The following is a 72089-nucleotide window of genomic DNA, read 5'->3' on the forward strand; positions in this document are numbered from 1 at the left end:
CAAACTTAGTTTTCCTTCATAAAAAAGGCACAGAGAGTAAATATGTCATTTCGCTTATTTAATTTCTGAATTTCGCTCATGATAAAATTTACGTATCAAAATTTCGCTCATTTAAATACGTAAAATCTTATTTCTCATGATATACAGATGTATGAGCTTCAGTTACACGTATGTATGAGGTTCAGTTATACGTAAAATCTTATTTCCCATGATATACAAATTTCGCTCATTTAAATACTTAAAATCTTATTTAACTATCATTTTATCATTTTATTAGTCAAAAGTATCATTTTATCAACTTAGAGTATCATTCTATCCGGCAAACCTATCATTCTATGCAATAAACCTAACATATATCATTTTATCATTTTATCAGTCAAAAGTATCATTTTATCAACTCAGAGTATCATTCTATCCGACAAAACTATCATTCTATGAAATAAACCTAACATATATCATTTTATCAGTCAGTCAAAAGTATCATTTTATCAACTCAGAGTATCATTCTATCCGGCAAAACTATCATTCTATACAATAAACCTAACATATATCATTTTATCATTTTATCAGTCAAAAGTATCATTTTATCAACTCAGAGTATCATTATATCCGGTAAAACTATCATTCTATACAATAAACCTAACATATATCATTTTATCATTTTATCAGTCAGTCAAAAGTATCATTTTATCAACTCAGAGTATCATTCTATCTGGCAAAAACTATCATTCTATGCAATAAACCTAACATATATCATTTTATCAATCAAAAGTATCATTTTATCAACTCAGAGTATCATTCTATCCGCCAAAACTATCATTCTATACAATAAACCTAACATATATCATTTTATCAGTCAGTCAAAAGTATCATTTTATCAACTCAGAGTATCATTCTATCCGGAAAAACTATCATTCTATGCAATAAACCTAACATATATCATTTTATCAGTCAGTCAAAAGTATCATTTTATCAACTCAGAGTATCATTCTATCCGGCAAAACTATCATTCTATGCAATAAACCTAACATATATCATTTTATCAACTCAGAGTATCATTCTATCCGCCAAAACTATCATTCTATGTAATAAACCTAACATATATCATTTTATCATTTTATCAGTCAGTCAAAAGTATCATTTTATCAACTCAGAGTATCATTCTATCCGGCAAAACCATCATTCTATGCAATAAACCTAACATATATCATTTTATCAGTCAGTCAAAAGTATCATTTTATCAACTCAGAGTATCATTCTATCCGGCAAAACTATCATTTTATGCAATAAACCTAACATATATCATTTTATCATTTTATCAGTCAGTCAAAAGTATTATTTTATCAACTCAGAGTATCATTCTATCCGGCAAAACTATCATTCTATGCAATAAACCTAACATATATCATTTTATCATTTTATTAGTCAAAAAGTATCATTTTATCAACTCAGAGTATCATTCTATCCGGCAAAACTATCATTCTATGCAATAAACCTAACATATATTATTTTATCATTTTACGTGATATTTGGCGAAATTCAGAAATTAAATGAGGGAAATGACATATTATCATTTTATCAACTCAGAGTATCATTCTATCCGGCAAAACTATCATTCTATGCAATAAACCTAACATATATCATTTTATCATTTTACGTGATATTTGGCGAAATTAAGAAATTAAATGAGGGAAATGACATATTTACCCCCGCGTTTTTTTTATGAAGTAAATCTAAGTTTGAATCTCAACCACAAGATTAGAAAATATGTGTGGTTCAGATTTGGTTATAGGGTTATTACGTGATTTAGGGGTTATCGTACGATCACAACTCTCTCTCTCTCTATATATATATATATAGGGTCCTGTTAGGTTGAGATTATTTAGCTAAATTGAGAAATGAGATGCAATATCAGCCACTAATCCACAAGATTAACTAAATGTCAACAGCTATCACATTATGTCAACACGGGGGTATAAGTGTCATTTCGTGTTTTAATTGGGGGAAGAAGAACTGCAGCCCCAAAATCAGTTTCCAAAACCACGACTGATCCTTGGAACTTGTGGAGTGGGTCGTCGGGGAAGAATATCTCGGAGAGGCGGAGGCGGAGCTTCTGAGAGGTGGTTCTGGGCGGCGGCGGGCAGACTCTGTGAACCTCCAGCGGCGGAAATGGCGGCATTGTTTCCCCTCCTAGCCGGCTGAGTCTCCGGCTGCCCGCTCCCCGCCGCTTCACTTCTTTCACTCTTCTCTTCCTCGAGAATGCCACGTCGGAGCCCTCCGCCGCCTCGCAACTCACTGCCGCCGTCGGATCTCCGCCTCAGCTGACCCTCTCTCACCGCCACATTCAATTTCTCAGCCTCACCGTCTGCGTCGTACTCTCTATTTCTCTCTCTCTCCCTGAATTTGATATAATTGGGGAAGATCTACTCAGCTTATGATTAATTCATTTCATATTGATTGGAGATTGCTCGTTGCGTTGTTAAGCTAAACTAATTGAACTGAGTGATAAATATCTCCACATTTTGAAAAATTAGGGTTCTTAGCTTCAGTTGTTTAATGTGTATTTCATCGGTTTTACAAATTTAGGGATCTTAGCACTAATTTGGTGTTGATTTGCTGACAGCAGTTTCTGCAACCAATCAAGCTAATTTATGCAGGTTTCCTGTGATGATTGGTTATGGAAATCTGGATTTTTTCTTATGAGTTTGATTTCTGCTGAATTTTTTTGTTGATTAGCCATGGTAGAATCGCAGTTGGAAGCATCACCTTCCAGTTAAGGATTTGTTTAAATTTTTAAGATTATTGACATCTCATACAATAGCTATTGACATAGCTATAATAACAGTATATGCTTGTTTGAATAGTTGTTAGGATGATTGTAGATTGAACCAGAAAGAGTTATTGATATAGATTTATTGTGTTTCATTTCATACAATAGCTATTGACATAGCTATAAAACAGAGTATATGCTTTTTTGAACAGAGTATATGATTTGTTTGACATGGCTATTGACATAACTATTGACATAGCTATAATTGGAATGCTTCGACAACAAAGAAGAATTTCATTTCTCAAATAGATAATGAGATGCAAATAAGACCAGTTTTCAACTGGAGAGAAATTAATTTGGTAATAAGATCTCACAATGACATTTACGTCAGAATATGAACAGGTGTTCTTTGGATATAATTTTATCTTTAATGTCATTTTATCTTTCATGTCATACATGTCTTCTTCCCATTTTTGTGTAAATTTCCATTACTATCTTGTAGTATATTGGATGAAAAAAAACACCATTGAGATAATAGATAACAGCAAGACACATAAAAATATGGATCCGTTCGAGAAGTATGGCATTGATATTGGTTTAATAGTATACTTTTATCTATGTTATTGACATATTCTCTACATTTGGTTGACATAATTTTTACATCATGTTAAAATGCTTTGTTTGTGTAGTTTGATTTAGTTATTTATATATTTTGCAGAAAGATATGTTTGAAGCATACTTCATAGAGAAGAAAATGTTAGATATTTCAGAAAATATAAACAAGTCTTTAATCAACTTTCTGCCTTTAGAGTGGGCCACAAGCACGGACAAGAAGGACTGTGGTGTCTATTTGATGATGCACATGGAGACCTATGTTGGCAAAAAAGGGCAGTGAATGGGATATTGGCTTCTCTGCGCGTAGTATAAAGATTCCCCAGATACTCAGGGGAAGGTATTGCTACACGATGATTTCATCAATTTACAGTAACCAGAGGTCGCCGATGTTACAACTGGCTCATGATTGGATAGAAGCAAACATGGACAAATTGCTTGAGCTAAACAACAAGTACAAGGAGTTGTTTAGTCGTAGAAAGAAAAAGTAAACAAAAAGTGATATTAATGTTTGATGTTAACTTATTTTTTGGATGGGTTTTAAAACTATTATTGTGAATTCTGACTTTTGAACTTAGCAGTTATATCAAATGTTAATCAGTTCAACAACTTGATTGAAATGTCAACAACTTATACACAAATGTCAACAGCTTGAATAAAGTGTGTACAACTCAGAAAACAAATTTTAAAATTAAAAAAACAAAATCATACAGTAGAATGTCAATAGAGAGCAAAATCAAATATCAACAACTAATAAGAAAATGTCAATAACTTGTAGTATATGTTAACAACTAAAAAACAACTCTGATAGTTGTTGACATGGCTTGTATGTCTAGTTGACATGACTTATAATTGTTGTTGATATGTTTCTATGTGCAGTTGACATGGTTGTACGTGTAGTTGACATGACTTGTAACACAATTGACATGGCTTGTACGTGTAGTTGACACGATATGTACCGTAGTTGACATGTCATGTATGTTCCGTTGACATGATATGCACCATAGTTGACATATTTCTATTAGTTGTTGACATGGCTAGCATATATAGTTGACATAATTTTTAATTGTAATTAACCTTAAAAACATGAATTGTAATTGTAATTACCCCTCCAGGCAGGACAGGTAGATTTTTTTTAATTGTAATTAACCTTAAAATTAGTTACTACTTCTGAATTTTTTTTGTTGATTAGCCATGGCAGAATCAAAATTGGAAGCATCACCTTCCAGTTAAGGATTTGTTTAAATTTTTAAGATTATTGACATTTCACAACTTGTATAAAGTGTCAACAACTCAAAAATAATTCTTGCAATTAAAACTAATAATTATCTTATCTTAATTTTTTTAGTTGACACAATTTCTGGCATCATGATCATACAACACATGTCTCATGTCAATAGCATACATATCAAATGTCAATAACTTATAGCAAAATGTCAACCGCTTCTCTTCACGACAACTTCCATTGGCGTGCATCAACGATTTCTCGGTCAACAAATCGAATGAAATTGAGCTGAATCAGCAGATGATGACGATTACTATGGCGCAGGAAACGGAATTTCTAGAGAGATAAACAATAAACTAATGATTTCTCCTACGAATTGAACCTTCACTCATAGGCAAGCATAGCGAGATTTCTCGAAATCCGAACTGCATAAAAAATTCAATTCAACCAAACATAAATTAATAAACAAAAAAGAAGGAATTTGCAGAAAGATCAAAGCAACAACTGGTACATCCAAACGAATAAAGAAGCCTCAGATTTAGGAAATTTATGCAGAAACAAAACCTCTCTTTACTGTAGAAGTATTCAATTGAAAACATAGGATACCTTCAAAAATCAAAATCAGTGAGACAGATTTGAAATTGAGAACAAATGTTGCTGATGAAATTGAGATATAGTTTGATGGATTTAGTTGCTTCTAATCATGAAGATCATCAACTCCACATTATCATCATGGTAATTGATCGAATTAAGCGATTAATTACCGCAGGAGGTGTTCCTCCCCAGATCGAAGACGACGAGCAGCACGATCGAGTGAGCGATGGTGGAGCTCCTCCGATCGAGTGGGCGATGGTGGAGCTCCTCCGCCACCCGGCGGCGAAGGAAGAGCTCCGCCGCGTCATCAGAGAAGGCAACATATTCGAGGAAGCGCAGATCGACGATCTGCCTTACCTGCAGGCTTGGTGAAGAAGACGCTGCGATGGAGAAGGAGCCAGCGTCGTCATAAGAATCTGGATTGGAAGATTAGGGATTTGAATTATGTAATTACCATTCTGCCCTTTCATAATTAATTAATCTAAAAATATTTTTTGTGTGGCAAAATCTGGACCACTCATTTAATAAAAATGAGTGGCTGAGATTGCATCTCATTTCTCAATTAGTCTAAAAAATCTCAATTGATCATGGACCTATATATATATATATATATATATATATATATATATATATATATATATATATATATATATAGCGGTGATCAAATACTAACTTTTTACAGTAATAACTAAATATCAATTTTGTATGTTAAAAATATCCATACAAAGACATAAATTTATCAATCTTTCTTGTGTTGATAAATTATGTCTTTGTATTGATAATTTTAATACACAAAATTGAAAGTTATTAGTTATTACTGTAAATTAGTTAGTACACTAACACAACCCTATATATATATATATATATATATATATATATATATATATTACAACTCTCATATGAATATCCAAAATGTTTAAATTAATTGCTGCTACTTTCGATGCGCAACGAGTAAATTCATGTTTGTGTGCAAATAACACAGAGTGAACATACCGCATCGAATAAAATATTTATCATTCTCTCGTTACAGTTTCTCCCTTATAGAGAAACCGATTTCTCTTAATCTCTCTCTCGAATTCACCGTGAACTTGGTTTTTTCCCTCCTTTTCGTTTTAAGGTTTCCAAACTTCACGTGAATTGCAAGGTAGGCTAATCAAGATCCTATCAAATTAATGATTTCATCAGGTTTTTATCCTCCAATTGATTTACTCTTCTACCACCATGTTTGCCTTGCTGTCAAGATCCTCACACACCTCTTGGTTTTCTGGTATTAACCCTGTGATATGGACTTTGGATATTCAAAAATATTTTGACTATCACAAATTAATTGACGTCAATCGGTTTTTCTTTGTGAGGAGATTTTTTGACCATCCAGCATTTGAATGGTTCCACGACTATCGAAGCTCGAATTAATTGCTCATGGCAATAAATTCTGGAGGCTTTATGGGAACTTTGAAGTTTGATCCATACCTCATCAACTTTATCGGGATGAGGAAACTTTTCAACAAAATGATGGAGGTAGTTGCATATTTGGGGGACAAAAACAGACACCGCATCTAATTCCGTCATCGAGACTGTTGCAAAAAATGAAAATGAGTAAAAAACAAACGTCATGTTTGATCCCATCATCAAAGAGACGGTAAAAAATGACGATGAATCGTTGCAAGCATTGGACGAGGCAATGGCTATGGTGGAAATCAAATTTCCTCCAAAATTCCATAGCCCAAAAATCATTTTTGTAGTCGTTAGTAAGTTACTGGGTAAGTTACTGAAAAAGTATCATGTAAGCTAAATGATACAATTCTGATTGCAAACGATAATCAAAACAACAACAACGAGACATAAGAGTATTTTTCTGTCGACAACGAGACGGAAGAGTATTTCTTTGACTTCCACCTTAAGGATAAGGTGGTTTTGAACCGTGGGAAGTTGTGATAGGGATCTAGACTTTCACTTTATCCCGGAAGTAAACAGATAATCGCTCTGTATAATAATTTAGCCGCTTTATTGTTTAGTTGTTATAATATTATTTACTTTACATAGTGACTAGAGTTTGATTTGTTTTTCTAGTTGATAGGAAATGTTTTTTTTACCATGTATTATAAGTATTTCTGGAATTTTTTTTTATTATTGTTAAGAAGAACTTATAACAGAGTGGAGAAAAACCGATTCGCTCTTCCTCCTTTCAAATTCACGCCTTTTTATTCTTTTCTGCTCTCTCTTCAAATTATTTAACCGATAGTATTAATCCATGGCCATCGCTCATTCCCTCTAATCTCTCTCTTTTCTATTAATTTATCCGATATTAATTCATAAATAATATGCTATCATCACACTTAAGAAATTAGGGAAATGCTGAATAAATCTATGTTAATAGTGCAACAATATAATCTACATTATTTAGGTAGCTCTTCGTTTACGTAGAAATTGCAATAACTGCAAAAGTGCAAATCAAAATTTAAAAAATTAAAGTACAAATTGCAATAGCTTATAAGCCACATATTAAATACTGAATTAATTCCTTTTTAAAGTGGACGACATTAATTTATTACTGTATTTTGCTATGCTAATAAGACTTTCTTTCCTTTCTACAAGTAGTACTCCATATACATTCCCGTCAGTCATATTTGTACCTTATCGTAAACATGTTGTATAGTATGATCTACACAATTTATATGAGCTGCTTTTCAAATTTGGATTTACTGTTTGATTTGTAGTGTAAATGTTGGAAATCACAGTGAAACTGTACAAACAGATCCTCTTCTCAAAATAATTCCAAACAGTGTTGCTAAGTACTCCACTTTGCAACAGTACAAGAGAAGTGACCATTGTCCATTAGAGCACCCGCAACGCGGGCCGCCGGCATTCCGTGTGCCGTTCCGCTGGAACGGTTTCGCCGCGGAACGCGTTGCGGCGCATGGTTTCGTCCCGGTTCCGTTCCCATTCCGTGCCGGGTGTCGACGGAACGAAACGCGGCACGGTCTGTGCCGCCACGCGCTTCGGCGACGTGGCGCTCCCCGCGGCGTGCGTGAGTCCCACTCGCCGGCCCGCGAGTGGGACACGTCACTTGCTGACGCAATAATTATTTTTAAAAAAAAAATTTGATTTTTTAAAATTTTTTTTATAACGGTAATATTACCGTTTTTTTAACTTTTTTTTTACTTTTTTTATTTTTATTTTTATTTTCTTATTCTATAAATACTCCTACTTCATTCTCATTTCACACACAACCAACATCATTTCCTCTCCAATTTTCATATTCAATCTCTACACAAAATGTCCGGCGACGGCAACTACGGCGGTGACGGCTCCGGTGGGTGGGATCTCAACGCGTTCGGCGATTGGCAGACCATGTACAACACACTTGGTGGAGTAGTTTTTTTTATTTTCCCACGTTGAAGTGTGTGTTTTTTTTATTTTTTTTAAGTTTAAGTTTTAATTTTTTTTAATGTTGTGTGTTTTTTAATAAAGTGTGTTTGTTTTTTATTAAAGTGTGTTTATTTAAATTGAATTGGGTTGGAAATAAAAATAAAAAATGAAATTGAATGAATAGTAATTTAAGGAACGGTTAAGGAACAGATAAGAAACGGAGGGTTGCAGGTTCCGTTCCTTAGTTAAGGAATGGAGTAAATAAGTACAGTGCGGCCCTCAAATAGTGGTTTAAGGAACGGTTTAGGAACGTTATAGGAATAACGTTGTGGATGGCCTTAGTACGTATACAACCAAGTACTAGTAATAATTTTGACTTAATTAATTATATGCAGAGCAATATTTTCAACTTAAAAAAAATGGGATTACGCCAGTCGCCATATACAACAATATTAATGTAATCTTGTAAGTTGTAATCACAAATACTACTTACTAACTAGTGATTGATGAAAGTGATAGTTCCTGTAACAATTAAAAAATGAAAACTAAATAAACATTCTGAAATACTCCTACTAACAACAACAAATAGTGTACTCATTATTTTATGTTGCGTATGACTTTATGACATAATTATGCTAATGAAATATTAGCTAGTATGCAATTTGCATGTTATTTAGGGTACGTTCTAATGAACTTAATTGTTTGTATTTTGTTAATTTGTTTGAGTTTTATTCAAGATCCCGAAGGTCAGAATTCTTAATATAATAGTAATTCTTAAAAATATATCTTAACTTAATTGTGATAGAGAAAATATTTTATTTTATAACTAGAAAACAATAGTTATTCCAAAAAATACTACTCCTTCCGTCCGCGAATAGGAGTCCCGTTTTTTCATTTTAGTCCGTCTGCGAATTGAAGTCCTAGTTCACTTTTATCATAAATGGTAATAAGGTCCCACCTTCCATTAACTCATTTCACTCACATTTTATTTAAAACTAATATATAAAAGTGGAACTCATATTCCACTAACTCTTTTCCACCCACTTTTCTATACATTTTATAAAACTTGTGCCGTCAAGAAATGAGATTCCGAATGGCGGACGAAGGGAGTATTAGAAAACATATCATTAAATAAGGCGTTTCAAAACTAAAAATAAATTAAAGGATGTGAAATAGTAACATTATCAGTATTTTTGGGAGTACTCACTAGACGCCACCTCATATAGTTAAATATCAATAATTTTTGGTTAATTCTGATACCCTTTTTTCTCTCTCATCCGCCTCAGAAAGTATCACAGTACACTTGAGCAGTGAGCCATGACAAGATCCCTCCCAAGAAGAAGAAAAGGAAAGTTGAACCTCCTCACTCAAAAACCCTAACAAAACAAATACAGATTCACATAAACCATTTCCTCTCTTTCAACCACAGTAAAAAATACTATCATCTCTTTCTTCCTCATCTCCTTCTCCTCCTCCACCTCCACCTCCAATGATCACAAATAATGAATAAAAAATTAACAAACGAAACCCCGAATCTCCTCCTCTAATCTGCAAAACCTCCACCATAAAACAAATAAAATAAAAGGTTAATTAATTGGAAGAAAATGATAAGAGGAGGAGAAGCAACAGAGAGCAGTAGGTCAAGGTGCCAAGACTGCGGCAATCAAGCCAAAAAAGACTGCGAGCATTCGAGGTGTCGGAGCTGCTGCAAGAACCGAGGCTTCCAGTGTGAAACGCACGTGAAAAGCACGTGGATTCCGGTTGCGAAGAGGCGGCCCAGGCACCTCGCTATGCACCCGCACCACCAGATTCCGCCCCTCCTTCATCAACAGTTAGCTCTTGCCTCAAACCCTAAAAGATACAGAGAAATCCCTCAACTAGGTAACTATACCATACCCAATCACTGTTTCCCACAGATCACACACACACACACACACGCCGTGGGAGGTGTAATAATTGGATTGCCTTCTAAATTCTCTTTAATTTCATTGATTGTGACACTACTGTGTAATTTGCTTCTAGTGGTGGTGTTTCAAAATAGTGACCATTGCAACAATAGCAATGTCTTTGTACTATTGTTCAAAATAGTATAATGATTTTTTTTTGGTAAAGGATTTTTTTTATTTATTTTGTTACTAACTATATTAGCTTATTTTGCTAGCATACTCCCTTGATGATGAGATCATATTCAAATATATTTTTTAATACTACTATATATTGAAATTTTCGTGAAAAACTGAAATCTTTCTCCCTATGTATATGCATATTGTTAATTTTTGTAATGTTTGAATTAATTGTGCAATTTAGGGTTTGAGGAGGTGGGATTGCCGGCGGAGGCGTGTTTTCCGGCGGTGTTCCGATGCGTTCGAGTGAGCTCGGTGGACGATAATGCGGTGGGTCATCAGTATGCGTACCAGACGTCGGTGAGCATCGGCGGCCATGTTTTCACCGGAATTTTGTATGATCAAGGAGCCGAACCGCAGGGAACTGGAAACTATGTAACCGGAGAGAACTCCTCTTCTGCTGCTGCAGCATTATCAGATCATCCTAATTCTGTTGCAAGAACAACTGGTACAACCTCTCCTTCATTTGCTGCCCCTTTTTCAGCATTTACAAACACAACTCCACACTTTTTGCACTACCCCAAATCTTGATTAATTAAACCTAAATCAATTGGAATACTTATTTAATTTATATGTATACCTATATTTGAAATAAATAAAAAACAGGATGGGTGCGTTGTTAATTCAATTGGTTGTATTGGAATTTGAGATATATAAATAAAGTTTGTTAATTTTGCATTATATAGGAAGGGAAATTGAATATGATCTCCCTCCGATCTTCTATATTTTAATAAGCCTAACTCTATGTAAAACTGAAATAAAAGAAAAGGAACGCATGTTTTATTTTATTCTAATGTGAATGTGCCTAACCAATTACTATTGTTTTGTATTTCCAATGAAGAATTATTTGGTCTTGTCTGCTTTAATTCTAACTTTGTGGTATGCTCATGGTTTGAATTTTGTCTTGTTATGATTGTTATAGTTGTTTATTTTGGTGATTATCAGAACAGTAGTATTTGAATCACCAGTTTTTGAACTTCAAAGCCACTTTTTTCCAGCTTATATGCTTCTTTGCCGGTTAAATATACTGCTTTCTGCCTAGTAACTTCATGTATAAGGAAAACCCTATTTACTGTGTTTATTTATTTATTATCTCATTTTTATTGCATACTACACAGTTTCGCACAGTTCAGATCACACCACACTCTCACTCACACATAAAAACTCATAATTCAATTTGTCTACAATATATATGTATTAATCTCATTAAAATAAACACACTAAACCTTTTTTGGCATTTAATCACGTCATGATCACTGCCTAGCTATGTTGTTCGATTAAGGTAGTTTTATAAAATCAGAAATAGATAAGTGATTATGTATATCATTTTGAGTTTGAGCATATACATGTATAGTTGTACAGTTGACTTGTGAACATATATAGTATCCCTACTTCTTTATATATGCAGGTATATATAATGAATCATAAATACTACTATACTAAAAATATATGTAATGTGTATTATTCCCATATAGCTAGGTACTAAGAAAGTGTATCATAGTCACTATCAAATCTTTATTAAATGCAAAGTTATTTTATTATATACTAATGCATGTAAGTTAGGGAAGACAGGTCTAAGTGGTTTAGAATTACTTATGGGCAAAAAAGATTAATTGGTGGGCATCTATAATTAAAGCGGCCGTAAGTATAATTTAGAAAGCATCTACTAAACCACTGTTTTAAGTAACCTTTTTATGCTAAAGGGATCACACTAACCAAAGGGGAATTGAGAACAAAAAATATAGTATATAACCAACCATGAAGAATTTGTCCCTTGTTCTTAAGAAGAAAATAGAAACATTCAATTATTGCTGAATTTCCATTATATATCAATGATTCTGCGATGCATAATGTACTCAAGGGAAATTAAATAAACCCTAATCAAGAAAAGCTTTCAATGTGGATTCTTTTTTATTAATTTAAGTCTCCTAGCTTGTTATTGATTGTAACTAGTCCTTTATCATTTTCACTCCATGTAGTTAGCACATGTGTGTGCCTGTCTATACTTGAATTTAATTCTCTTTTTCAATTCAATGGTACTGAAAGGGCAGGCAAGCATCTTGAAGTTGTTATATTTATCCTTGTTTTTTGAAGCAAATAACTTGACATATGGCTTTATGGCTAAAAGGGATGATGATGTAGTATGATGGGAACTTTAACATTATTCATATTTAATTTATGTTTGGGAGACTTGTCGAGAACTTTTCTGGAAGGAATAATTTAAGATCACATTATTTAATTACGATGTTGTAGAATTATGATTGAGGGAAAGTGGTGATGATGAATAGAGAAGGGTTGCATCATGTTGTTGTTTTTTTCAATTTTTTTACTGTATTTAAATTATGTTAGCTAAAGAATCAGTACACTTGTACGGAACTCTCCTGCGCCTATATATCTTAATTGTAACCCTTTTTCTTTGGCAGTGGTACACTCATTTGTTGATTATTTTTACAAGTTTGGATAGTGGGATGTTGTCGTTTTTGTACATAGATTATTATACTGATGAATGCTTGCTACTGATAATTAACTCAACTAGCAGGAGTTATAAAGATTTTGCCACAAAGTTCACTATTTTTAGTACCGATACCGAATGATTAGCTAATACAGTACTATAATTACATCTGTGCACTCTATTCCGGCTATACTTTTTCTGTGTATAAGAAATTCAAAGGTATATATTCGATCTACATGTTTAGTGGTGTAAGAGGGATTGGTAATAAAGTAAATTTTTACCATAAATAGAAATTGCTCAAATATGTTGAGACACTCTAAAATGGTATACGAGAAAATCTTGGGACGGAGGGAGTACTAGAAATTAGGACTTTTTTGTACCTTTTTACAACGAGGAATTAAATGATAATTATTAATTATTGTGTATAGTGTATCTTGTGAATGACCATGCGCATGTGTTGATATGATATTTTTTCACTGTTATTGCATCATTGCATGTAGTAGTAGTACTACTACATATTATCTTAATTGTATGTTATTAATTAATACATTTTCACTCCAATGTGGCTCCGTGTCACAGTGACTGGGTGTCTAATGATAATAACCTTTTATATATATATATATATATATATATATATATATATATATATGGGATTGTATTCAAATCCCTTTTTCATATTTTCTCCTATTTCCTTCTTGATCTCAGCCCCACGATTTTGTCATCCGACGGTTAGATTGATGCCACGTGTCATTTAATAATGCAGATTTTCAGTTAAATAATGCACACCGACTAATAATGCACCATTATAGTGTAATAATGCAGATCATCTGGACCGTTGATGAATGAGATCTAACGGTCCAGATTAAGAAGGAACTTAAATCTAAGGGGAGAAAAGGAGTTTAACACTACCCTATATATATATATATATATATATATATATAGGGGAGCGTTATTCTCATTTTCACATCTTAGATCTTTTTTCCTTCTTAATATTACGCGTTAGATCTAAGGCATAAACGGATCAGATTGATTCTATAAAACTGGTTCCGTGTTGCATTATAGAAGGTGGTTGTATGCATTACAGGGTTATTATTGACATTTGACGGAAAAGTAACTGCCACATTTTGGTATTTGCGAATAATGCACCACATGGTCACGAGTAATGCATATAATTGACTATATAATGCACAATATGTGAACTGCAATGCATACGAATAAGATGTACCATGTTATGATGTTTGGACACACGTTTCTTGTTTCCCCTAAGGGTTTAATAAGCTTAGGGGCTAGGGTATAGTACATAGACACGTATGTAATCTTCACATGGTAACGAGTAATTGATATAATTGACTATATAATGCACAATTTGTGAACTGCAATGCATACGAACAAGATGTGCTGTGTTATGATGTTTGACAAACGTTTCTTGTTTCCCCTAAGGGTTTAATAAGCTTAGGGGCTAGGGTATAATACGTACGCATTAATAACAAATTATAAAACGATACGAATAATTCACCAAATTGTCACGAGTAATGGATGTTATTAACTATATAATGCACAATATGTGAACTGCAATGCATACGAATAAGATGTACCATGTTATGATGTTTGACACACGTTTTTTGTTTCCCCTAAGGGTTTAATAAGCTTAGGGGCTAGGGTATAGTACGTAGATATTACTAACAAATTGTTGTTATTGGAATATACGTATGTGCATTATTTGGTTTAGGTAGTGCATTATGTAGCTGTTAATTGTCATTATCTCAGTATATTATGCATTATTAGAGGTATTGTGTATATGGGTTAATCAACGGATTGAAGATTACATACGTGCATTTAGTAATGTCTACGTACTATACCCTAGCCCCTAAGCTTATTAAACCCTTAGGGGAAACAAGAAACGTGTGTCAACAATCATAACATGGTACATCTTATTCGTATGCATTGCAGTTCACATATTGTGCATTATATAGTTAATAACATCCATTACTCGTCACAATTTGGTGAATTATTCGTATCGTTTTATAATTTGTTATTACTGAGTACGTACTATACCCTAGCCCCTAAGCTTATTAAAGCCTTAGGGGAAACAAGAAACGTGTGTCAAACATCATAACACAGCACATCTTGTTCGTATGCATTGCAGTTCACAAATTGTGCATTGTATAGTCAATTATATCCATTACTCGTTACCATGTGAAGATTACATACATGTCTACGTACTATACCCTAGCCCCTAAGCTTATTAAACCCTTAGGGGAAACAAGAAACGTGTATCAAACATCATTACACAGCACATCTTGTTCGTATGCATTGCAGTTCACATATTGTGCATTATATAGGCAATTATATGCATTACTCATGACCATGTGGTGCATTATTCGTAGCGGTTTCCAGTCATTATTAGATTACTATTGTACCCTCATAATGCACAAAATAGGACAAATAATGCAACACGGGATTAATTACCCAATGTTGATCTTGACCGTCCATTTCTCTAATCTAATGGCTGATATTAAGAAAGAAAAAGGAGGAAATATAGGAAAAGGAAATGAATACATCCCTATATATATATATATATATATATATATATATATATATATATATATATATATATATATATATATATAGCCATATAGGTGAAGGTGATAGTTCTAAATTTATACTAATAGAAACTTTATTTCATTTAGAAAACTAGGAATCGTGCTTCTTTAATGTATATGTATATGTGATATATATTATGTGGAGTAATATTTATAATAAATACTTATTATATTTATTTTACAGTTTTATTTTTACTCGATTTGATTAATTATGTTTTAAGTACGTACGTAGTTGATAATTAAAAACACTATTTAAAGCAGTTAATTATTGATCGTATAAGTGCCTTTTTATTTTTGCGGTTCGGTCTCTTGCAACATTAATTGTGGTTACGGATAGTATTTTTCTACAGGGAATCGATCATAATATATTTAAGTAGTTTAGACTAAAGATGGCTAATCTGCTTGGTGTGTATTTTGAAATTTCGATATATTACTCATGATCCTGAGTACTACTAGTATTTTTTTAAGATTCTGCCCAAATAATTTAGATGTCTACATCTGTGAAGAAAAAGGTATTATTTGTCACTTAGTTCCCTGCCATATGAGAAAAGTTGTTTGTTTGAAAATCTATATACGATATTAAAGCATATACTATTGCTACCATTTTTAAATCATCTTCCATATGGAGTATTAAATAATGTTGAATTCAATACACAAGAGCTCAGTGTTTTTCAAGGAGATGCAATGGTTGTTGAAGCATAGACCTCATTGCACTAGATTTGAGTTGTTTTGAGCTATGGAAGTTAAAACCATTGAGTTTATTCACATAGTATGGTTTAGATCAACAACTGATAAATTGCAACACTTTTGTATTATTTCCATTTCGTTTAAATTTGTAAACTAAAATTGATCTTCAGATTTATCAATTACGCACAGATATTTTGTGACATATATACATAACCAAATTCAAACAATTATTTTATAATTAGCATTCAATCCTTGTATCAAGCACTTCAATTTGATTTTTTTCAAAACAAATAGAGGATCACTTTGTGGATAATGGGATATGTTGCAATTCACACACCAAAACCAACGAGTTTCTGGTCATAATCGTCCGACTTTCATGCTACTAGTTTTGGTCAAATTCGAAGTTCATTCTATTATTGACTAATTCAACACACTATTAACTTCATCTACATTTCATTTCATCCAAAATATAATTACTCAAAGGAGAGAACTCCAACTCTGTTCATAATTATTATTACAAGAAAACCACTATAAATAAATTCATTAAAAAGCAAAAATAGTGAGACTCGTAACACAATCAGCAGAGTGAAATTCCGAAGTCAATCCATTCATATCTACTCCTAGAATTTATTGCAATCCTTGAAAAGCACATAAAGCAAAGCAATTCTTCTCTTATACACATCTAAGCTTAGATATTAGAGTAGGACAGATAGCACAAGGTTGGTTCACTGTAGTCTGTATATTCAAGCACATCAAATATTACACCCCTGCTCAAAGAATATATTTTTTCTGGTGATAAAATTGAAAAATATCTTACTGTCACGTAATTGTTGACAATCGACTTTGGAGGGCAGGCGTTAACTCGCAGGGGTTAAAATATTTGCCGCTGCTCTGGGGTAAAGATTAAAAGGCTGAGTCGCTGCCGCTCTTAGACTTCCCAAGCAACACGTCTTTAGCTTCATTAATCTTAGAAGCAAGGTAATGGCTGCCACCTGCATCGGGATGATTTGCCACCATCACCTTCCTGTGTGCTTCCCTTACCTTATCCGGGGGAGTGCTTTCCCTAATCAAGAAAATTAATACTCTTAGCTCTTACAGTACCCAAGAATCCAAGTAGAATTATATTAAAAACACAACAGAAAATGGACAGATAGAACTCTTACATGATAAATGATACTGGGCAAAAGATGACAACCATGATTATGAGCACATCAACATATATGTTCAATTGTTAGTACTAGTATATATCAATAGAATACAAAAATCAACAGGGTATCTGATATCAACTCGAGTTAATACTCAATAGCATATTATATTCAGAACATGGAGAAAGCCAATAGCACACATTGAAATTCTAGTTATTCATTTATACTCCACTCTGTATGAACAGTAATACCACCATAAAGAACATATTCATCATAACCTTGAACTTGCAGACTTAGCTCAGTACTCCCCTGTGAATTAACTTGTACAATCATATGTTTAAAGGTAGCTCAACACAATAATAACAAAAACTGATACATAAAATGAATTAATGAACAAGCTAGTCCCAAAACTAGAAAAACAAGTCAAGAAAAGATCACCAAAGTAAAAATTGACTTGTTTTGACCTAGTTATATCCTGCACCATTCTTCCTTCGGAACTTGCATATGAACGAAACCATCTTCAAAGGATAATAAATTATTACAGAATGACTTGGTCTTCTTATCAAGCTTGAAGCAGCTTAACTCTATTCAGTTTCAAAAATGTAACACATTCTTGTGCAAGCCAATGGCCACATTAGTATTTGTGCGACAAAAAGAACAGCACAAGTAAAGATAGCACTGAAGTTGAGTTACACAATATTCACTCCGCAATCAAAAGAAGGAAACTTTAGATTTACCTGACTCCGAGAATAAGTGATGCCTCCCTGCGAGTCATTTTTGGTTGGAAACCTCCTTCATAGAATTTTTGCATTCTGGCAGTTGGTGGTCTTGCTTTGAACGCTTGCCATGCCTGAATACTATACTTACCTGCTAGAGCAGCAGCAGCAACAGCAATTCCGGCTATAAGTGGCGTACCCTGTATAAGCCATCAGCTTTCAGTTCCCAATGGGGTGCATAATGAATACAGGACGAGCACAATATTCAGCAATCTCTAAACAATAACCGCGAAAAAACAAATGATAATCACAGCATAATGATACTGCTACACACCAAAAGCGCCATCTTTTTATGGGTTAAAATATCTATTTCTCAATGCAAATAATTGCCGTTCTGAAAAATAACACTAGCATTTTACATCAATAAATCCCGGTTTTGGGAATAGTTACCCAGGGACAAAACTTATGAAAGTGGGACAAATTTTAGTTTCACATTACATCAAGTATTGTCTACATTATCCGTTTAAGAGGGGACACTTGGTGTCATGGTCATATAGAACAAGAATGAAAGCTCACAAAACCAAATTCCTGCACAGAATGCTTGGTGCTATGCTTTTAAATCACAAACTATTTTACAATTCGAAATATTACCTACCTTGTGCTATTCTTCTTAATTACACAGCCTCCTAAAGCTTACATTTACAGTTTTATCAGGAATTCATACAAATATATATGCATATAATCAAGAAAACAGCTACTTTATAGTCCCAATCATAAGAACAAGGAACACAATTTATTCAATTTCAAGGAGGAAAGGTAACAAATTCACTTTAGGAGTCGAGTCCATCAACGGAAACCAAATAAACTACCAAATGTAACGAATCAATAAAGTGAAACATGATTTTAAAAGGGCATAAATTTGCACCCAAAAGGTAAAGATTTTCAATGAAAACGGGTACTTCATTTCACGCTCTTTAATTTTAAACTACAACAAAACAAGATTGGAGCGTTCACCATTTCAGACTTCAACACGGCCTCAGAAATGATAAAAATGGGAAATCAACATTCAAATGCTATGTTATTTTCTAATTGAAAAGTGGTAGAGAAAGAATTAGGGTTTCTCTATTTGTGAATGCGATGGAAGTCGGTAGTGGAATTGTAATGGCAATAGATCAAAACGTCGATTTAGGGAAGTCTGGAATTATATTAGTATCACGCGAGATGCAAGTGACTCACCGGATATTAACCATTTTTTAGTCAGTAAGATATCACCGACCAGTGTATCAAATTCATTTTTAAATACTCCATATGTGAAGCTAAAAAGTAATTTTACTTTAATAATTTACACCATTTAAATATATTAGTAGCGGGTCATCTTCTATTGCTTATAGCATCATAATCCAAAATTAAGATCAAATTTTCACCCTTAGATTTTAAAATAAGTAGATGAGATTAAATCTGACGAATTTCAATAAATAGTAGACAAAATATCAACATAAGGGTAAAATCGTCATTCTATTATCATATCATAATTTTCGTGTTTTTTATATCAACATAGTGTATTACAACTATCAACACAATGGCATGAATATTTCAACACAAGTACACGAAAATATCAACACACTTTTATTGAGATTTTACCTGCATTATATTGAGATTTTACATACATTATATTGAGATTTTTTGATGTATTTGTTGATAAAAATGTGCTTATCAACATATACAAAAATGGAAATAAAAAACATCAAATTCCATCATCTGAACGTCATCGGAATATATGCAATTGAGATCTCGTTAGAATCCTTGTAAAATTACCTTTGATTTGATATATTTTTTGCAAAAAAATAATTTAAATCAAGTGAGTTACGTAAATTTAAAGTATTAGGATAATTTTAATAACAGAGAATTGAGATTAATACCCTTTAATTTTATTTTATAATTATTTAAATTTTAAATATAATCTATTGGACATTATATCAACCACTAAATCTCCTAATTTAATGGTTAAAAATTGATCTTAATTTTGGATTGCTAATTAGTTAGCAATTGATCACATCCCTATAGCAGTATCGAGTATGATTAGAGAAGTTTTCTTCATCTAAAATGAGATTTATCATATAATTGGAGATAGTCTTAATATTTATGTATATTTCTCTTTAGAGATTTCTAAAAGAATTATTTTTGGGTTTCATAATAGTTAAGTCGTAGTATTTCCTTTTAGGACGTCCCAAGATAGTTATGTTATTGATATCATGTTATCTGTAGTCCTTAATATCACATGTTTGGTTCGTTATATAAAACCACACTATAGTAGGAAATTCCAAAACTATCCTCCGTCTTTTTCTATATTTCCAAAGCTGAGAGCTATATTAATAAATTTTACTTAATTTAAAATTGATATAGTATTGCTCATATTATTATCATTCAATTTTCTATGATAATAAAACACCAATTTTCAGCATTAATTCAACGTGCCCTTTCCCATTGAACGGGTCATACAAAAAATTTAACCAACGTATCAAACACCAGATTGAACCATTAAATGCACTTTAAATGTGTCTATCTACCAATTCAAATACACCCTAATATTTCTTAATTTTCATACTAAAAAAATCCCCTACTACAGCTAAAATATACTCCCCCTAATAATCCACTCTAAAAATTTTAATCAAATAAAGCTGCCATATATAGATAGATAGATATAGCATGAAGTAAAAAATTAATTATTACTATTGCTCTTTTTTATGTGTAAAATTTAAATTGACGAAAACCAGCTTACTTAACAAGATCATTTCACTTCAACTAATAGAAGGATAAGGTGAAACAAAACAAGCAAGGAGAAACAGAAGCTGGAAAATTTATCCGAATGCTGCCTGCAAGAGAACCAGATGTATCAACATATTATCAGACTTATAAGCCATAACAAACAGTACAAAATCTTGTCATTACATATATCAAGATGAAGTATCATATTTGAGATCCTCTAATCTAGCCAGCAAGTCCGTCTTGTATTCTCCGACTTCCTCATACTCAATGGAATCTAGGGTGGCCTTGATCACAGGTATCGCTCCAGCTTTATATATCGTATCAACCGCACCTTCTGCAGCATCAGATAGCAAAGGTAGTGTGTCAGGGAAAAGTTCTACTGACATTGCATACATCGTGTGGGACAGAAACAGTATGGCAGCAACAATAAATAATGAAAAGGATTCTAGTTAATCAATAAGAAAGAAAAGATTGTCAGTGTTTATCTTCTATGAGCAGCAACTGATTGATTTGGTGCAGTATATGAAGAGAAGAAAACTGATATTTTAACAGGCTGATTTGCAATCCAATTAAACCATAGTGTTTCTGAACACAAGGCACGTACTAAAAGAAACAAACATTGTAAATCTCACCTGATTTTGAGATGGCAACAAGAGCTTTCAAAGCTAGCCTTCAGGTGTGCTCATCTTTAGCACCTGCTAACATATCCACAAGCAACTGCGCTCCGCCTAATTCAACTATTTTCATTCTTCTTTTATCTGGAAGCAAAAGAGCATTATAAGTTTCCAGGATATCACCAAAAACATTACATCAGTTTCCAGACAAAGATTGCAACAGAAGCATCAGCACCCTCGATCAAACATGCAGCTCCAGAGAGCTATGTATATTTTTGTCAGTGTCTTATTTCAGATTGTGCCTTACATACCTATCTTGTTATTCTTCTATGGCCAGTTAGGTACAACTAATATGTTGGATAAAGTATGATTCATAAAAGCAAGTGACCATATTTGAATTGGGATATACCGATGTAGGAGGAAGAACTGCTGAGTTTGAAATAACTTTGAGTATTGACAACTGAATCCTGATGAAATCTTGAACTCACATGACATGATGTTCTTATTTATTTTCAACAAATTATAGAGGATCAACAAAAGAACATACATTTTACTAGAGGAAAGAATAGTACAAATACAACTAGGCCTACATATGCCAGAATCATTAACATGGTAGTACTACTTACTGCACATGAAATTTTAAGTATTATACCATCTATTGAAAACCGTGCTAATCTGGATGCTCCCATTCTTTTGAATAAAGGATCCTTCACTTGTAAAAGTTTAACAGACTGCTGCATCACATTTTCTCCTACATAAGTCCAATATCATAAACATCTGAGTTTTGAATTTTGATTCAAAGAGTTGAAAAATACATTTCAAACCAATGTAATTTTCAAAAGACATACGCACCCATGTATGGAAACAAGTGGTAGCCAATTACAGTTGCAGTTCCAGCAAAAAATAATTTCAACAGCCATCCAATTTTTCGTTCTGCATCCTCCTCCAGTGATTTTTCATCTAGTACTGTAGAAAATTAATTTGGTACAGAACATACATCAAAATACAGAAATCTAAATAAACTAATATAAGATCTTTCGTAAGGCTAAAAGCATGATTCATGAACATGTCTCACACTTAAATGAGAAGCTCAGAAGACCACAAAAACACCTTCCACCCCAACCATCTCCCCTACACACTAGACCAAATGTACACAAGCGTGCTCACATACAATTACAAATACGCACATCACATAAAATATCTAACACATTCATTCACTCTAGCTTATCTAGCGATGTTAAGTGTATTTACAACGCTGTTGGTTATACAAGAGGGAGAGTTCAACATTCATCCAAGTTAGATTTATTTGATCCCCATCGAAATTTATAGATACTACATAAGAGCAAATGCAATAAGGATAACCACATTAACAACATACCCCTTTTATAGGCTGATGAGAAATTCCGAGTCTGTATAACTGCATTCCTTCTGCACAAATGCTGCATTTTCATCGAGCAACAATACAATAAGAGGACAAAAACAGATAATAAGAAACATAGTAACTTCATTCCTTCAAATTGCGCAAACTGTTCATTTTATTCAAATGATCCAGTACAGCAAATATGCACTGCCACACACACACACACACACAGAGACGGACATAGCGGATTGTGTAATACCTCCTGTGCCAAGTCTGTTTGTGTGTTTCCCTTCTGCAACAACGAAAGCCCACGCTGCGTGGATTTGGGGCAACTGGCGATTGCTGTGGTGTAAAACAGCTTTACAAATCGATTCATGATCGCTAGCTTCTAACAGATGTTAATGGCGGCAAGCAGCTGCACTCACCATTTCCGATCCCAACACGAATTCAAAGCTTCATGATTCTGAATTCATCTTCTCCCTTTTTAAACCTGTGAAATAAATCTTCTCCGCCTTTTTAAAAAAAAATTATGAATATTTAGGGCTTTGAACATTAGGACAAAATTGATTATAGAAGTGCAAAATTAAAATGCTTTACCAATAAACAAGTGGAAATTATAATTATAGTAGTATTATTTTGTGTAAATTTATAATGTTTTCCAATCAAAAAACAAGTGCAAAGGAATTAATATAGTACTATTATGTTGTTATTTTTAAATAAGAGATCATACGAAGAAAATGTATAGTTTTTTAGAGTTACATGTAATGGATCAAGTGACCAATTGTGGATAAAATGGAGTTCAATTATATACTGAGTCTGATATTTTTCTTAGTTTTCTATATATAATTGGATTTCATTTTTTAAAGTTGGTTTTATTTTACAATTAAATGTGTTTTATTCTAATTCGAAATAAGAAAATCATAAATTATAAGCACATCTCTAGTGTAAGTACCCCCCAAAAAAGATAAAATACAGTAATTGATAGACTATGTATTTTACTTAAACCAATGGTATTAACGTCTTCTAAGTTAAATTTGTTATATTCCTAAATCCGAATACAGTTCCTGTAGTTGAAAGAAGAAGTAGAAAATGTAGCACTACCAGTCATACAATATCTCACATAATACTAGTATAATGCAATTAATATCATAAATAAAATAAATTTAATACTATAATACATAACCTTCTCGTGATACTTTACGCGACAAACCTGACTGTTGAAAGATATGAGTATTATTCATTCAACTTGTTCAGAGAATTACAATAGGTACGCGCCTCCTTTAAATAGGCCAAGGGTTACATAAAATTGGCAAGATTTGCCATAATACTCATTCCCTAATTAATTTTTTTTCCTTGCTTACCTATTTTCCTTACTTACATATTTTCCTTTCTAACACTCCCCCTCAAGTTAAGTAATGAGATTACCGATACTTAACTTGCCCAATACCTCATGGAAGCTTCTTGCATCGACAGCTTTCGTGAGTATATCCGCCAACTGATCTTCAGATCTCACAAAAGGAAGTTCTACCATCTTGGCCTCTATATTGTCCTTGATGAAATGTCGATCCACCTCGACATGTTTTGTCCGATCATGCTGAACTGGATTTTCAGATATACTGATTGCCGTCTTATTATCACAGAACAACTTACATGACTTCTGTGAGTTTAAGTTCAACTCAGTCATCAATTTCCTCAGCCACAGAATCTCAGTCAACCCACTCTTAATCCCTCGAAATTCAGCTTCTGCACTTGACAAGGCTACCACTTTCTGTTTTTTGCTTCTCCACGTGACAAGATTTCCTCCCACAAAGGTAAAATATCCAGCAGTTGATTTTCTGTCATTTGGGTTCTCTGCCCAATCAGCATCCGTGAATCCATGAATCTCTAAATGTCCATGATTCTCGAATAGAATCCCATGGTTCGCTGTCCCTTTCAGATATCGAACAATCCTCAGTGTTGCTTCCCAGTGAGCTACTTGAGGTGCATGCATAAATTGACTAACTACTCCAACTGCATAAGCTATGTCGGGTCTAGTGTGGGATAGGTATATCAATTTCCCAACTAAACGTTGATATCTCGTGCGGTGAGTGGCTTCAGCTCCTTCAACTATCTGCAGACCATGATTCTGAACCATAGGAGTATCTGCTGGCTTACAGTCCAGTAGTCCTGTCTCGGTTAACAAGTCAAGTACATATTTCCTCTGACTTATGAAGATCCCCTTCTTTGACCTTAGCACTTCTATACCCAAAAAGTACTTTAGTAATCCCAAGTCCTTCATTTCAAACTCTGCAAACAAATTCTTCCTTAGCTTGCTTATTTCCTCTTCATCATCTCCCGTGAGAATCATGTCATCTACATAGATGATGAGGCATGTAATCTTTCCTTCTCTTTTCTTCAAGAATAATGTATGATCAGAGTTGCTTTGTTCATACCCATACTTCTTCATTGCCTCAGAGAATCTCTCAAACCAAGCTCTAGGTGACTACTTTAGCCCATATAGTGTTCGTTTTAGTTTGCAAATATTTCCTCCTTCGAAATCTCCAACAAATTCAGGTGGTAGCTCCATGTAAATGGGCTTCTTCAGTTCCCCATGTAAGAATGTGTTTGTCACGTCGAACTGATGTAGTGGCCATTCCCTGACTGCCGCTATTGAGAAGAGCACTCGAATAGTACTCATTTTTGCTACCGGTGAGAATGTTTCAGCAAAATCAACTCCATAAGTCTGAGTGTATCCTTTGGCCACAAGTCTCGCCTTATACCTTTCAATCGACCCATCTGGCCTCCGTGTGATAGTGAAGACCCATCTGCATCCCACAGTTCGAACTCCATCAGGTTTAAGACATACTTCCCATGTATTGTTCTTCATCAGAGCCCGCATTTCTACTAGCATTGCTTCTCGCCAGTGAGCAATTTTCATAGCCTCCTCCGCCGTATATGAGATTTCTTCTTCTTCGTAAAGTGCTGCTTCAAACGCCCTAGCCATCTCTGTTAGATTTGCTTTAGCCAGATTCGCCATAGAATATCGGCTTCTACTAATCCTCTCAGGACTGTATCTCTTAGCCGGGACCCCACGAGTAGTTCTGTTGGGGAGTATATAGCGGCCGGTATCACCATCAACTGCTGCATTCTCATTCTCGTCTACACCAAAAGTGTCAGGAGTAATAACTGTATTATCTGAGCTAGTTTCAGGAATTACCTCGGATATCACTGGAGGAGGACTCGATTCAGGCGTAGGCGGTTGAGGAGGCTCTACAGCAGATGTGACTGACTCGGCAGTGACACTAGCTTGTTCTGTTGGTTCCACGTTCGAGATACTTGGATGTGGCATCGGAAAACTGAGGGGTCCAATTTTATCACACTCCCCCTGAACAGCACTCCCCCCTGACCCCGAGGTTGGGTGTGATAGAAGTATTCACTTTCTAGAAAATTACAATTCATGGTTGTTATAACCTTCCTAGACCCCGGGTGATAGCATCGATAGCCCTTCTGATTTACCCCATACCCCAAAAAAACACATTTTATTGCACATACAGAAAATTTTCCTCTTTCGTGTTTCGGTACATGCACATAAACGGAACAACCAAAGATTTTGAGAGGAAGTATGAGAGGTGGGGGAATATCAGTAAGGGATGCGAGAGTCTGCAAAGGAGTTTTCATACCCAAAATTTTTGTAGGCAAACGATTAATCAGGTAGACAGCAGTGGCAACAGCTTCGGGCCATAAAAATTTAGGAACATTTGAGTCAAAAAACAGGGCTCTCGTGACCTCTAGGATTATCCTATTCTTTCGTTCAGCTACACCATTTTGTTCAGGAGTGCAAGGACAAGTAGTTTGATGAACTAACCCCTTTTCTTTAAAAAAATCAGTCATGTCTTTGTTAACAAATTCCCTACCATTATCGGATCTAAGAATTTTGATCGTGGTTTAGAATTGTGTCTGGATCATTGTAAAGAAACGGGTAAATTTTTCAAAAACGTCAGATTTATGCTTCAAAAAATATACCCAAGTCAATCTAGTGCAGTCATCCACAAAAATGAGAAAATATTTAAAACCATGATCACCAACAATAGGAGCTGGACCCCAAACATCGGCATGCACTAGAGAAAAAATAGTCTTAACACGAGTATCACTTGATCTAAAGGATTGTCTGTGGTTTTTTGCCAAAACACAAGATTCGCAAGTAATATCCTTAAAATGGGAAAACTTTGGAAAAAGCAATTTTAAATACCCCGAGGATGGATGCCCCAATCTGCGGTGCCACAACCAAGCTTCCCGATTTGCAGATCCGTGAGCAAGCATCGCGGTGCCACCTTGTTGAGTAATCTCATCCACATAATAAAGACCTTGACGCTCAGTGCCACGCCCAATTATCCTCCTCGTCCTGATATCTTGTAATACACAGAAATTTGGATGCATTAGTAACGTACAATTTAATTCTTTCATCACGTGGCTGATAGACATAAGTTTACGAGATAATTTGGGCACATAGAGGTAATTTGTAAGCTTCAGGGTTGGGGATATTTCAATGGTTCCACTCCCACCCACAGCGGTCAACTCTCCATCGGCAGTTTGAATTTGGCTTTTAGTTGCCCCATTAAATTCACAAAAATCTTTCAGATCGTAGGTCATAGTATCAGTTGCCCCACAATCAAAAATCCACTCACTCTTCTTAGGGTCAATTTTACTTTGGGCAATGCATGCAATATGTATATTTTCCAAGGGTGCAAAATGATTTGGGCTTAAGACGGAACTTTCAGACAGTTTTGGGGTCAAACGTGGAATATAGTTTTTCTGGGGTCCTAACTGTAATTTTCCCGGGTTATATTGCATGTATTCTGAACTATAAGGACCAGAAATTAAATTACTCATGCTTTGGGGTTTATTCTGAAAATCAAATTGGGGATCGGGGTTTCTCAACCCCAATCCGTTACCTCCATATGACCCGCCTCCTTTCTTCTCCGCGAAGACTGCCTCGCCGGGCCTGCCGCCTCCACCCGGTTGAGGACCGGTATCTCCTGCTCTCCCACGGGTGTTAGTCATCTCCCTATTCCCTGCTCCTTGCAGAAATAATCCGCCTCCATCTTCGACTCCGATAGCTAATCGAGCTTTAGCCTTTTGATTTTCATCCCACCATTCCGGAAATCCAACGAGGAGGAAACATGTATCTCGAGTATGTCTTTGTTTTCCGCAATGAGAGCACCAAAATTTTGATTTGTCGGGTTTGAAACAGCCTTGGCGATTGGGCTGTTGCGCGGCGGTTCGTGGTGGTGGCTGTTTTGGTCGCGGTGGTGGCTGGTTTCTGACGGCGAACCCGTGTCCGACTTGGCCCGATGATGATCCATCGTTGATTGCGCCGGTCTGGAGATCGATGTCTGCTGCCGGCATGATTTTCAACCGGGTAGCTTCTTGTTTTACCAGACCGTATGCAGTCTCGGCTGAGGGCAACGGGGTTTCCTTGAGAATATCCCTTCGGATCCCGTCATATCTTGCATTCAAGCATGTTAGGAATTTGAACAGCCGTCTTGTTGCTACATACGTTCGAAGTTGGCTAATCCCCTTGTCGCAGCAATCCACAGGTTGATGTTGGCATCGGTCAATTTCGACCCAGATTCCGTGGAGATGTCGCCAATATGTTTCTAGCCCATGTTCCCCTTGCACGATTCGGCCTGCCTTTTCCTCTAGATCGTACAACAGATATGGATCTGCAGTACTTTCGAATGTAGTTTGTAGGCTCTCCCACAGAGCTTGCGCGGTTTGGTGATGTGCAAAGTCGACAACAATTTCTGTTTCGACGTTGTCAATTATCCATGAGAACACTGTCATATCGGCTTCCTCCCATTCTGTGTACCCCTTCATTCCAGGTTCCGGCGGCTGCGGTGTACCGGTGATATACCTGTTTGCTCGTCTTCCCACGATGGCTACTCTCATCAGCCGTTTCCATAGGGGATAATTCATCCCGTTGAGTTTAACGGCTAGAATAACATTCTTACTAATCTTTAATCGTGTCTCCTCCATATTTGGTTGAGTTTAACGGCTAGTATAAAACAAAATAAAACCTATAGCAACATTTGCTGAAGACTGGATTCTGAATAAAAACCTCTATCAACAATCAAATACTTCCTTCATCTCTTTTTCTAGATTAAAGCCTCCTTATTGCTGTAGCATCCTTTAGGGTGTCAATTAACTGATCCTCCATTCACATCACCATTCACTAAGGAGCTCAGGTTGACTTTTGGAGGGCCTGAATGTCGCCTAGCCTAGCCTGGCCCGGTGAAGATGGAAAAGAAAGCCGTTTCTTTGCAAAAGCAGATGTTTCTTTGTCACTGTCCATTCCTGAAGGACTTTGAGACTTCAGCCTGGCCTTTGCCAAGCGAGTTGGTGTCATGTAACTTGGGATGGATGGAGAGCTATCCAAGCTCTCGTCGTCTCTACTAACTGAATCGGCCATGCTATGCCTCCTCCTTCCTCTCTGATTGAACGCTGAACACACTCCTCGAGTCATCCTCTTGACTCATCATGCTCACCTTTGGGCTGGCATTTCTTAGTTTTCGTGCTGCCAATGAAGATACAGCCCTTGGAGACGGAAGGGCAGTGGCCTGGTGGCTATGAGACAGCTTCTGAGTAGCTGCTGGAGATGGATTTTCAGAGTTTAGCTGATGGCGAGCAAAGGACTTTGTGATTTCTCCTGCAGCAGTTCCAGTGCTGCCTTTTTTAATGATGAACAATCACGGTTGAGATCTTTCCCTGTTGTATTTTTAGTCTCGAGGGGTGTTTCAGCCATCCATCGTTCCAGCCCAGCTCCAACCCCAGTGAGGATTTGTTGGGTCCATGAACAATAAGTTGTTTAATTTTGCTGATTTCTTCCAAGTTTGCTGTTTTAAGTGACATTTTATTAAGTTAGTGCTGGTGCCAATGTTCTCAAATAGAGGTCCTTGTGTCCAATAAGAAGTACCTGGTGAGTGTAGGAATAAGCAAGAGCTCTTTCGCGTCTCATTGCAGCTTCGTATTTTTGGAGCAAGCTCGCCTCAGTTTCCTCTTTCGTTTGTGGACTATCATCCCATTCCTCCGCCATCTGCACCAAAATAGAAGAGTCTTTTATTGAAAGGGAAGAGTCTTTTATTGAAAGGGATACTGAAACCTTAACAAAAATTCAGAAAAAAGTAACCAAGGAATAACTATAACTTGTGTAAGCTAGCAAGCAATCACATTTACAAGGATCCGCACATATCAAATATCAGCATATGCAGAGTGGATTTGCGTTATGCGCAGGTGCTAGATTTGTGACAAAGACATATTTGCATCATAGAAAGAACTCACTCTCAAGCTATCCAGCTCTTTTACACGTTTCTGCAAGAGCTGTCGCTGAACTGCCCTACTTTCGTCCAACATTCTGGTTCTTCTTGTTTTGGATCTGAGATTGCAACCGAGATAGAGTCTGCAAACATTTCAGAGTGCTTGAAGTCTGCCGTTCCGATGCTGATCCGTCAACAAGGGACTTCAATCTGACTAGCCCTCTCAAAGCTCGCAATGCCCTCCTCGCCTGAAAATCAGGAACATAATAGCCAGCCCCTATTAGACATAATTCAACTTACAACTGATCTTTAATATATAGTCAGTAGTTATAGAACTGTGTAATGTGCCATTCTTCACTTTCTACAAGTATAGCCAATGAGGCATTGATAATAGATCCACAAATCAGGTACAAACCAACAGAGCCAGATCAAAGCCAGCATATAAGCATGACTATATCTAGAATCCTGCATCAGCAATAAAAAACAGTTCAATCTTGAAAAAAGGGACTATCTTATCAAGTTCATTAATGAAGTAAAAAGGGAAAATTTGCATTGCAGCATACCAAGTAACCACCGAATGCTGTCTGAATTTTGAGTGCTGCAACTTCCTCCTGGTGTTTTCCAGAAACTCGAGCCACTGTTGGCAGTGGAACTACCTCCGGAATAGCCTCCACAGCAGTTATTTCAGCTTCAGTAGCCACAGAGCGAGGGGCGTGTATCTACTGATTATCCACCTCTGTCGACCTCGTGTTTCCCACTTGTGGAGGAGGATTAGAAACCTCAAAAGGCTCTGGGTTCGGTAAATCAGAAACCGATGGCATTTCATTCACAAGCAATATCTTCTGTGATTTACTTGATCTCTGCAATCATGAACCAAAGCAAATATCAGATGCATCAAAAATCCATCAATCAATCATCGTACTTTAGCAAACAATTAAACTGTAATCTCATCATTCAATCAAACGTGGCATACCTTGGAACGCAGGCCTAGAGCCTTCTTGACTGATGAAAACAAATTTCCTTTCGCCATCCTCTTATCACTCTTTCTTCAATAGCCTATCCCAAAAACTACGGACAATATATAACATTTTGCAGAAATCCTCAAAATCATAATGCACAATCACAAACCTCTTTAAAACATAATTAATACAGCATGTTGTTAACATGTGCACAATTCACATCACTTCTTAAATATGCAAACCACAATTCCCCTAAATTTAATATGCAAACAGTATATGAACAGCTATCAAATTTAAGCATCTAGATTAGATTCCATACGTTGCCATATACATTTCGACCTGCACATTTCTACTGAGTGGGGAACATGCGATAAACACACAAATGCTAAAGAACAGGAACAGGAAAATACAAGGAAAATTAGTTCACAGCATCTAAGACAGAATCTTACTTCAGTGGAGGTTGCCAGTCGAATTAGCTGCTTGTCAGATCTCAGATAGTTAGTCTCTCCTCATGATTGAGTCCATTTAGGACCACTTAAAAAACACAGAAATTGAATCACACAAATGGAAGACGTTGAACGCTTGTGAATCTTTACTAGAGGCGTTGGGAAGAGAGAGCGGATCTTTGCAATTGAAAGAACAGCTTCACCTTCACTACTGCGGTGGTTTTTTTTTCACTAAAATTTTAAATTGGTTTTATACATTTGCGTAAATAGATAACTGTGGTTAACGTGAAAAGCTTTGAAAAGACCACTGTTCAATCTACTATTTTCAAGGGACATGGAGTAGTATATTTGCTCAAGGATAATTTGGAGGAGATTTAGCAATTGATGTGAAAATAAGTCTTTCACCATGAAACTACTAGATCAAATTTACTCGGCTCTTTTCAACCAAATTTTTTGTGGATTTTCCTGAATATTGGAATATAATTTTATGTCAAAAAATTACGCATGTAAACTAACAATATACATTATGGTTATTGAATATAGCACGAAAACCAAGTGCACATTTTCTTAACGAAACATGATCCACGTATGCTATCGAAATCAATTAACGTTTACAATCTGGTACACAATTTATCTTAATTCAAATATTGAAAATTAATCAAATAGTTGCTCATATCAAAAGGATAGAACTGTGGAACACACTATTCCGAAAATAATTGTGAACTGGTTTTGAAGCGATCAAAAGTTAAATCACTGTTTGTTTAAAATTAAAGTTATAATATTTCACCTAGACTGTGTAGTGATAATATGTACGCACTTTGATACGAGCATATCTCTAAATATTCCCTCTACCTTACTATTTATTTAGTTATTGATTTGCATATCTTTCCCATATAATTAGTTTCTTATTCCCTAAGTTAGGTATTAGCATTATAAATAAAGACATTGTTATTCATTTCCATCGTTCAAGAAATATCAAATTATCTTATTTTCCTTTTATCCTTTTATCGCGTTTTACTTTCTTTTGCAATCCTAAATCTTGGTTTGATCGACGGGCAAAGCTCCCGCGACTATGTTAAGGGAACTTCACCCTTAACAATTGGTGCTTTCATCTTCGCAACTCATGGCTCATACCGACAGGAATCGACACCATCAACCTTGGGGAGTGCCATGCCCGAGGGAGTCATCGCCACTGGTGGAGGCTTCACTGGAAGAGTTCATGACCTCGCAGCTTGAGCGTGTCGCAGCTGCACTTAACAAATTAGAGGCAGCCCGACTTGACGCTGTTGTTCTTCGAGTAGGCGCAACACAGGCGACGCCACACCCGATTCCTGCGCCCCCCCTTTAGCGCACCAAGGCTTGCATCGGGGTAGTATCTGCGCCCCGAACTTGACCTACCCGACGGGCCGCCGCTGAACGCCACCGCATAGCCGCCTTACGCGCACTACGAACCACTGACATACACCGTCCCGGACACCTACATCGCGCACCAGCAACATCACCCCTACCTGGCCCGACAGCCCACTTGCTGGGACCCACCATGGTCGAGCCAGACGACCTCATAACAGTCGGAGCAGCAAGACCGTGCGTGGGACTACACCTACGGACCTCCATCATACCAACACGCCGAGCCCTCCTAGCAGCAGCACAACCCATGCTTGGGCACACCGCCTTGGCAGTCTGATCACCCGGTATTGTACCCATCAATACCACTGCCGCTGCCCCAGCGCCCGCTCTCCTGGGATCCACCGAGTTTCCAGCCCTTGGCAACAGCGCTGCTGCCTGGAGCTGTTGCTGCCCCACCTCATGCCTACGATTCCCGACAGCCCTCGCGTCTCCACCTCCCGAGCTCAATGAATGAGGTTATCTCCGATCCCGACCCTAATCTTTTCTGCTTCAAATCGTTGGTGTTTCCTTTCCATACAGAAGAATGTTTTCTGAAACTAAATTCATCCACCCAAAACATGTGCTCAATCGAGAATACATTTGAAGACAACGTCAAAGATTTGGAGAAAGAGAGTGAGAATGAGAGGAGAATGCCGGAGGAATCTCACAATTTTGATGATAAAAGTATTAATAATGGTGCGTTCGACGCCGATGATAAGTTGATCCCTCAACGCACCGACACACTGGACAGGAGCCTGGACACTACAGTACGGAGCTCACTTATGGGTCCCTCTTTGGAGCAGTTGCAAAGTGAACAGGTAGATAAAATCAAAGAGCATTCCTGCCCCGAACATCTTGTTGTAGTGCGGAAGCCGCTGCTCCGTTCTACAAGTCCCTGCTGCTCAGCACTCACACCGACTGCTTCTGCTGTCCCACGGCCACCACAGCCGCACCCACCGTTCTATTCACGACCTCGATTTGTCACAGACAAGGACAGAATATGGGAGGAGGTTCCTCACAATGTTGTCGTCGCCATTGGCGCTAATGTTTCAAGTATTAATCATCGTTCAACAACGCTCGGCATTGACGGCCGGTTGATCCCTCCGCACAACGACATGTCGTGTACAATTATGTATTGTCACAAATTCCTATTGACCAAGTATGATGAGGAGGCTGAAGTAGTAGATGCTCTAGGAGAGTGGAGTTGTCCGACGTATGTAGGAATTTGGAATTGCATTGTGTGCATAACAAAGAAAGGTATTCAACCTGTTGGTATACTTATTGATGTGGTAAAGAAAATTGTTATTTCATCTGTATGTGAGGCTTTTATTCAAGGAGATCAATATTTGGGTTGTGAAAAAGTTGCTGGGGTGATCGTTGCCCATTCACTCAGAAAGCGGAGAAGGGAAAATTCTTTTAATGGAAAAACGTATTCGAATTTGCCAGATGACACCGATGAGAAGTCCAAGAAAGCTAAGAATGTGTTCTTTTCCACAATGGATGTCCTTACACTTCGTCGGCTTTGTGCAAGTCTTGAGCATTTGCATACATTTGATCCAGGAGGGGAGGTTTTACCAAAGCTTATGTTCGCAATGCTCTTCGTTGTGTCGTGGTTTCCACCTTGAGGACAAGATGGATTTTAACCGCGGGGGAGTTGATACGAGCATATCTCTAAATATTCCCTCTACCTAGTATTTATTTAGTTATTGATTTGCATATCTTTCCCATATAATTAGTTTCTTATTCCCTAAGTTAGGTATTAGCATTATAAATAAAGACATTGTTATTCCTTTCCATCATTCAAGAAATATCAAATTATCTTATTTTCATTTTATCGTGTTTTACTTTCTTTTGCAATCCTAAATCTTGGTTTGATCGACGGGCAAAGCTCCCGCGACTACCGTTTATCGTGTTAAGGGAACTTCACCATTAACACACTTCGTATTAGTTAGACGAGGAACTTCTAAAATCAGTATAGTTTTTGCTAGAGTTAGAAAATACTAGCAACTACAAATTTCGAATTTCATCAAGCTTTAGAACGTTCAGTTACGTAAACTATTAAATTCCCAATAAACCCCATAAGTCCATAAACATGAACCGTAACAAAATGCTTTCCTCGCATATTAATATGACATGAGGATCCAACTGATTGTGATACACCACAGACATACTGTGAATTTTCTGTACTGTAATTTCTATACATTTTACTAATTTCACTCAAATTTGACAATGCTTGCGCCCCATAATCTCAAACGCGAGGCTGCAGCTCTTCACCAAACTCCTATATCTATTATCGTTCTCACAATAATATACAAGGTTGTGGATTACATACACTTGAACTAACGAAAGAATGGCACCTACCATTTCAGGAAAATAACGAGAAGGTAACGATGATCATCTACACACAAATCAAGAGAGAACATTAGTAACCGCCGGTTCGGGCCCGCCGGTTCATGAACCGGAACCGGAACCAGCGGTTTGAACCGTCCGGAGGGTTGCCGGTTAACACGGGCCGGTTCAGGGTCGGCGAATTGTGAACCGTGAACCGGCGGTTCGGCGGTTTGAACCGCCGGTTCAACCGAATTTTAAAAAAAAATTTATTTATAAAAATTGATTTTTATATTTAAAATCAATTTTTACAAACAAATGAATACAATAAATTCGTAATAGCCCATATATATTTGATGGGCTTGCGAATTTATGAAACAATTCTTGGTTGTTTCTCTTTTATATAAACATCTTTGAATGTTTTATGTTCCACTTTCGATGTGGGACAAAATCATTCTTAGTTATTTCTCTTTTATAGAGACATCCTTGAATATTTTATGTTCCACTTTCGATGTGGGACAAAATCATTCTTAGTTGTTTCTCTTTTATAGAGACATCCTTGAATGTTTTATGTTCCATTTTCGATGTGGGACAAACTCATTCTTGATTGTTTCTATTTTATAGAGACATCCTTGAATGTTTTATGTTCCACTTTCGATGTGGGACAAACTCATTCTTGGTTGTTTCTATTTTATAGAGACATCCTTAAATGTTTTATGTTCCACTTTCGATGTGGGACAAAATATGTTGAAGTACTTTCTTTATAACTACATGTTTAGAGCATTCATTCATCTTTTTCCAATGTGGGATACAAAACTTTCATTTGTCTTCTACTTTTCTTCATGTTTTGTATGATATATATAAACAAAAATATTATTCAAATATATTCTTGATTGATAAAAATAAAGAATTATTGAGAAATATGATTTGTATATAGAAAATATTTATTTGTATAATAATTATTGTTAGGTTTATACAATTTGCATAAGAATTATTCTTTCAATGTGTATAATATTATTTATTAGTTAACATATACATAAATTTATAAACATAAGCAAATCATTAATGATAAATAACTAATGAATAATAGTTTATGTAATAATATTTGTTATTATTACATAAACTATTATGTCCTATTAAGTATTGATATTTTTTTAAGTATTGATAACAATATTGGACATAATAGTTTATGTCCAATATTATTTATGTATTTATAAACTATTATGTCCAATATTATTCTATAATAAATTTATGTATTTATGATCAAAGCAAATTATTCTATTTCATTAGTTATTTATGTATATATTTATAAAATATCAATACTTAATATTGGACATAATAGTTTATGTAATAATAACAAATATTATTACATAAACTATTATTCATTAGTTATTTATCATTAATGATTTGCTTATGTTTATAAATTTATGTATATGTTAACTAATAAATAATATTATACACATTAAAAAAATAATTCTTATACAAATTTTATAAACCTAACCATAATTATTATACAAATAAATATTTTCTATATACAAATCATATTTCTCAATAATTCATTATTTTTATCAATCAAGAATATATTTGAATAATAATTTTGTTTATATATATCATACAAAACATGAAGAAAAATAGAAGATAAAAGAAAGTTTTGTATCCCACATTGAAAAAAGATGAATGAATACTCTAAACATGTAGTTATAAAAGAAAATACTTCAACATATTTTGTCCTACATCAAAAGTGAAACATAAAACATTCAAGGAAGTCTCTATAAAAGAGAAACATCCAAGAATGATTTTGTCCCACATCGAAAGTGGAACATAAAACATTCAAGGATGTCTCTATAAAAAAGAAACAACCAAGAATGATTTTGTCCCACATCGAAAGTGGAACATAAAATATTCAAGGATGTTTCTATAAAAGAGAAACAACTAAGAATGATTTTGTCCCACATCGAAAGTGGAACATAAAACATTCAAGGATGTCTCTATAAAAGTGAAACAACCAAGAATGATTTTTTCCCACATCGAAAGTGGAACATAAATCATTCAAGGATGTCTCTATAAAAGAGAAACAACCAACAATGAGTTTGTCCCACATCAAAAGTGGAACATAAAACATTCAAGGATGTCTCTATAAAAGTGAAACAACCAAGAATGATTTTGTCCCACATCGAAAGTGGAACATAAAACATTCAAGGATGTCTCTATAAAAGAGAAACAACCAAGAATGAGTTTGTCCCACATCGAAAGTGGAACATAAAACATTCAAAGATGTCTTTATAAAAGAGAAACAACCAAGAATGAGTTTGTCCCACATCGAAAGTGGAACATAAAACATTCAAGGATGTCTCTATAAAAGAGAAACAACCAAGAATGGTTTCTTAAATTCGCAAGCCCATCAAATATATATGGGCTATTACGAATTTCTTGTATTCATTTGTAAAAATTGATTTTAAATATAAAAATCAATTTTTATAAATAAAAAATATTTTTTTTTAATTTCGGTTGAACCGCCGGTTCATGAACCGGAACCGGCGGTTCAGGCAAAAAACCGGCGGTTTTGAACCGCCTGGTGAACCGACGGTTTTTTGAACCGGATCCGGAACCGCCGGGAGGTAGGCGGGCCGGTTCAGGTTCAAGCATTTCCTGAACCGTGAACCGCCGGTTCATGAACCGGAACCGGCGGTTCGTGACCCTTGTGCATGCTTAACATTAGTAGTATTCCACGAACGAGTTCCAATAGTACAAAAAAACAAAAATTAGTACAAACTTACAGCAAAAATGGCGGCATGGGAGAAGCATTGCTGCGCTAGGTGACTCAAAACAAACTTTACACCTGTGAATTCGCATCACCATTTACGGTGTACCTCATTTCCTTCTCTTTTATCTCCTGCATTCGAGCCTGAAGAAATATGCAGGAAAACAACCACAACACCAGCAGCCCTTACTAATTTGCAGTTTCAGAGTTGGAATTTTCACAAAAATATTACGGTTATTTTAAAGCATGGGATAACAGTGATTTACCTTGAGACGGACGACGAGTGCTTCTTCTTTGGGAACATCCACATGTGGTATTGAATTATCAGAAGCTTCCCGGCTTTTTAGTAATGAATTTGCATCCTTCTCAGCAATGCCAATTTTCGGAACACTTATTTGGTCTTTGTCCTCATGCAGTCTGCCATTCGTCTTCTGTTCTTGCTCAACACTTCCCTCTTTCTTTAGTTGAGCAACAAGAACCCACATGTTTGCTAGATCATTCTCTAGTGCTGCCTCCCTCTTCTTTGCCTCTTCAAATTTTTTCCGGTATTCATCTTCCAGAACTTCCTTTTCAGCCAAGGCAGCCTCGAGAGTCGCCTCTCGCTGTTTCCTTGCTTGCAGCTCCAACTTCAGATCATCAGAATCAAGACTCCACAAATCAAAGTCGCCATTAACCTTTTCAGAATCATTTGATCTGCTGGAGGCCCGACCTCTTCGGCCAGTTCTTTGTATTTCATTAAGCCTGCGGTTACCTCCATTTCCAGAGTTTCTAGAGCTTATCTCACGAGCAGCCAATAATTCTTTTTCCAACTTGGCATTTTGTACAGACAGCTTAGTAACTTCACCAGCTAAGTTCTTTAGCTCAACTGCAGCAGCAGATGCTAGTTCTTTAGCATAAGAGGCTTCCTCAGATAATTTTTGATTCTTTACACGTAATCCACTATTTTCCTCTAAAGTTTGAGTATGTTCTAGCTTTAGTTTCTCATTTTCAGCTTCCTGTTTTGAATAAAAAATCCAGTCAAACACATAAGCAGAAATATGTTGTGTAATTTAAAAAATGGCAATGAAATTCAAAATGTCAATGGCAAGCATAAAAACAAGCCACAACGACACTCACAGCTAACATCCAACAAATATAGAAACCCACAATGTTCGAGTGTGTTCAGCTCAAAGTAGAAAATATAATGAGCCAAGTGGAGAAGGAAACTTGCTAAAGTTAACTTCATCCAAATTAAAGAAATAAGTTGACTTAAGTAAGACACATCGAGTTGTTCCAAAGAATCAAAATGGCCAGTTAGTAATGGAATTCCTTGTCGGCTCTCTGTGTGCACTAGTGAGATTAAAATTTACACTCACATCCAGATAAGTTGTGCATATAGATTTTACCATATAGCAACAAAGGACCTAGTACACATCTAACCTGTGATTGCACTTTCTTTCTCAACTCGTCTGCACATTCATCAGATACACACATTCCAACCATGGGTGTCTTCGTGCCACCAGATAATGGAGAGACTTGTAGTTCCAGGAGAAGGATTTTTTCTTGTAGTTCCTTGTTCTCAGCACACTGATTGGAAAGCACATCCACATTATAAAACAGCATAATGACCTAAATAACAAAGACAGATAAAAAAGTAATAGGTTTTAGTTCTACAGAAAAAATTACCTTGTTCTGCAGCTGTTCTTGAAGAATACGGTTATCTGCTGACATAATCTGCATTACAAGTCAAAAGGTGTCTCAGAAGATCCACCTACTATTCTTGGCAAGTAGCAAAAGAAGGGATACTTTAGTAGAAGAAAAAAAATACGAATAAATTGCCATTTAATGTATAATATCCTTATTAACATGAACCAGGACTCCAGGAAGGGAGGAGAAAAGAAAACACCTCAAGCTCAAAAGCCTTCTCACTGCACTGTGCCATCAATTTCATGACAGTCTGCCACAAGAAAGAAAAAAGAAAACAGTAAAGCTATTATAAAAGAACAGGCCAGCAAGTGTTTTTGTTATGATTAAGGAGGACCTGCTGCATTTCAACCATGGACGCATTAGCAACAGAAGCTTCACGTCTCTCAACTATCCTTTGTTCTAAAGCTCTCATCTGTTTTCGCTTTTCTTGTATTTCACACTCCAAGCTTTCAACCTATGAATAAAAATGCACGAAACATCTTTTAGAGTACAAAAGAATCGGTCAGGTTCTAGCCAATACAATACAAGGTGAAGGTATATATATATATAGGGGAGCGTTATTCTCCTATTCATCCCTTAGATCCTTTATTCTTCTTAATATGGGCCGTTAGATCTCATTCATCAATGGTCCAGATGATCTGCATTATTACACTATAATGGTGCATTATTAGTCGGTGTGCATTATTCAACTGAAAATCTGCATTTTTACACTATAATGGTGCATTATTAGTCGGTGTGCATTATTCAACTGAAAATCTGCATTATTAAATGACACGTGGCACCAATCTAACCGTCGGATGACAAAATCGTGGGGCTGAGATTAAAAAGAACAAAGAACAAAAGATACAAAAAGGAAATGAATACATCCCTATATATATATACATATCTATATATATATATATATATATATATATATAACAAAAATACTTCCAATATCATAGAGGACCAGATTTATAACTTCCTTGTGGCTCTAAAAATAGTGCCTCTTGCAGTGAATTTTCAGGAACATAAGCTTTCCATTTTCAGCATAACACTATAGAGTATATTCAATACATAACAAGTTTCAAGTGGTAAAGGTTCTGCAGTGGAAAAGGAAAAGGTTCTGCAGGAACATAAGCTTTCCATTTTCAGGAACATAAGCTCTCATCTGTCTCATGTTGCAAGTCCTTTTATTAACACTATAACAAACAGCAAAATCGACAAACTGCATATTCACAGCATGGAGGGCAAGGAAAAGGTTCTTAGTCTAGAGAGTGTTTTTAAATTTGTCAAACAGGAAAGAATGTAGCATTAGCATTACAGATTTCCAAGTTAACAGATAGAGTATTTAAAATAGACATATGATACTTTAGAAAGAAAATTGCAAGGTACCTGATCTTTTGAGCTATTGGGATCATTTACAGATTGGTCAATCAAACGCTTTAGGGTACTTGTGCCCAGCACAATCTCTTCTGCAAGCATCTTGACTTGCTCACCAAGGATATCCATCTCATGTGATGATGTGCCATCCTACATTAAATAAATAAACTTAACATTTTACCTAAGCCAAGATCTCAGGGGTGATCACAACTTTAAAGCAAACATAAGATCACCGAAATCAATTGGAAGGATAAAAGAATATGAATTAGGGAAGAAAAGTAGGATACATACTACATGTAATTTTGACATAGAGGAAACTCCATTAATAAGTTCACCCACATGAGTTGTTTCGGATGTAGTACTGCCAGCTTGTGATATATCCTCATTCCACTTGCTGGATGATCTTCTGTGCTTCAGTGTAAATGCATCTGATGAGGTAGTTAAACCAGAGGATGGAGAATCCTTTTGGTTCTCATGGTGGAGTTTCAAAGAATTATTATGCGCCGCATCCAACTTCTGCCATACAGAAACATGAATGTAGAATGAGTGACGTAAAAATCGGTTTCCGTTAAGTAAATCATAGAAGACATAATATGATGCACATAATCCAATAAATTTGTATTTAGTGCATAATAAAGCAAGATCTGAAGACCATTACCCAATTCTATACCAGTCTTAGCAGTTACGTTACAAAGACATAATTTATATGTACTTTGTGAATAATTCATTTATGAAAGAAACATACTAAACAATCAAGCTAAAGGATTTCAAAAGAAAGGCTAATCTGATCATGCCCATTGCTGATAAATAATAAAGTCTAGTTTCAAGGCAATGACAACCACCAAAGCAAGAATAGAGCAAGTACATTTGCTTGAACATCCATTTCAAAATAAATAAGTGAGAATAACAACTTACTTCATCTTCAGCAGCAGAAAGACTCCTTTGATGAGAGGGCATGTCATTCATGTATCCTGGTATCGCATTTTTTGAAGAGACGAGTATCAGTTTTGTTAGCCTCTGAATTCTACTCATTAAAGCAGCTTTGGCATCTTCCTCCTCCTCCAGTCTTGACTGCATTTTGAATTGTCCTTCTTCTAACTGTAAAATGAACATAGATGGCAGAAAAATCCCAATTGTTGATCCTATTCCACCAAAACCAGAGAAAGACTCCAGATAACACACAGTAGTAATGATTTTGTCAAGCATTTTCAAAATTAAAGCTAAGTATACCTGTTGCTTTAAAACAATAATATCTTCGTGGCTAACACCAGCAAGCATACCCCTCTTAAGCTGGTCAAGTTCTTCTTTGAGAGATGATATTTCTTTTTGATACTTCTTAATCAATGATTTTTCATCAATAATCTGAAATTGAAATAAATTAATACCAAGACAATTGGCCTCTCTAAATATGAATATAGCTACAAAGCATACATGTATACAGACTCACCCTATTACGTGAGGCATAGATCTCAACGCGTTTTGCCCTGCTGGCAAATTTTAAGGTGATATGAGTCTCCTCCATATTGCTTGATGCCGGAGTAATCGTACAAATAAGCTGAGGATATAAAGTATCATGATTTTAAATAGTGCATTTCAACCAGTATAGTATCATTAAATTTTAAACTCATACTGAGGCTTTGAGGTATTCAAACTAGATAATGATCAAAATAAATGTTGGTGCAATCTTTGGATAAATGTTTAAGAAATTACCACGTGATTGAATGACACTCTCATCATTAAAATTGAAAGATGAGACAATTTTCAAGTATAAACTAAAGCTGCCCATGCTCACCGAAACATGTCCGCGCCCACTTAGTGAGGATTGTAGAAGGCGCGTAAGCTTTGAATCCCGATAAGGAACATGGGATGCCTTTCCTTCACTAAGTTTTCCAATTACCTTCACATTAATTACCTTCACATTGTAGAAAATTGAGATCATCGTCAAAAGACAATACGCCCATGGCAAAAAAAACAGATTTTCAGAGAAGAAATATAGATGCCATTGCAGTTTGAAATAAGAACTTATCATATGTCAGCGCGTGTGACATGGTAATGAAACAAGGAAACGAGTGATCAGGAAAATGAACTAACTACCAACAGATCTTTGTCTTCAGCTTAAGAAAAGTAAGTTCCGATACTCACAGTTCCAAGAGTTAGAAGACTTTTATTGATGTAAGATCCTTCCTTTCTCCTTATACCGGTTGTTTCGGTTTTTGAACTTTCAGACCCCGCTAGATCAATTAAGTTCTGCATAACAAAGATGGGGATAGGTGTAAATTTTCATCAAAGCTTGTGATGCATTTGAAAGTAACAAGACTTTTTATGGGCAGGATTCAAAATATCAGATATATATGGTGACAAGAGAGAGCCAGAGAGGTAGTTTCAAGCATTCAAATGTGATTAAAGAAAATGCACACCAGTTGTGAGAAAATAACTCCATCATAATCATCTCCATGGTTACTACTCTCGATCATCTGCACCAGTATGAACAAATGCTAAAGTTGTTAGAAGACCAGAAGGCAGAACAATAACAAAGACATCAGTCAGTAAATATAACTGGAGTAGAATATATGTTATTGTATTACTAACAACCTAGAAAGTATAAGTGATCATGTAAAAAGGAAAGGTCAAAACAAAATCTGCATATATCCAATGCATTAGTTGAGAAATATTAATGAAATTAAATACTAGTAGAGGTATAATCAATATCAAACTTGACATTTAAGGTTCCAGTTCACATCTTAATTCATTTTGCACTCGTTTGCCTATCTTTTGAATTTTTTTTGCAGCACAACCCTTTTACTCTCATTTAACTACTACAAAGAAATGGACTAGCTTCTTTTATGCTGAAAATTGAATATAACTGTTGATATGCATTGGTCACCATTGGCCTTATGGCTCACAAGGAAAATGAGTTCCCAATTCCCCATTCACCTCAGACCCAGAAAGTAAGATGACAAAGTAACCGCTAACACAACAGTGAAATCAAGCTTCACTAAAATTAAAACTATTGACATTTACATTTTTTATCTCTAATTTTATATATATGTGAGTCTAGTGGAACTCAATAAAGAACTAATCCCAACAGGATACATACCAATGTGAATATAGTATGGCTACGGCTGCTAAAGAGGTTGAAATTATTTGATCCAACGTGTCGATGCTCTGCAATTGTAATAAGAGTAGTGTCGCCTTCAGATTTAGATGTAATATATCATATCAAATTTCAAAACTTGCATGAAGAAATACTTATATGATGGACTATGCATGAAAAGTGTGGGGGAAAACAAACATACAATCATGTGGACCCAAACCCACACAAGTTACACAACACACTAAAATATACCTTCTCCTGCAGCAATAAATGAAAGGGCGTGCCCAGGGGATAAAACAACTTCTTCCTTTATGCCCTCAACATAAGTTCCCTGCACATACAAGAATAAAAGGTCATAAGCTAATGAAAACTTAAGGCCTTTCAGATTAAACAAGTCAGGTACTACAAGTAGTGTCACCATCAGATTTAGATGTAAATAACTCCTACAAATAAAAGGACAGTAAAGGATAGACATAAAAATTTCAGTCTGCATCGTAAATTTTGGCAAAAACCACTACTTAAATCAATTAGATTGCCCTTAAACTTTGAAAGGAAGATATAGCATAGGTGACATTAACCAATTGACCTACGGGGAAGGCTAATGTACTCTATATACAGAGAATAAAGACAATTAGTATGGAAAAAACCTGTGCATCTTCTCTCACTCGTAAATTTTGACCAGTGGGGTCCAGTAAGTCATTGATCACCTGATAACAAAGGCATCGAGAAACATGAAGAAGTTCTTAAGTGCACAAGTGAAGTAGTTTTGTATGAAAATTTTTAGGATAAACTACATGCAAAAGACATGACCCATTGTATGAGTGCGTAATTTTCGAAAAATATATGTTGATCACATCTTGATATGGTAATTGTTAAAAGTATTACTAACCTCATTGTAAATTTCTAGATATGACACTCGGAGTAGGAATTCACGACCTGGAGTCTGAAAAGAAATTACCGTCATCCGTTATCTGTTGATTATAATTTATACATAACTAGCATCTAATTACAGCACCAAATAAATAAAAAGTAAAATACAATATAGGCAAACACTAAAATATACGTTTGGTTATAATGTTCAGGCAACTCAGTGTTGTCAAAATGTCGTTCTGGTCGCTCGGGTCGCCCTGGTCGCCTGGGTCGAGACCATCACCGCCCCAACATGGGTGGGTTGATCGAGATACAGGGTCGCCGTTGGGTCGAGTGGGTCGCCTGGGTCGCCCTAAACACATGCTATCTCTGATTTTCTCAAATCTCTCACATGTTTTCTGACTATCTCAATCATGATTCTCTATATATATGCATGCACCACATCAAACTTTTCAAACCTACTTTCTACACTTTAGAATTCGGCCTCTTCACTCCTAAACAAATAAACAATTCAAAGATCTTTTGTTGCCACCCTTCATATATTCCTTTGTTTTGATATTTTCAGACAATGGTTTCAATTATTTATTGTGTTATGACTTATGAACTGTTTTGATATTTTGATCATTTCTATTTTCCACTTTATCTCTATTCACATGAATTGCGTCTACATTTATATTATTTGATATATTATAAACATTAGAGCAATATATTTATTTTATTTAATATTAAAAGGCAAAAAAATTAGCCTAGATTTGTGGGTCTCTCGACCCCGTCGACTCGTCGACCCACGACCCAAATTTTCACCTCATCGACCCGGTGCGCCCCGCGACCCTAACAACACTGAGGCAACCACAATAAGTTTGCGGCAAACATACATCTTGAATTATGCTGAAGACGTCCTTTATAGCCAATGGTATGATCCCAGGAGAATTTTGATCACCCTGATACGAAATATGTAGAAAAATCATGAGATGTCATAATTATTCCTAAAAAACTATTGTAACTTTCTATTAATACTTGTAATGCAATAGAGATAAGCAAACAGAACAAATAGCAGCAGAACAAGTTCGAGAACAGTGATAGTAGTTATACTGTAGAGCTAATAAGTAAAAATATCCCATGGTTCATGCTTGGGGCACAAAATGAAGTATATAAATGATTTTTGAGTGTCCATTATAATTTAATGTCAGACGAACCAACAAAACAAACTAAGTCATCATGAAACTACCACACTCTCGACTTTCAATAAAATATACCCCAGCAATAGGCATCAGTGCATCCAATCATATGACATCAAATCAGACATCTACCCATTGCTTATATCCACAAGAGCCATTCACCGTATCATTTCTTTGCATATAAATTTTCAATAAGGATTGTAACACCTCCGGAAACTGAAAAAATAATACCATATTCATCCGTTTACTGATTCCAGGCCTATGACTTAGTCCTACCATGTAAAAAATTAACAGTAAGGAAATAAAGGTGATTTTAACTTACATGCATAGTGTGTGTTTTCCCACTACTGGTGACACCATAAGCAAATACAGTTCCTGCATATGGACTTGATCAGTTCTAATTTGCAGAACATTTTAGAAAATAACTAGTCAAGTGATCATCCCTATGGAGACAACTGGCATGCAACGCTAGCCCATAACAGAGGGTGGTCACCGTGGCCTTAAAACGTAAATCAATAGCAACCTAGTCATGAATGGCTTCAAAAGGTTCGAGTGTAAGTAAGTTTGGCTTACCATTTACGCCGTCCATTGCAGCCTTAACTACAGGCCGAGCAGCTACTTCATAGACTTCAGGAGTGTTTGTATTAGATCCAAATACCTTATCTGTTAGGAGCACGAGTATGCAAATGGCAAAACATCATAATTAGACAATTTCATTTCATTGGATAAATTGCCCAAGAAAAAAACTAGTATCAAATTAATGTACACTGCGTCACTTACAGCAACTAGTTTATCTTTTTTAATTGAAAACCTAAATGACAATGAATTTTACCAGCTTATACATTTCAATATTGCCCTTTCCATAGCTCAACTATAACACTCATTGCAGTTCACATATATGAGAATGCGATATCCAGAAAGCAGTGACGATCTATAACTCCAAAGTATCAGAAGAGACAATACGGAAGGACCAAAGGCAGACAAACTTTACCGAAGGCATATGCCGTCATTGGATTATACTCATTCCGTACGGTTTTCTCACCATCTGCATACCATGCGACCTCATCTCCTCTTTGATATTCCCTTTCACTGCATTAACATGGCATAACAATGTAACTGAGAGTTGATTGACTCAACTTCATCAAATTATAAACCTAACCTGAAACCTTGCCCCAAATTCAGAAGTTTGCAAATTAATCAAAATCAGATCCATCAACAAATTCAAATCACCTCAGAGGCCGAAATCTAATTGCCACTGAAATGCTATCCCCCGATCTCGAAGCACTCCCCAATGGCTCTCCAATCAGCTGCTCCTCCATCGACGGATAAGTTACCGGCGTGCGGCTTCGCGAATGGTCGCCACCATTGCGATTAGGCGCCGTGGATCTAGAACCGTATCCTCCGCTGCCACCGGCGCCGTAGAAAGACGTCACAGAAGAGGCACATGAGCGCGGCATTAAACGACCGTTCATCATCGATGACGACGACGACGTAGATGAATAAGGAGTCGACGGTTTCCGCTGACCAAACGGTGAGCTACTTCTTCCTCTCGAAGACGAAGCCGCCATTTCTCCAAACACAACAAATTGAATAACAACTCACAATCTATGACTTTAAACAATTAGTCAGTTTGCCTGAGTCAGTGCTATGAAAATGTAGACATCGGAAATCAGGCAATAGTGAATTACAGGAATGATATGTCAGACACATGGCTTGAATCTGTAAATTGAATGAGATTGCTATAATTTTGAATTTCCTAACTTAGAATGCCAAGCTTCAGCAGTAATCACTCACACACACATGCACGTCTGTGTGCGAACAGAGAGATAAGAGAGGGAAATCGGTGTTTCTTCTTCTTAAAGACAAAGGAGTTGCAGTGTAGGGAGGGAGAGAGTAATGACTAATGAGTGAAGATGTGAAGGTGGACTAGTGAGGAGTGAAAACGACGGGAGGTAAAAAAATTATGTATACCTATTTCTATTGCACTTCATTTGAATTTCAAAATGTCTTCTATTATAGAAATTATTATTAAAATTTTAAGACAGATTTTCTTTTCTCTTTGGAAATCAGCGGCGGATTCAGATGGGGTCGGGCGGGGGGGCCGACCCCACCGCCGGCCAACTAAGGCAGGGGGAGCTCCATTAGTTCCGGTTTTTGAAGTTGCCGCCGACCCTACAGGGTGCCGGAGCGAGAAAGAGAGCAGTCACGAATCTTTGTGTCATGTGTGTGCGAGATAAGAAATTCATAGATAGAGAGGAGTAATTTGAATATTTGAGAAGAGGAATTTAAAAAATTGAGTTGCAGAGATTGAGAAGTGGGAAAGAAGACGATGAAAAGTACAATACTCATTGTGGGGCCCAACTTTTTGTTTGTTAAGAGCATTAGCAGTGGTACGGATGTCCCGGCAGACATCACCGCGGACATCCCAAAAACACTTCCTGCCACGTCATACGGACATTCCCCTGCGGATGCCACGTCATACGAATATCCCACTGTACAGTGGCGAACATCCCTAAGGACATCCCGACGGACTTCCTACAATAAAAAAAATTAATGCAATAATCGGGACGTCCACGCGGACGTCCGTGGGAGTCAACGCAATGGCGGACATCCGCACGGACGTCGCGACGGATATCCGCGGAACTCCGGTGTCAGCAGCGGATGTCCGTATCCGTGCCTCCCTTGCACAATGGCGGACGTCCCGCGCGGACTTCCAGCACGCCGGTCGGAATTCCGCCGGGACGGGCGCCATTGTTGATGCTCTAAATGCATATTATAATATTCAAAGTTACAATAATAGTTTGACTAATATTTATAATTCACTCAAATTAACTTTTTTATAAGTAACGAATTAACTAAGATGGCCTCTAGTAGGCAAGCACACGGTTCATAAAAACCGTCGGTTCGGAACCAGCAGTTCACAGTTCGGGATTTTCATGAACCTGAACTAGGGGTGTGCATTCGGGTTTCGGTTCGGTTTTTTACCAAAACCGAACCAAAACTGAAAAACCGAATTTATTTCAAAATCCAAACCGAACCGAACCCGAAAAACCGAAACCGAAAAACTGAAAACCGAACTAGAAAAACTGAAAAAACCAAAAAAAAAACCGAAAATCCTGAAAAAAATAAATATAATATAAATATATATTTATATATGTGTATTTTATTTTATTTTATATATACTAATAGAATATTTATATATAATATAAAATTAATAATACATATAATATATATTATATAGTAGAATATATTAAAAGAGCATATATATATTATATATAATATAATATATTAAATTAATAGAATATATATATAATTCGGTTTTTTAGTTTTTTTCTTCGCCAGAACCGAACCGAACCGAATTTCAAATTTTCAGTTTGGTTCGGTTCGGATATTCGGTTTCCGGTTTTTTTGCTCACCCCTAACCTGAACCGGCCCGCCAAGGGTTCTGGCGGTTCCGGTTCAAAAAACCGCCGATTCGGCGGCGGTTCGTAATTTTTTTTTGCATTTTCTTATTTATTTATCTATGAAATGTGCGTGAATAAAATTCAAAAAATCACGAAGAAAATTACAATTTTATTGAGATTACAAGTTACAACAATTACAAATCACAAAAAACTTGAAGTCTTAAACAAAAAATTTAAATACAACGAGACTACTAGTCTACAACGAAGCTAATTACAAATTACAAAAAAGACTTGAAGTTCTGAACAATAAATTTATAAGTATATATACTCTTAGTCGGCAAAGGAAATATTTCTACATAACTAAATTGAGGACACCTTTAGCAATTCAACCTTAAATTTTTAGTTTAGTTTAACAATCAATAATTATAGTAGAATTGTCAAAAGTTTCCCTTATTTAGCCTTATAGAAAAATCTACTTCACCGACTAGAGTATATACAAATACAATTATTTAATTGTATTTGCATATTTTAAAAGTAGAAACAGATGGGAAAAAAAAGAAATAAAGGAAAAATGACTTGAGCTCAACTTAAATTTAAAATTTAAGTTGAGGTGTCTACGTATCCCCAATGCTCATTTGCATTAGGGAATCAAAGTCCACGTAGTTCTCTTACCTTACTTACCTATTTGGCTTGGCCGACGGTTGACAGTTGGCCTACGATTCATCCCCGGTGAAATCTTCTTGTGATTCCTCCTGACGATCATCGCAATCATTTTCTTGTTCTCTGACGTCAGCTTTGGCCCAATCATCAAGTAACATCAAGGCTTCCCTTCCATATTTTTTCGAGGAGAGCTTACTTCTTGGCCATTGACGCAAGTAAGGAAAAATCTTTCTCGTGTGTTCCCCACCAATCGAGGATGTCGATTTGGGCGGGAGGAGTAGGACCTTCATCACCAAAGGAAAAAAGTGAAACCAAATATAAATCTAACTCACTTACCATACCTGAGGTCGACATTCCGTCGGTGCTGTAGATGTATAGCTCGGCTAATTGGGATTGCGCGTCGGGGTCATCATAATCAGTTTGAAATGCGAAGCCAAAATTATGTTGTTGAGGAGGGTAGGTCTTCTGACTTGATGGGTACTGTTATACTTGGTTTCATATTCGGTGTAGAGAGCACGCAAGTTAAACTCGAAGGTTTGTTGGACAATTGACCAGTCCGGGAGGTTTATTTGAAATATTTCGGTTAGGTTTACTCCCCATTGGTCATTGGTATCTGTTTGCAATGCTTGAAGTGGACCAAGATCAATAGAACTCAAATTGTTATAATAAAAATCTAAAATCCTGGAGGTACCGGCTAATTTCCATTTTGGATCCAAGAACTTTGCAATCAAAAACACCGTTGGAATCTCACTGAAATACTTAAGTCATTTCTCAATCATATAATATGAAACACACATCTATTCAGGAGAAGAGTAATCATTTTTCATCACAGTTTTAAAACCAAGTGATATATACATGCGATGCTCTAAAACACGAACAGCAGTGTCACGACCGCCCTTTAGGGTTAATAAATACGGGCGATCGTGATTAAAAGGATTTAATAAACGGACGAAGAGAACTAGGGTTTCAATAAAGAGTTTGACCAATAATTAATATTTCATAACAAAGGGCCAAGAGGTTGACGTTATCCAAATAATTAGGTTCAAAGCTAAATGAATGATGAGTAAAAACAATGTCTCAGCGGAAGCGTTCAAGAGAAAGAGTGACGGCATGTGTGGAGACACAACGACACTCGTAGTTCACAACTAACCAAACCATGCTTCAAAGTTTAAATTGCTCAACACCACCAATTGCTCGTCGCCGCTCAACCCGCACATAAGGAAAATACATGCATGGTTGAGTACTATAAAATATACTCAGTGGGCTCATGCCGAAAACATTTTCAATAAAAATATTATTTATCATGCCATACATAAGTAACCATCGGGGTTTAGCTTTAGAAAGGCCCGAGGCACTCAAAATCATTTCTCATTGTAAAAGTCGACTGATCAGTCATTTTCCCATAGACGTTAGCCATATCTGCCAATACATGACTTGGAATGTGGCCACAAACCAAGCCACTAGACCGGCCAGCCCGTACACTAGCACACGATCTACCATAGGTGTACACTAATCCAAGTAGGGTTTGCGGCCCTACGAGGACCCGAATTCGATTTATATAATAATGGCATAAAGCCACATCAGATAGGCACGTTAAAATCAAATCACGACATGATAAATACAGTTTCATTCCCATCGATAAAATATTTAGGACGTTGTCCGTATTTAAAAGAAAGCCCACCTCGACTGCTTAATTCACAAGCACTTTCTTCCCCTTGGTATCACGGTTCACTTGCGATGATTCACCTTTAACATTTAGATAATACATAAATCAACACACTTTTCCAATAAATAAATAAAAATGCATGCATCCTAATTAAAGCTATTTATCTCAGTTTTCGATTATTCAGCGGCCGCTTACACCCCTAATTCCTCCGTTGGCTCCTCGTATTTTTTCTCAACAATGTCGAAATAAAATTCCCAAAATTATAAGTGTATAACTAAACTATCGCAACTATTTCTCTTTGTTAAGAAAATTATGTATATATATTCCGGCTTGAGATAAATTATTCATACTTCAAAAATTAATTCGGGATTTAATTAAATAATTTTGGGAATTTTATTTCGACATCGTTGAGAAAAAATACGAGGAGCCAACGGAGGAATTAGGGGTGTAAGCGGCCGCCGAATAATCGAAAACCGAGATAAATAGCTTTAATTAGGATGCATGCATTTTTATTTATTTATTGGAAAAGTGTGTTGATTTATGTATTATCTAAATGTTAAAGGTGAATCATCGCAAGTGAACCGTGATACCAAGGGGAAGAAAGTGCTTGTGAATTAAGCAGTCGAGGTGGGCTTTCTTTTAAATACGGACAACGTCCTAAATATTTTATCGATGGGAATGAAATTGTATTTATCATGCTGTGATTTGATTTTTAACGTGCCTATCTGATGTGGCTTTATGCCATTATTATATAAATCGAATTCGGGTCCTCGTAGGGCCGCAAACCCTACTTGGATTAGTGTACACCTATGGTAGATTGTGTGCTAGCGTACGGGCTGGCCGGTCTAGTGGCTTGGTTTGTGGCCATATTCCAAGTCATGTTTTGGCAGATATGGCTAACGTCTATGAGAAAATGACTGATCAGTCGACTTTTACAATGGGAAATGATTTTGAGTGCCTCGGGCCTTTCTAAAGCTAAACCCCGATGGTTACTTATGTATGGCATGATAAATAATATTTTTATTGAAAATGTTTTCGGCATGAGCCCACTGAGTATATTTTATAGTACTCAGCCCTGCATGTATTTTCCCTATGTGCAGGTTGAGCGGCGACGAGCAATTGGTGGTGTTGAGCAATTTAAACTTTGAAGCATGGTTTGGTTAGTTGTGAACTACGAGTGTCGTTGTGTCTCCACACATGACGTCACTCTTTCTCTTGAACGCTTCCTCTAAGACATTGTTTTTACTCATCATTCATTTAGCTTTGAACCTAATTATTTGGATAACGTCAACCTCTTGGCCCTTTGTTATGAAATATTAATTATTGGTCAAACTCTTTATTGAAACCCTAGTTCTCTTCGTCCATTTATTAAATCCTTTTAATCACGATCGCCCGTATTTATTAACCCTAAAGGGCGGTCGTGACAGTTTGGTATCAGAGCCTCAGTTTCTTTCCGCTCTGGACCCAAGAGTTTTTTGGAGTCAAAATCTATCCTTGCATTAATTGGCTAAAGTGTTAAACATCGAAGGCTCAACACCACAACTCGTCACGCCCAACCACGAAAGAAGGGGTAAGAATATTTTGGCGACTTTTAAATGAATCCCAAAATTTTTGAAATTCGATGGAAAAAATGGTTCCTTGCGAAAATGGCAATTTTGGGCCTATTGGAAATTTAAAGTAAATACTATAGCTTTTCGAAAATGTTGTGGTCATACGAGACGTGAGACACTATGGGAGTATGTGATTGAAGGTGTTGAATGTTATGGATATTGAAGTGTGAATATGAATCGCATGCCTAAGGTGAAGACTTGTTATTACATGTTCGAATTGCAAATTCAATTTAAAGAACATATATGTTGATTACTTGAACGGCGAAATTTCTAATGCATATTTTGTTGAAATTGTATGATTTTGGAACTAGGAAACGCAAAGTATGACGTGTGTGTAGTTGCAATTATGTGATTGTGATATATAGATGGACATGAATTGCATGATTTTTTATGAAATGTGATTCCATGAACGATGGATTGATTGAGTTACTATTTTAAATATTAATATACACTGGATGGAATGCTATGGGAAGCAAAATGGTTTATATGGATAAACATGTTTGACTGCGCAATATATAAATAACGTTTTATGTGATGATAATTCATTATTGATGAAGTACGAGGTATTGTATAGAATCATTGTGAAAGTGAAATATGGAATTTTGAACTTCGTTGCAAATGTAGAATCCATATGAAGCTTGAATTAAGCAATGATCGAATATATGTATAAGTATGAGACTATGAACTATGTCTGGAAAACATAGAGTGCCTAAGAAGTATGCTAGGCCGAACGTGCTCGAACACAGTTGTAAACTGATAACTACAATATCACTTTCATGAGTGATGGGACAAACGAAAACATGTACTTCGAACTAGACGGATTATTGTAATTGCATATTGTCTTCCCTGGGTGATAAGAACAAAACGTAAGGAAGTTTCTAACGAGATCAAGACAAGAAGAAATGTTAGGTGATGTATCCTTACAACGACGAGATTTTGTGCATGCAATCAAATAAAGTGAATGCAATCGTGCATAACATGTTAATGCGACGACGCGTTACAAATATGACAACACTTATGACACGTTAAGGCCGGGAGGGTTATTACCATGTTTTAATGAGAATGACCGCTATGGCGTGCCAAAAATAATATAAAGGTGTGATCTTCAAGGACAGTTAATTGCTGTAACTCTTGACTTCGAATCTAGAGTTTTCGAGAACGCATCTATTATCTTCGGGAAATGACGGAGTGCTACCTTTGTAGCTAGAATGGATGAATTTAATTGACAGTACTTACTTGGATTCTCATAAACTTTTTTCTATGAAGCTCCTTGACAATGGTATTCTTTTCGTGCATTTAAAACCTTTGATTGACCTGCAATTTGCAAGTGATGCATCACTGTTTCCTTTTAATGAAAGTAGTGACTCATTCTTATTCCTCTTGAGTCATTTTCGGAGCCATTCTAATCAAGGGCAATTTCAATAGTGCTCCTCATGTTGAAACTCGTTCTGATCCAAGTAAGACTGTTAAATAGATTTCTAAATTCTTGATACAAGACTCTCAAGGAAGACAATGGCTTGATCTCTGCAAACACAATATGAGGAATAAGTTTCAAGAGACACATACAAAATGATACACTAACAACACGAGGAGTCGAATATTTTTACATATATGCTTAGTTGTAGCAAGCTGAGAGAAGCCGTGTACATCAAATGATCACGTTTTGCGGCTCATAATTTATGTAAGTGGTTGATCAAGGGATATACGGATAACAACTGCGAGTCGGAGTGTTAAGGTCGTCGCATAAGATCATCGTTGTACGATAGTAATGGAATGAAAATACGAGCACATTGATAGATTATGATATACGAACGAAGGTCGTAGACGAGAGAAAATCGTCCAGCAAGTGGCGAAATTGAATCAATTAAAATGGGAAACAATCAAAAGGAGAAACGCGTGCAAGCACCACCACCTTCACCTCTTCCACTTAAGCCAGAATGGCATATTGAATAGGTTTTGCTAAAGCAAAATCCTCCTATCTTCGATGGGGTAGGAGATCCAACAAAGGCCGAGACTTAGATACGCGCATTGGAGACCATCTTCAAATTCTTCAGGTGCACTAAGGGAGAGCGTTTGATTTGTGTAACCTACCAATTCACGGATTCGACCGACTTTTGGTGGGACAAGCAAAGGACCATGACCACTGAGCAAGTGGATACAATGACATGGGGGGACATTAAGACGTAGATATACAACAAGTATATCCCAAAAGTTATCAAAAGGCGAAGACGACCGAGTCTTACAATCTCAAACAAGGGATACCAATAAGAAGATGGCTGAGAAGTTCCGTCGGGCTTAAGGCATGAGATACAGATGGCATTAGCCAGTCGTGGGAGGCTTACATATGCGGAGGCATTGGCACTCGCGCTAGATGTTGAGGCAGCTATGCCCAAGGAGAGGGTGACGGAGAACACTACACTGACACTGCCTCCACCACATTATTCTTGAGAGAAGAGAAAGTGAGATGGGAATAGGACCCACTATGAAAACAAGAGGTACCAGCCCACCCAAAACCGACCAAAGTATGGGGTAGACAAAATTTCTCTAACCAGAGGGGTGACTTCCGACCCAAACCACCACAATGCAATGTGTGCTCCAAGTACCATTTCGGAGAGTGTAGAATGCAGAACACTACCAAGTGCTTTAACTGTGGGGGAAATGGCCACTTCTCTAGAGAGTGTCCGATCAAGAATGTGGGGATGGGGTCAAGGCAGAATAATCAAGGATTCGTCATCAGTCGAGGGCACCACCGGCACAACTAAGAATGAATCGTGATCAATCTCCGCGACAGCAACAACCTCACTGTCCAAGACTTCCCTCCCAGGCTAGAGCATATGCATTGAGTTCTAAACCACCCAAGACTGAACAAGGGAGTCACGAGAACGGGAACTTGGCAGGTATGGGCGAACTTCTCGATACACCTATTGTCGTGTTATTTGATACGGGCGCATCGCATTCTTTCATATCAGAACTATGTGTGGACACATTAAGTTTGCCTGCTAATTAATCGGAACATAAGATGATGGTGACCTCACCAGTGAGAGAGGTAATAGAGATTTCTCGAACATGCTCGAAAGTAGAAATTTTTATGGGGGAACTTAAGCTAGTCGTGCACAACTTACGAGTCATGGCAATGGGGGGTATCGATATAATATTGGGAATGGATTGGTTAACTGCGAATTTTGCTACTATTCGTTGTAAGGAGAAACAAATATCATTACAAGCCCCTGGAAAGGAACCAATTGTGTATCATGGAATCACGATGAACTGGAAAACGTCTATCATCTCCGCACTCCAAGCCACTACGATGTTAAGAAAATGGCATCCTGCCTATCTGGTCTATCTAGAAGGAGATGAGAAGGAAGAAAGGAAACTGGAGGACGTTGCTGTGGTACGAGAATTTGCAGACGTTTTTCCTGAAGCTTTACCTGGCCCACCGCCAGATCGACAATTGGAGTTCACAATCGACCTAGAGCTAGGGTCGGCACCGGTGTCTAAGGCCACATATCGAATGGCGCCTAAAGAGTTGGAAGAACTCAAGATACAACTTCAAGAGCTTATGGACTTGGGTTTCATTAGACCCAGTGTTTCACCGTGGGGTGCGCCTGTGCTTTTTGTGAAGAAGATTGATGGATCGATGAGAATGTGCATCGATTATAGAGAGTTGAACAAGATGACTCTCAAGAACAAATATCCACTGCCGATGATAGATGACCTATTCGATCAACTTCGAGGAGCCGGTGTATTCTCAAAGATGGACTTAAGGTCCGTATACCATCAATTGAGAATCCGAAGAGAGGACATACCGAAGACTGCTTTTCGCACAAGGTATGGTCACTATGAGGTGGTAATGCCGTTTGGATTGACGAATGTACCTGCTGTATTCATGGATTTGATGAATCGAGTATTTCATCCATATTTGGATAAATTGCGGTATTGGTCTGGTGGTTGAGCTCTCGCATTATTTACCTCCATGCCCGTATTTATTAACCCTAAAGGGCGGTCGTGACAAGCAGTGCAATAATAAACACATGATAATTCAACAGTCGCATTTTTGAAATATTTGAACAATTTAAATAAACTCACGCTATGATCCTAACAATTATGCGACAGATATAAATCAGAAACGGGATAGGTTCTAAAAAAATCACACAAAGAATCTTTATGCGCCAAAGTAGAATTCAGACAATCATATGTCGAATTCCATCTATGAGACACATCCATGGTAAAATTCGTATATCTTACCTTCTTTTGATGGCAATACTTCTTCCAAGCTTTGCCAATAGGTCGCTTTTGATGGATTAATCTAACTGCAGTTCTAATAGGACTAACATGCTTTTGCCATAATTCAAGCGCATCTTGACACATAAATTCAAAATATGACATATGCATCTTTGATGAAAATACTTACCACCAATAACCGGAGCACAAGTCGCAATCAAGTCATTAATACTTGCAGTGTTAGCAGTTGCATTATCAAAACCAACAGAAAATATCTTATTGCATAATTGAAATTAATTCAAAACTTGAATAATTAAAGAAACAATTTCAGGTGCAGTGTGTGGTGTCTCAAATTCTCCAAAACCAATCAAACGCTTGTTCAAAGTCCAACTATTGTCCACAAAGTGAGCCATAATGCCCATGTATGAATGTCTATTAAAAGAATTAGTCCATACATTTGAGCAAATGTTCACTTTGTGTCCCAAGTTGAGTAAATAACGTGATAATTCAACTTTTTTCTCCAAACATTGTCGAACAGTAGATCGTTGAACGGTCATTCGACCTACTCTTTTGATAGCTACGTTCAAACCAGTTTGCATAGTAACCTCAAATTTTTTGTCATCATAAACATTAAAAGGAAAATGTTTCATTGCAGCTCATCTAGTCATAACGTCAACAATATTTTTAGGATCATATTTAAAAAGAGGCGTACCTGACGAACCTGAGCCATCGAGTTTGAAGTTTAGTTGGGTTTGGGTAGCGGCAGTGCCACATTCTACCAGATGTTTTGTCACCAAATGACAACGGAGGGTGCCATATCCCCCATCACTCACAAATTTGTAGACTTTATCACAATAGTTACAATATGTATGAAACGCCGATGTCTCTTCTTGAGAGAGCGGATCATTAGGACTTGGAATTACCACCGGTACCTTCTTGTAGTGTTTAACAAAAATATTAGATTTCAATGTTTTTTTAGTGGGTGGAGGGGGATGCATGTCCTCATTTCCACCGGTGCTAGATGGAATACGAGAATGAGATCTATCATCATTGTTGTCCGAGTCCGACGATATAGACACGTCGTACTCGTCATCTTGTTGTTGGGAACTACCACCGCCCACCCCCACCTTGATGCATTTGAGCGATTAGCATGGCGGTCCTATGATCTTCTTCTATCTATAAATATTATATATGTTGAAGTTTTAATTAGGAATACAAAAAAAATTTAAAAACTCAATCTTATGAAATTATGAATTGTAAAAATAATTTTATTTTTTAGAATTTACTTGCATGCTTTCAGTAGCCACTGGGAAACCTCTTCCATAACTTCTCGACGACTAGGTCGCTTTAATTTTTGGGGACGACTACTTTGATCTTGAGAAATTCCTTTGCCCCGATCACCACGTCCCGGTCCACCACGAGAAGAAGACATAATGCAAAATGAAAGTAGTTGGAATATGGGGTATTGAATAAATGGTAAATTACGAACACAACAACAAATATAGTAGTAAACAACTTGAGCAATTAGAGAGAATGAGGATATAGAATAGAGAAATTGAGATTGAGAATGAAATCCTTGTTAACACAAGAATTGGGTGAGTAAAAATGATGGGGAAGTAGGGTATTTATAGGAGTAAAATTGGAAGAAATAAAAAAAATAAAAAAAATTCAAATTTCAAATTTCGGCAGGTTTACCACCTGAACCGACGGTTCAATCCACGGTTTCTGACGGAAACCGGCGGTTTCTGGCCGAAAACGACCGGTTTCCAGGCCTATACACTGCCACCTATATGCTGCCACCTGAAAAAGGCCCCGAACCGTCGGAAACCGGCGGTTCAAACTGGCGGTTTCTGACGAAAACCGTCGTTTTCGACGAAAACCGCCGGTTTTTCTGCACACCTAGCCTGAAAACCTACGCCCTAGCCGGAATCCTACCGTTGGAACCGCTAAACCATCGGTTTGAACCGTTGAACCGGCGGTTTTGAACCGCCGGTTACGGTTCACGATTTTTTTGAACCTGAACCGTCCCGCTTGAACTGCCGAACCGCCATTCTGTTCGAACCGCCGTCGCCAGTTTCGGTTCCGGTTTGTGAACTGACGGTCCGGTTCGAAATGTGCATACCTAGCCTCTAGTATCAAATTAATACCTAGAAATTTAATTACTATTTTTTCATATAATGGATTGATAACTATTTATACATATCTATCTTATTTATTAAAATGAATAAAAATACATGATTTCATAATATTAAAAGGTTGTGTTTCGATAATTCCATAAAATTTTAATTAGTTATAAAAGGCAACATATTATTTTTATCTAAATTAAACAAATCTCAAATATCAATTTTAAATGTCGATAGATTTGTCCGTCTTACTACTCTTTATTCAAAAGATTTCTTATCGAGAAATCTGATTACTTTAGTATTAGGCATGAAAAGAAGAGTTTAGATGCTGATAATATTTGCGAATCTGATTACTTTAGTAGAATTTAAAAGACAGCAGCAAATGAGAAAGCAACGAAAATGATGTCATCAGAGTTGAGAAATACTCAAAATGTTCTTTACTACATCCGACCCCATGAATTTCATTTTCTGGATCCGCCATTTTTTAAAATAATCGTTTAACGATGCAGAGAAAATTTGGAGTTGCCAGAGCAGGGTACTACCCAAGCAGCCTGAAGTCCAAATCTTGAGCAATAAGTGTTTCTTATTTGTACTCACTTGAAAATCGATTACTTCCAAATAAATTTAAACCTCACCTAATTCTCAAAACGTTTGTCGGCGAGAAAATTTTAGTTTATTTAAATACTACTACAAAAAGTCATTTTCTGTCGAATAAATAAGATGCTTTCTTGTTTTCATGTAAGTTCAGTTTTCTGGAAATGATTAGAAGTTAACTTATCCTTTGAAAACTAAGTCTATATCAATTTATATGGAGTAGATGATTTAGAGTCTTATAACCATTTCATAGAATTTGAATTCGCCTTGCATTCAAATGAAAGGAAGCTTCAATGCAAAAAGAAGAACATTAGTCAATTGACGTGTTTTATATATATTTGTTTATGTATGTCATTTTATTAAGAATATTGAATTTATCGATTTGTTTATTTATGTCGTTTATTATGAATATTGTTTATGTTTGCATAGATATAGCTAATAGCATCTCCAATAGAAAGGTAAATTGAGATATATTTCTCATTTAATTTCTAAAAATATAAATATACCTTTTAAAAAGGTAATGAACTCCAAGAAAATAAAATAGATTGAAATACAAACAAAATGAATAATATTTTACCTTTTGTGTGAAAAAAGGTAAAGATATATTTTCAAAATTGAAGAGTGTATCATACGTTTCCAAATACCCTTTCCATTATAATATTTTTTTATAAAAAATAAATAAATATGGTAGTTGTTTCTTTTTACCTTTCCATTTATCCCTTTGGAGATGCTCTAACTAAATTTAAGAATTTTAGGAATTGATAATATCAATTTGAGGGTCCTACTATATTGCAAATTATAAATTAAAATTAAACTTGAATTTTTAGATTTAATATCAACATATGATAAAATAACGCAACAAAAAATATTTATACAACGTCAATGTGTGAATGTATGAATAAAGCATAGGATTGGAATTAATAACTGGTTTATAATAATACTCAATGTGTGAATGTTTGAATAAACCATAGGATTGGAATTAATAACTGGTTTATAATAATAATAATATAATTTGTTTGGTCAAGTTACTACAAGCAAGATTTTCTCTTACTTGACTACCTGCCGACAATATGAAAATAAAAGGGTGACGACATTGTATTTTTGTGTCTATATATTCATATAAATTGACTTACCTGATAGAGTGGATTGAAATATTTATACACATGCTTATATTTCATTAACTGATGACACATATGCTTAATTATCAAAATCATTCGCATCTAATTTTATCGAATGACAATTGACAACTTATATACTAAAAGAGAGAGAGAGTGACAATTGACAACTTAGTTGCGGGGTTCCCATGTGTTATACTCCATTGCATCTAAAAAACAAGTGTCATATTCCTTAATCTAATATGCTTGAATATATTCAACAAAAGCACATTTAACTAAGGCAGCCTTTTCGATTCCAGCCTTTGAGTATGGAGTAGCTTTAAATACTTGGGTCAACTGTCCCACCCTCTAAGGAGTAAAAATTCAATGATCCTTCCACACCATGGTGGCATAATGATTTGGTATGCCTCACCAATAACTCTTTGACAAATGGAATAAAAAGGGTCCTCATGCCACATCACTTTAACATAAATTAGGAAACTTATAGGTAAATTTGGATACATCCATTTAATCATTTTATGGAAAGTTGAATAATATTTAATATAGAAATTATACTTATATGAAAAATGAGTTGACATTAATATACTAGTACAATTTATATATGTATATTAATCTCATAATATAATAGTACTAATATACAAGGCATCTGTTTCATAAAATAATAATATTTTTATATTATATTAATATTTCATTTTTTAATTTTTATTTTCTTGTGTTAACAGTTATTGATTTTTTTACATGCTAATAAATCTAATGAAAATTATAATAGTACTAATATACTACAAGACATCACTTTTATAAAATAATAATATTTTCAAATTATATTTATATTTCATTTATATTTTTTTGTGTTAAAAATTCCTGATTTTTACATGCTAATAAATATAATGAAAATTATGGTAACAAAATATAACTTACAGTCATAATTTTTATTTATGTGAATTTTTTCTTATATATATAAATACTAAAACAATTAAAAAAGATCTTATCCATAATAATATGATTTTTTTCTTATATATATAAATACTAAAACAATTACTTTTATTATGATATCAATATGCATATATAAATTGTACTAGTATATTAACGTCAATTTATAGTTTATATGATATAATTTCTATATTTAATTTATTACACTTTCCATAAAATGATTAAATGGATGTCTCTAATTTAGATATAAGGTTGCCAAGTTTATGTCCAAGTGATGTGGCATGTGGACCTTTTTCATTTCCAATTGTCAAAGAGTTATTGGTGAGGCACACCAAACCATCATGCCACCATGATGTGGAAGGACCATGGAATTTTTACTCCCCTCTAAGAGCATCTCCAATGGCGGAAGTCCGGTCGGACATCCGGTCGGACGTCGCGACGGGCGACCGGGACGTCTGCCATTGTGGCGTTTAGGGTCGGATACGGACGTCCCGTGAGGACGTCGGGTGTCCTCGGACGTCGGCGCGACGGGCGGGCGGACGTCCGCCATTGTGGCGTCCAGTCGGACGTCCGGTCGGACGTCCCGTTTTTAAATTTTTTTTAAAACTCTATATATACGGCTCGTCGAATTTTATTTCATTCGCACCACTTGTGTTAACAAGTTACTCTCTCTACATCTCTAATTTCAAGTATATCTAGAATGTCTAGTGAAAGTGATAGCGAGAATGAGTTGGAGGTCGCTGTTAAAGGTGCGATAGAGAGGCTGCTACAACAGAGGTTGCAGCGGCGGCAGCAGGCAGCGGTACCTCGGCCGATCCATCGTCGAACTCAAGTACCCCGTGACCACATTGCTGCACATATTCGGTTGTATGCGGACTACTTCGCTCCGCAACTGCGTTTTGGGGAAGCCTTATTCCGGCGACGCTTTAGGATGCATCGTCCGCTGTTTCTGCACATCGTGGGTGCTTTAGAGAGAAGATACCTGTATTTTAGGATCAGAGAGGATGCAGCTGGCAAACCCGGACTCACGCCCTTGCAGAAGTGCACTGTCGCAATCAGACAACTGGCGTATGGAGGCGCGACAGACATGTTTGACGAGTACCTCCACATTGGCGAGTCGACAGCCGTCGAGTGTCTGCAGAATTTTTGCGCGGGCGTGAGAGCGATATTCGGAGAGCGGTATCTTCGGAGTCCGAGCCCCGAAGACTGCCAGATGCTGATAGATATGCATGGGTCGGTGCACGGGTTCCCTGGGATGTTGAACAGCATAGATTGTATGCATTGGGAGTGGAAGAACTGCCCCGCCGCCTGGAAGGGGATGTACACTACCGGCTTCAAAGCCAAGCATCCCACGATGATCCTTGAAGCTGTAGCTGACTACCGGTTGTGGATATGGCATGCTTATTTTGGAGTCGCCGGGTCCAACAACGACATCAACGTTCTCCAGTCATCGCCCCTGTTCAACGCTCAGTGCAATGGCGTTGGTCCCGCCATCAGTTTCGTCGCCAACGGCAACCAGCATAATATGGGGTACTATTTGGCGGATGGGATATACCCAAACTGGCCCGTCTTTGTGAAGTCAATCAAGCATCCGCTCGGACAAAAGAAGACATAATTTGCGAGCCGTCAGGAAGCAGCGCGCAAGGATGTGGAGCGGGCATTTGGTGTGCTCCAGAGTCGGTGGGCGGTTGTGAAGGGTCCTGCACGGCAGTGGTATATTCCCAACATCGGCGATATCATGTACGCATGTATCATAATGCACAACATGATTGTCGAAAATGAAGCTGCGGAACTGACTCAGTGGACCAACGAAGATGATACGGGTGCAGGTCCAAGTCACGGCGTGGCCACCGCGAATGTGAATATGGGGGTACCTCATGGAGAGGTCGCGCGGCTGCGTGCATTTGCCGACATGCGGCAAACAGATGCCCATGTTCGACTTCAGCAGGATATCATCGAAGAGGTTTGGACTCGGAGGGGTTGACGTGATAATGTATGAAGTTTTTTTTTATATTAGTATGCAAATTTTTTTTTCGAATCATGTATATTTTTTCCGATGAAGTTGTTAATTTTTCCGATGAAGTTGTTAATTTTTCCCGTAATTTTTTCGAATAATGTATGAGGTTTGGACTCGGAGGGGTTGACGTCAAATTTGATTTCCGTAAATGTAAATTGTTTTATTTGTAAATGTATGATTTTTTTTTATTGCGGGATGTCCTAGTGGGAAGGGCGGACATAGGAGGGGATGTCCTAGTGACGTGGCAGTGGGATGAGAAGTCCTAGTGACGTGGCAGGAGGTGTTTTTGGGATGTCCTAGTGGGATGTCCGCCCACTGGAGATACTCTAAGATACCTACAAATCAGCGCGGAAAATAGTAATTGGGCCCGCCGGTGGATACGGTAATTACCAAAAAAAAAAAAAACTAAGGCCACCTTTATCCTAAGATCGATTAGGGAAACCTTTGCGCAAAAAGGTGAGATGTATTTATGAATTGTTTAATGACATGTCGAAGATGGGCCTTCTTCAACTAACCATAACTTTATTTAGAATCCATTTGAATATAATAAGTACATTTCACATAGGATGTTAGTACTAATTTCGTGCCAAAAAAACATAATACCGACAAATAAAACGAAAAAGATAAGTAGTTAAATAGACAGATTTTTAACGTTTTAGTTAAAATCGAATTAAAACTAGTTAATGAAGATTAATAACACATAAAAGCGGACATGCTTCATTAAGTAAGCTAGTTGGCATACTTATTTTATGACCAACGAAACCTACTCAGGTACTCCACATGAGAAAACTCCATCCCTTGACAATGTCATAAACAATTTTGTTGGGACCAAACCAAATTACGAGGAATGATATATTTTTTCATTTGATCCATTTTATTTGTGGATTCGGGTTGATTCATCTAGAGTAATACTCCACAGTGTTTCTTTTTTAGTCGGTTTACTTAATGTCTAATCGATAAAAAAAAATCTCCAAATGCGACATAAAATTAACCATGAAATACAATAAAAAAAATTATTCCCTCGGTTCCCCATTAATTGGCATTGATTAATTTAACACAGATTTTACGAAATACAGTGGAAAGTGAATAGAAAAAGTTAGTGGAATATGAATCATATTTTTATATATTATTTTTATAATAAAATGTGAGGAAATGAGTTAGTGGAAATGTGGCATATGAAACCTATTACCAAAAATAGTAAAAAGAAAGAGTATCACTTGATTGACAAAGGATGAAAAAAGAAATTGGTGTCAATTAAGGGGAACGAAGTGATTCTCGGCAATAATGAGTTCTGATTAAAATTTAAGAATAACTCTATATTTTCATTTTTAAGTATATGGCTTAGAAGTTAGAAACGCACATTGAAATATATTTCAGATTTCAATTTATATATTATTACAGTTGATATGGTTTAATTTTTCTATAGCTGGACATTGAATAAATACTTGAGTGGCCAACTCATTCCCATGAATGAAATGTTCGCGAAAATTGATACTCATTAATTATATGGTTTGAAATTTGTACGAATATTTTTTTAATTTATGGAGTATTAGTTTATTTGTTTGGACCTTTTCATTTTAACTTTATTATGCTTATTAATAATAAATAAATATTAAAATGTGGAGTAGTATATATGTAATGGGTTGGGGACTTTTTGAGTAGTACTCATATATTGGGCCTGAAGAGTATCTGAAGCCCATACTTTTTTGCCCTCGCCTAAAATACGCTGGCCATGCCGTGTTTTAAAAAAATAAAGTAGCAAACGAGAGTAGAGAAGAAAAAAGTATATATACGTGATTATTTGGGCTTTTACTATATTGATATCCAATATCTATATTAAATTTATAGTTTTAGTCCTTCACAGTTCACATATTGCACTAAAAAATAATCTATTTTTTTTACGTTAATAAAACTTTAAAATATAAAAAGGATAGTACAGTATAATACACATAAAGCAAAATGTTTTAATGTGAAATTCAATATCAAAATAAATATTAATACTAGACTACTAGTAATAGAAAGTTGGCTCGGAACTTATCAAACATTATACTCCATTGTATGGCGATATTTTATGAGTGTATACATTATTCACATTATACTACTCTCTCTTTGTTCCTCCTTAATAGAAGTGTTTTATTTTCTATATTCGTTTTGGAAAAATATGAAAAGTATGAAATTTTTCATTTTAGTCCGTCCCTGAAAAGTATGAACATTCTAATTTTCAAAACTCTTTCTCTCTGATGAGGTGAGATTCATTTTCCACTAATAATATTTTAAATTTTTTTTCTATATCTCTTACTTTACTGATTGTGCATTAAAATCTATGTCAAACTAAATGTTCGTACTTTTCAAAGAAGGATAGAGTAATAAATCATTAAAATGAAGAAAAAGTAAAGTAATAGAGAAAATAATACAGACAAGAATTCTGCATTAATGAATAAAGCAATATAAAAGGATCATATAGAGTATATAATAATATAAAATTTATAAAGTAATCGTGATATTAAAAGAAAAATAGTTGAAATTAATAAAAAATGAAATCCAAATAGTTAGAAAAGACAAACTAATAGTAGAGACTAATTCTAAGAAGGGAAATTGGTCCCTAAAACTATAAACTTTGCCTAAAATTTGGTATTTTACATTTGAAATTGATATATAATATCACAAACTTTGCACTTTGTTTGGTATTTCCCACGGCATGTTAATTACTATGTTTGAATAACTTACGATGTTTTTTTATCATACTTGACACAATTAAATCAATGTGGTTTTCAAAGTAACTTTTTATCCTACTTGTTATGAACTTAAAAAGTGATTTAAAATATCATAAAACGTATAACTATTGCCTACGTAAAATAAGATTTTGATGAATATATCTTATTTGAATGTGTTTGGAAAATACCCAACAAAATGCAAAGTTTATTATATTAGGCAACCGGCAATGCGTCACGCGGGTGGCCCGTAATCCGTCACGCCGGGACGAGACGGCGGCGTGGCGCGTTGCAGCGCCCCGTCCCGTCCCCAGCCCACCGAGCGTCCCGTCCCGCCGAGACAGATGACGAGACGTCTCGCCACGCGCTAGCGCGACGTGGCACGCTCCGGCGCCATGCGTGACGCCCACTCGCCAGCCCGCGAGTGGGCATCGTTACGTTGACGCAATAAATCATTTTTTAAAAAAAATTTGAATAAAAAAAATAAAAAACGGTAATATTACCGTTAATATTACCGTTTTTTCTTTTTTTTTTAAATTTTTTTTATTTATTTGTTTACTCTATAAATACTCATAATTCATCCTCATTTCACACATAAATACACATCTATTCTTCCCAAATCATCTTCATTTCCTCTCCAATTTTCATCTAACCTCTCATCACAAAATGTCCGGCGACGGAAACTCTGGCGGTGGCGGCTCCGGCGGGTTCGACATCAACGCGTTCGGCGACTGGGGGCATGTACAATGTCCTGGGTGGTGGTTCCGGTTCATCGACGCTGGGCACCCAGGGTTCGTCGACGCCGGGGGGTACCAACCACCCCATTTTGATCTGGATGCATACACCCGTCCCTCCCCCCCGAGGTATTCGCATGGATTATCCTAGATTTGGGAGGATTATTCCGTTGAACCCACTCCGGAAGAAGGCCGATGCGGTGGAGGAGGCCGATGAGGTGGAAGCTCCAAGGCGGAGGCGGAGGCAGACGAGGAGGAGGAGGATCTAGGCCGGCATCCGTACAGCCCCAAAGAAATGCTGGCAGTGTACAACGCCTGGATCAACGTCTGGTACGATCCCATCGTCGGGAATCAACAATCCCGGAAGTGCTTCTGGGAAAAGGTCATCGAGGCATACCACGAGATTAAGCCGAAGGGGTCCTGCCGCCGCACATATAAGATGCTCCGCGCTCACATTGACCGAGTCGACAGAGAGGTCAAAAAATTATGCGCCATCTACAAGAGTGAAGCGGCTCATTACCAAAACGGAGCCACGGGAGCCGACATTCTGAGGTCGGCTTTACGAGTCTACTTCGACGACACCACCAAACAATTCAAACATGTCGATGTTTGGGAGGTCGTCAAAGATGAGGAAAGGTGGGCCGACGGTGTCCGGTCTAGCTCGGGCTCGACCTCAAAGCGCACGAAGCACACAACGGGTGGCCAATACTCGTCTAGTGATGGTGGTTCGGGCAGCGCCGCACAAGAGTTTGCCTCGCAGGAGGTTGAGGGCACGGCAGACGATGCCGGGGGTCCTCCCGTGGGCGCCGTCGGCCGCGAGGAAGAAATGCGGCGAAGGCGGCTCGAGGGAGGAGGGGCCGAGCCGAATCAAGCCAGGCGGGTGATGTGTAATTTTAGGTCTTTTAAAATCAGAATAGATATGCACTCAAGTTCACAAAATTATCCCTAATATTACCACTTCACTGCAAGAGTACAACTTCGTGTGTAGTAATTTAAGGTATCGATCCACAAGGAAGGTAAGTTCGTTTAACTCCAAATAAATAAAAATAACAACAAAGATGAATGTTTTTGTTTGAAGTTTGTTTTATGAAAATAATGAAAAATAAAGTTGAATTCAAATGAACACAAGTGAGACAATTGTTACTCCAAACACTTGTAAACAAGACACGGATTAATCCTATGCATTCAATTCTATCTCATACGTTCGGGACAATTTAAAATTATTCAACCTGCAAGCACTAAACATGCTAAGCATCAACTAGTCAAATAATAGCTAAACACTTACTCTTTAAACCAAATTCAATAATCATAAGAACCCTACGGAAGCGCGAGATTCAAAGTACAATTGCAATTAAGATCAAAATCCATTATCAAGTTGTCATTTAAACAATTCCAATTGATAATTCATTACCACCACAATCCATCTCAATTCAAGCTAAAGAGGCATTAAATCATGACTATAGAATTATCACTAAAGATGCACCTGAAGTAATAAATTCATTCAATTAAATAAGTAGTAATAACGAACATGAGATAAAAATGAGCATAGAATAAATCACGAAATTAACTTGTCTAACAACATGCTTGGAGCAACACAAGATTCTTAGCCTAACATAATTAAACCAAGACCAACGATAAATGGAGATAAAACCCTAGAAACCATGAAATAAATTTGGAATAGATGATGACTGGAATTTTCTCCTTTCTATTTCTCTATGCAGTTTTTCTCCAAAAAAAATGGCGTCCCTGATCCTCTCTGCCGCTATCTGCTGCCTTCTCAACAAATATCTCCCCGTCTCCTCCCTCTTTTATATCTTTTTCTTCTTCTTTCCTTAATAGGTCACGCCTCCTTCAAGTCATTGGGCTTCTTTTCTTTTCTTTTTTTCTAATAGTTGATAGGCCCACTTATCTAGTTTGCTGCCCAAAACAAATAAAACTCAAAATTAGTCTTCCAATATTTAAACTTTGTACCGCACGTAGTCCACTCTACGTGTAAATACATCAATTAATATATAATAATTAAACTTTAATAATTAATTGATAGATGATTTTCATAAATTAGGAGAAATCTTTGAGTAGAATTTATATTATTTGATTTACATCAGCGGGCTCGGGGCACCCTCGAACTCCCTAATGTCCATGTACATGACTGCCACAATGCCGGACACTTCCAGCATGACGCCTCCCCAATACCAAGCCTATATTGCCGGAATTGAGTTTATGGCAAGACAACTTGGTATTCCGCCTCTGGGTGGCTTCAGTGCACCTCCACCACCTTCGGGGGATGATTCGCCGGCGGAGTAGTTTTTTTTATTTTCTATAAAATTGTATTTTAAATTATGTAATTTATATTTTTTCAGGATTTTAATTATGTATTTTTTTGAATTTTAAGTTGTATTGTTATTTTATGTTGTAATTTTATTTTATTTAATGAAGTGTGTTTTTATTAAATGAATTTGTTGGAAATAAAAATAAAAATGAAATTGAATCAATAGTAATTTAAGAGACGATTAAGGGACGGATAAGAGATGGAGGGTTGCAGGTTCCGTCATTTAGTTAAGAGATGGAGTAAAAAAGTACAGTGAGACCCATGAATAGTAATTTAGAGGACGAATAAGAGATAGCGTTACAAATGACCTTATAGATCAATTTTAAAGTTTATGGGAAATATCAAATTTTAGGTAAAATTTATAATTTTAGAGATTATGATGGCTTCCGAGAACGATGCAAAAGTGAATAATCAATGCTTCTACGTAGGAGTATATTTTTGTACAGAAAAATATTGTACTCTTCAGTATTTCAATAAATATCTTTGTTCTTAATTCTTTTCTATAGAACTGCGTGTATGAAGCCAGTTCCGAATGGGGAGTTCTTTACCCAGCCCCAAAACGTCTATTGATTTATCCCTTTCTCTCTCATAAACCCACCTTCTCTCTCTCCAATTTTGATACAACCATGAAACCTCGAACTACAAAATCACTCAACCCTTTCGCACCGGAATACAACCCTATACCATCCGGAGTCACCCCTTCCCCACACGCCGCGGCCCCTTTCTTCCTCCCTCCGCCGCCGCCGCCGCTCTCCAGTACTCCACCATCTCCGTTTCTCTTACCAAATCAAATCCTCACATACCTACCCTCAATCCCGCACAACAGGCAACAACAATTTCACCCCTCCACCTACCGCCCCACCCCTCAAAACCAAGCTTCCACAATACCCCCGCCGCCGCCGCCGCTTCTGCCGGCACCTCGGAATGCCCAACTAGGGAGAGGCTACTCGCGGCGGGGAAGAGGGAGAGTGTCTGGGAGAGAGAGAAGAGGGTTTGCGAGAAGGGAAGAGAGGCCACAATGTGAGCAATTTCCGAAACGGAACATGCACAATGTTGAAAATAGACACCAAATCACTCCTCTCAACCGTGATCAAGATGCCACAACCATCATGATCAGGAATATCCCCTACAATTGCCGGTTTTTACTTCAAAACCCTCTCCTCTTTTTCTTTTTCTTTTTCTTTTTTTATAAAAAAGTTGAATGTTTGATTTCAACCTTTTTCTAACTTTCTCTCTCTGTGTAGTCGAAAAGAGCTGATCGGAATGCTTGATGATTTCTGCCTGACGGAAAATCAGAAATCCCCCATGCCATATGCTTACGATTTCTTATACCTTCCAATTGATTTTAGGTGTGTTAATCTATCCTTCAAGATAGGTTTATTTGTTCTCTCTTACACATGTAAATTTCACTAAAAAAAAAAACTCGCTTAATGCTGTATAAAAAAGGACTAGGAGAAGCAGAGGCTTCGCATTTGTGAACTTCACCACCTCTACAGCTGTGTGGAAATTCTACGACAACATGCACCTCGCAAATTGGGATTTTCTTCCCCGATCGAAATGGAACAAAAGTATCGAGATCG

General features: G+C 36.5%; 5 protein-coding genes and 1 pseudogene across 7 annotated transcripts in view; 2 read left to right on the plus strand and 4 right to left on the minus strand.

Moving 5' to 3' along the window:
- Positions 1 to 9837: 9837 nt before the first annotated feature.
- Positions 9838 to 12820, plus strand: LOC121763518 (protein SHI RELATED SEQUENCE 1-like). The gene is made up of 2 exons (XM_042159548.1): positions 9838 to 10451; positions 10878 to 12820. The coding sequence occupies exons 1-2, from the start codon at positions 10175 to 10177 to the stop codon at positions 11222 to 11224; spliced, it is 624 nt and encodes a 207-aa protein (XP_042015482.1). The 5' UTR covers positions 9838 to 10174; the 3' UTR covers positions 11225 to 12820.
- Positions 12821 to 16978: 4158 nt separating this feature from the next.
- On the minus strand, positions 16979 to 19521 carry LOC121763275 (mitochondrial import inner membrane translocase subunit TIM14-1-like). 2 transcript variants are annotated; one of them, XM_042159259.1, is made up of 3 exons: positions 19311 to 19521; positions 18318 to 18496; positions 16979 to 17498 (listed from the first exon to the last, which is right to left on the minus strand). In XM_042159259.1, exons 1-3 carry the CDS (start codon positions 19311 to 19313, stop codon positions 17339 to 17341), a joined length of 342 nt encoding a protein of 113 aa, XP_042015193.1. In that variant the 5' UTR covers positions 19314 to 19521; the 3' UTR covers positions 16979 to 17338. The 2 variants fall into 2 exon arrangements, with proteins under 2 accessions (XP_042015193.1, XP_042015192.1); XM_042159258.1 differs by lacking the exon at positions 19311 to 19521 and adding an exon at positions 18631 to 19259.
- A 1622-nt stretch (positions 19522 to 21143) lies between these two features.
- Positions 21144 to 23613, minus strand: LOC121763890 (annotated as a pseudogene).
- Positions 23614 to 29485: 5872 nt separating this feature from the next.
- LOC121764341 (protein IQ-DOMAIN 1-like) lies at positions 29486 to 31358 on the minus strand. Its single transcript, XM_042160377.1, has 8 exons — positions 31302 to 31358; positions 31108 to 31188; positions 30892 to 30996; positions 30694 to 30793; positions 30424 to 30605; positions 29989 to 30108; positions 29842 to 29908; positions 29486 to 29742 (listed from the first exon to the last, which is right to left on the minus strand). Exons 1-8 carry the CDS (start codon positions 31356 to 31358, stop codon positions 29486 to 29488), a joined length of 969 nt encoding a protein of 322 aa, XP_042016311.1.
- Positions 31359 to 35198: 3840 nt separating this feature from the next.
- On the minus strand, positions 35199 to 48321 carry LOC121765316 (kinesin-like protein KIN-7D, mitochondrial). 2 transcript variants are annotated; one of them, XR_006042815.1, is made up of 24 exons: positions 47626 to 48321; positions 47387 to 47484; positions 46969 to 47058; positions 46718 to 46770; positions 46093 to 46158; positions 45237 to 45290; positions 44995 to 45054; positions 44600 to 44678; positions 44351 to 44418; positions 43671 to 43727; positions 43396 to 43500; positions 43046 to 43165; positions 42701 to 42808; positions 42484 to 42615; positions 42169 to 42351; positions 41545 to 41769; positions 41266 to 41403; positions 40229 to 40348; positions 40094 to 40144; positions 39874 to 39921; positions 39628 to 39774; positions 38475 to 39203; positions 38225 to 38352; positions 35199 to 35517 (listed from the first exon to the last, which is right to left on the minus strand). XR_006042815.1 is itself a non-coding variant. In XM_042161410.1 (23 exons), exons 1-23 carry the CDS (start codon positions 47961 to 47963, stop codon positions 38281 to 38283), a joined length of 3141 nt encoding a protein of 1046 aa, XP_042017344.1. In that variant the 5' UTR covers positions 47964 to 48321; the 3' UTR covers positions 38140 to 38280. The 2 variants fall into 2 exon arrangements, 1 of the variants encoding a protein (XP_042017344.1); XM_042161410.1 differs by lacking the exon at positions 35199 to 35517 and having other exon boundaries at positions 38140 to 38352.
- A 22814-nt stretch (positions 48322 to 71135) lies between these two features.
- Positions 71136 to 72089, plus strand: part of LOC121764342 (protein terminal ear1 homolog) — a 1186-nt gene continuing 232 nt past the window's right edge. Inside the window, exons 1-3 of the mRNA XM_042160379.1 lie at positions 71136 to 71647; positions 71754 to 71858; positions 71956 to 72089. The exon at positions 71956 to 72089 is cut by the window's right edge and continues 17 nt beyond it. Coding sequence (XP_042016313.1) covers positions 71136 to 71647; positions 71754 to 71858; positions 71956 to 72089 — 751 coding nt within the window. The remainder of the gene's footprint in view (positions 71648 to 71753; positions 71859 to 71955) is intronic.

This window comes from Salvia splendens, chromosome 14 (genome assembly GCF_004379255.2).
Source record: "Salvia splendens isolate huo1 chromosome 14, SspV2, whole genome shotgun sequence".
In the NCBI taxonomy this organism is placed as follows: Eukaryota; Viridiplantae; Streptophyta; class Magnoliopsida; order Lamiales; family Lamiaceae; genus Salvia; species Salvia splendens.

Excerpts from the sequence above, each read along its gene's own strand:
- LOC121763518 (XM_042159548.1), top strand. The coding sequence starts at position 10,175 with ATGATAAGAGGAGGAGAAGCAACAGAGAGCAGTAGGTCAAGGTGCCAA. Across the intron at positions 10,452-10,877 it reads CAGAGAAATCCCTCAACTAG|GGTTTGAGGAGGTGGGATTG; the intron begins GTAACTATACCA and ends TGTGCAATTTAG.
- LOC121763275 (XM_042159258.1), bottom strand. Across the intron at positions 17,499-18,317 it reads TCACTTATTCTCGGAGTCAG|GGAAAGCACTCCCCCGGATA; the intron begins GTAAATCTAAAG and ends TTTCTTGATTAG.
- LOC121764341 (XM_042160377.1), bottom strand. The coding sequence starts at position 31,358 with ATGGCGAAAGGAAATTTGTTTTCATCAGTCAAGAAGGCTCTAGGCCTG. Across the intron at positions 30,794-30,891 it reads CAGCATTCGGTGGTTACTTG|GATTCTAGATATAGTCATGC; the intron begins GTATGCTGCAAT and ends TTGCTGATGCAG. Across the intron at positions 30,606-30,693 it reads ATGCCTCATTGGCTATACTT|GGGCTGGCTATTATGTTCCT; the intron begins GTAGAAAGTGAA and ends TATGTCTAATAG.
- LOC121765316 (XM_042161410.1), bottom strand. The coding sequence starts at position 47,963 with ATGGCGGCTTCGTCTTCGAGAGGAAGAAGTAGCTCACCGTTTGGTCAG. Across the intron at positions 41,404-41,544 it reads CTATGTCAAAATTACATGTA|GATGGCACATCATCACATGA; the intron begins GTATGTATCCTA and ends TATTTAATGTAG. Across the intron at positions 39,775-39,873 it reads AAGAACAGCTGCAGAACAAG|TGTGCTGAGAACAAGGAACT; the intron begins GTAATTTTTTCT and ends CTTTCCAATCAG.